General features: G+C 39.5%; 3 protein-coding genes across 3 annotated transcripts; 1 reads left to right on the forward strand and 2 right to left on the reverse strand.

Annotated features, from left to right (window-relative positions):
• Positions 1–3655: 3655 nt before the first annotated feature.
• On the reverse strand, positions 3656–11336 carry naa30 (N-alpha-acetyltransferase 30, NatC catalytic subunit). The gene is made up of 4 exons (XM_066670268.1): positions 10355–11336; positions 8590–8713; positions 7788–7843; positions 3656–6971 (listed from the first exon to the last, which is right to left on the reverse strand). The coding sequence occupies exons 1-4, from the start codon at positions 11087–11089 to the stop codon at positions 6834–6836; spliced, it is 1053 nt and encodes a 350-aa protein (XP_066526365.1). The 5' UTR covers positions 11090–11336; the 3' UTR covers positions 3656–6833.
• A 4047-nt stretch (positions 11337–15383) lies between these two features.
• ap5m1 (adaptor related protein complex 5 subunit mu 1) lies at positions 15384–22282 on the reverse strand. The gene is made up of 8 exons (XM_066670288.1): positions 22005–22282; positions 19631–20300; positions 18784–19011; positions 18493–18632; positions 17821–17906; positions 17599–17711; positions 17097–17193; positions 15384–16513 (listed from the first exon to the last, which is right to left on the reverse strand). Exons 1-8 carry the CDS (start codon positions 22070–22072, stop codon positions 16431–16433), a joined length of 1485 nt encoding a protein of 494 aa, XP_066526385.1. The 5' UTR covers positions 22073–22282; the 3' UTR covers positions 15384–16430.
• Positions 22283–22451: 169 nt separating this feature from the next.
• exoc5 (exocyst complex component 5) lies at positions 22452–34732 on the forward strand. The gene is made up of 18 exons (XM_066670279.1): positions 22452–22661; positions 23331–23425; positions 25899–26046; positions 26144–26338; positions 28631–28695; positions 28933–28961; positions 29161–29270; positions 29628–29672; positions 29928–30068; positions 30360–30439; positions 30570–30779; positions 30997–31144; positions 31246–31354; positions 31443–31563; positions 31673–31759; positions 32236–32344; positions 32471–32686; positions 32900–34732. Exons 1-18 carry the CDS (start codon positions 22635–22637, stop codon positions 33086–33088), a joined length of 2124 nt encoding a protein of 707 aa, XP_066526376.1. The 5' UTR covers positions 22452–22634; the 3' UTR covers positions 33089–34732.
• Positions 34733–72089: the final 37357 nt, after the last annotated feature.

The raw sequence follows: 72089 nt of genomic DNA on the forward strand, positions 1-72089 counted from the left end.
ATTTATGTGAAAGTGCAAGGTTGAGGTTGAACAGAGCAAAAGCAAAATAAACACAATGAGCACAGTGAACTGTGTACTGATTAAATACGGCAAGAGAAAATGGCTAAAAACCAGAGCTTCTGCACCTCAGTCTTGGGCTCCTTCTCACTTAAAGGAAGAGTCAGTGAAACCTGTCGTTCTGAAGAGCAGTTTAGTCAGGATAGAGTTGGTCTGTGGTGTTTGATCCTTGTGGTATTTTGACAAAAGCAAGTCATTCATTCATTATCTGTAACCACTTATCCAATTCAGGGTCACAGTGGGTCCAGAGCCTACCTGGAATCATTGGGCGCAAGGTGGGAATACACCCTGGAGGGGGCGCCAGTCTTTCACAGGGCAACACAGACACACACACGCTCACACCTACGGACACTTTTGAGTCACCAATCCACCTGCAACGTGTGTTTTTGGACTGTGGGAGGAAACCGGAGCACCCGGAAGAAACCCACACGGACACAGGGAGAACACACCATCGGAATCGAACCCACAACCTCCAGGCCCCTGGAGCTGTGTGACACTACCTGCTGCGCCACCGTGCCGCAAGTCACAGATGTTTCATTATGACCCCAGAGAACTGTTCGCTCTTTTCCACCTATAATTCTGGTTCTTGAACCTGTGTTCTCCAGTGAACCAGCCCGTTTCCAACAGTTTAGATAGGAACCATAGGTTTTCATTACTAACATCGCTGTGGTTGAATTCAGCACCAGAGCCATAGATAAACGAATAGATTCATGACAGTGTCATTGTTTATTCTCTGTTTACAGCTGGTTTCAATCAGAGTGAGGCATGAAATGTGTAAAAATGTTGCAAAATTTGTAGTCATCCTGCTGAGCTTGTAGACAGTGGAGAACAGCAACCAATGTACTTTGTGTTGCTCTAAACATAGGCTGAGACTGCACTAAATACAGCTTCAGAAACACACAGACTCTGCTGCTGTTTTATTTCCTATTTTTTCTTTACGTAACATGCTGTAAATGACTCGTCCAGCTCCACTGTGCAATAACACTTTATTTGAGGTTCTGGGCTCTTTCTGAGTTTCATAAGGTTGTCAAACCCATGGACAATGTCGTGATTCGAGATTAGGAACCAACACTCCTTATTTATGCTGGGTTACTGTCTAAACTTCATGACGCGATCACAGGTTCCTCACTGATTTCAAAGCTGCTCAAGTGGCACTGCAGATTTTTTTAAATGTATTAATTTATTTTTGATTACATGTCTGACCTCACCAGAGAGAGGAACTGACAAGGAGGAATCCAACAGAACCCAAGCCAATTCAAAGGACATCCTCTGGAATGAAGAAAAGGAACAGGGTCTGGACCCTCAGGAATTCCTGAAGCCAAGTCCTCCTCCAGTGATGGATGCCTGTTAAGGGGAACAAAAGACAAAAAGGCCAGAAGCACACATTTGCAGACATCAAAGAGAGGCATGGAAGAGTTATACAGGATGATACATGGACTTAGAACATTTCTCTGGAAACATAACAAACGTCAATAGAGTCAGACAGCTCATGGACTGTACAGGAAGGTAGATGGGGACATAAAAAAACAGAAGGGTGTGTAAAGAAGAACCCCCAGCAGAAGAAGAGTTTAAAGGGAAGTGGTTAAAGCTGCATAGCTGATTTTCTTCAGTAGAACAGGAAGAGCTGGAGATGAACTGATACAGGTTTAATAATGATGTACATTTAACTAATGTGACACAATTTCTGTGTGACAGTTACTGACATTCCAAGAAATTCAGATAGAAAAATAAATAAATTAAAATGTTTTCTGATTTATATTTAACTTCTGTATGTAAACCCTAGCATTTAAGAAGACGTTCATACATTTTTTAATATGTGGCGGCAAATAACAATCATGTTCAATAGACATGGCAACCTTGAGTTTTGATCAGAGATCCAATACTTGTTCTTTAAGAACTAATAACTATATTTTCCCCACTTACATTCAAATGTAGAATCAAACTGCTCACCCTACTAACCACGAGTATAAAAGCTGACAATGGCATGACAAAATGAAGGCTTGACATTCCATGCTAGACTTGTTACTGGATTAGATTGATTCATAAAGGATCAAATTCAGAATTATCACTGATATCCGTGCTGTACTGATACCCATCCTTACAGGTATGCCATGTATAATCTTTGCTAGGGGTGACGATTACGAAGCAGATATATCAATATATAATCATTTATATATAGATAAATACTATATCATTTGTAAAATACTGTGGTCTACATGGATTAAATGACTTAGATAAAATTAACATTCAGTTAAATATTAAAAGCTTTTAAATTCAGGTAGGCAGAGTAGTGTCTAATAATGAGAATTAGTTTATTTCTATAATAAATCGCTTATGTATATATTTTACTCCAAATTTACACAGAAGCTTTGAATATAACTTAAGCCAACTTTTTTTTTCTTCATTTTTAAATTAATAAGCTGCAGCAAAATATATCCGCCGATCACTTTAGGATATATAGGGGTTGGACAATGAAACTGAAACACCTGTCATTTTAGTGTGTGGGGTTTCATGGCTAAATTGGAGCAGCCTGGTGGCCTAGCTTCATTAATTGCACATTGCACCAGTAAGACCATGTGCATCCAATGGTTCAAACATTGTATCCTGAAGACGGTGCCGTGTATCAGGATGACAATGCACCAATACACACAGCAAGACTGGTGAAAGATTGGTTTGATGAACATGAAAGTGAAGTTGAACATCTCCCATGGCCTGCACAGTCACCAGATCTAAATATTATTGAGCCACTTTGGGGCGTTTCACGTAGTGACCTGGCCACTATCCTGCAAGAAGAATGGCTTAAAATCCCTCTGACCACTGTGCAGGACTTGTACATGTCATTCCCAAGACGAACTGATGCTGCATTCGCCGCAAAAGGTGGCCCTACAACATACTAATAAATTATTGTGGTCTAAAACCTGGTGTTTCAATTCATTGTCCAACCCCTGTATATCCTATACACTGGAGAGTGTAGAGAAAAAAAATCAGTGAATGGAAATATTGGTGAAGGGTCAGAGCTGCACATTACTTCAACAGATGCATCTTAAAGACTTCAACTTTCACTTAAAAATGACTACATTTCAACCAATATCAGACATGATGAGTAGGCGAAGTGCAGATGCCTTATAGAGGCCCTCCTGTTTTGTGGCCATACAGAAAACAATGTGCTTGCTATTAGTGAATGGTTCCCAGCTGACATAATTATCATGATAAAATGCACATTGAGGCTGTTGGGAATACAGCTGGCTTCTATTTACCCATCAGAAATATGAATTGTAACACCCATTTAAATGAGTTTAATTACAAACGCAAATTAAGACGCACAAATAATTAAGTGTCCTGTTCTGCAGCGTACGTAATTATGCAGTGCTGGCTGGATTTAACAAGTGCTATATTTTATGAGAGAACACACCACGTAAGATAAGCACAAGTCTTATCCTATACTGTCTCTCCCAGGGCAGTGTTTTGATGGGTGTTATAAATAAATCCCATGCCGCAAATTTATTCTAATGGGTAGGACCCCTACATAGATTACTTTATGTCATTACTCAACAAACCAAAACACAAGTGCAATAAAAATCAAATAATTTATTTATACTTTCTTTAAACAAAGTTTGTTGTCCACTTGAAATCAAAGAAATCTCGCAAGACACTTTGTAAGAGGTGAGAGTGGAAGAGGAGCGGGATGACATAAACCAACATGCAGACCTCTCTTCTGCCCAGCTAAATGCAACCCTGACCGAGGTGCAGGTCTCCTTTACACAAAGCCATAGCCGACATGTGGAAAGCGTCACACAAACATGAATTTGTAGGTTTATGGGGACAAGAAGTACAGTATCTGCAAGTGCAGATCCATTTATCCTTCCTTGAAGGTCATGCTACCAGAGTGCACAAATCAGATTATCCTCCACTTCTACTTAGGGATGACTAGTCAAAATAGTCACATCCAGCTAGAATCTGCCAGCCGTTGGATCTTTCTAATGGTCAGTTAGCAGATAGCTTACAGAGCTAAACCATTCTTAAAGATGGCATTTCAATTTATGTTGTTGTGTTTAGTGAAATCTTGCATGAGCACATGAACTAATTCCTGATAAACAAATGGGACTTAACATGTATCTGGATCGGTACCCATCAATGATTAGGCCAAGAGTGTTTGGTACTTGGCTACGAAAAACTGCCAGTTAGTATAGACAGGACCATTACTTTATATGCAGGCTTTTTTTTTTTTACTTCTCACTCTCAATTACAAAATTGGTTTAAAGAACTATCCACTGCCACAGGTCTATGTTAAGGAACCAGAAATTAACATCCCACCAGAGATACCATATTAACACCTTGTAAAGGTGTAGGTATATTCAGCAAACAGTGCTGGGTTATGAGAGAGGGACGTTTAGACAATAACTCACATTTCCATCTCTCAACAGCTATTCACATCCTGGAGGAGCCCAACCCCTTACAAAAACAAATTGATTCTGAAGTACATTGTGGTTGTTTTTTTTAATAACCATGGGACCCTTAAATGGAGCTCTTGATGCGGAGAAGAGACCTGAAGGAGAACTGGACAAGACCCAAACACCTGAGCCCATTAGTTTTGAGGATGTACAGCATATGGCATGTATCCAATATGATTTAAGATTATTCCATTTAACTTCTTAAGAAATTTCAAGTGCACACACACACACACCCACAATTATACTTAAACACAGTTTATGTTCCGACATGCTCATCTGTCTAATACTGGAGTCCAGCACCTCTGTACAAAGGAGGAGAAAAAAAATAAAAAAAATAACAAAACACCTTCCCACCAAAGACTGCATGAACTAAATGTTTTGATTATTTAAGAAAAATCAATGAAGCAACAGCAAAGCACATTGGGGGTCTATCTGCCAAATGCAAGAGAAAGTTAAAATGGTATTTCAGTAGGCCAAGAGAGAGCAAGAGATAAACGCGCAGACAAGCACACACACGCACGCGCAAAAACATTTTACCTTGAAGAATGGGATCTAAATTTAAGGTTGGTTTTCATAGATGTAATTAAGCTTATACCTGGAATACAAGGGACTTTCAACAAAGACTCTACATTAGAATAATAAATATATTTCTTTTCTTCTAATTAGAGTCTCCAGTAAAAGGGGAAAAAAGTATCCCTGTCTGGGAAACAGACCCATTAATTTGTTGTACTCAGAACTTATACCCAATCATAAATAATATGAAAGGCCATAAATAATTTGCCCAGAACAGCCTTTCTTGAAATAATTTAGGTTTTTGAATGTGTGGGATAATAGACATTATTGAGAATTTTGCATTTCAATGCTGCCCCCTGCTGCTGAACTAGTAAAAAAGTAAACCTGGACTGTAGAGGTACCTTCTCTAAACCAGAGGTTCTTAAACAAGCCCTCAGGGCCCAAGAGGCAGTACCCATTTTAACTCTATTATTAGGAAATATTTGGGACTGAGCAAAAACACGGATACCCTGGTGGCTCCCAGCTCTCTCTACAGTAATCAAAAAGATAAAATGGTCCTTAATGCAAAAATGTGTAATAGGGTCTTCTTGACTGAAAGGCTTGCTTTTACTATTATTTAATTGATGATAAGCATTTATAAGTGAAACCCTTGGCAGTCAAAACACATCAATAACATTGAAAAAAAAAACTGAATCTTCTTTGCATTCTCGCATGCCACTCATGGCTGATCAGTTATGGTTAAAAAATGCATCAAAAATATTTTCAGGCAGATCATGTTCATTTAATTTAAATAATGGCTTAGCACCATTCCACTTTAGAGTACTGAATAAATATTTCCATTTTTAATCATTCCAAATTGAATTAAATTATTTAACAAATAAGCACAAAATTAACATATGCATAAAAGAACGTAGCATATCCCAAACGATTTAAATATCAGACTGCCGCAGCTTAGACGAGGACAGCGTATTGTTGTCATAACCATCGTGAATTTCCACTCTAGAAAAAAGTAAAATGCTGGCTTCTGGATCTGTATGGACCGAGTATGTTTGAAAAAGACGTGGTGCCTTCTTTTGCAACAAGTGCACATGATTCTGGAGCAGCTGCATGGGTAAAATGAGGGGAGGTCAGCTAACAAAAATGAAATAAAACAAACACAAAGAATAGACCCCCAAACACAAACACAAGCCAATGCTCTAGGCTCTAACACAATCAGAACCTTCAACATCCCCATGAACCCTCATATGAAGAAAACAATAGAAAAGAAAACAAAAAAGAAATAAGATCCATTAGTGTAGTTCCTGTTGTTTCTCCTTATTCTTTTTGTGTTTCTTTTAAGTTGTTTTAATTATTGTTCATTTTCCAACCCTCAGTTATAATTCATAAAAAATAAAAGAATAGAGGGGCGATGCCTTTATTTTTTTTTTTTTAATAGCCTGATCCAGTTCGGCATGAGTCCTACAGATGATGCTAATGTCCTGCCCAGTCATTCTTTAATGGCCAATGCAATCACACAGCGACCAGCAATTAGGCCTTTAGATGGCACAGTGCAAAGCCACCAGCTTTTCCTCGTCAGTGATTTCTTTCAGATATTAGCACCCTCCACCTTTTTGCAAAAAAACTTGGACTTGCAGAAAGGTATTCAAAACTATTTTGCTAATTTTTCATGCGAGGCTGCCTCCTGTTTGCGGCTCACTGGAGGCTGACTCGCCACACTCACTGAAAGAACACAGCTCTTCTGGGCTGGGGCAGAGGGACAGGAGGACAGAGGACTGAGGACCAAAGGAAACGTTGTGGAGGTCACAGGTGGACTCAGCGTAGCCAGAGTTTAAGTCGAAGAGCATCCACTCCATTTAAATAGTATCTGAAGAGCCGCTTGTCCCTGACAAAGCCCAAGTTCTCATAAAGTTTCAGGGCAGATTTGTTGGTGATTTCCGTCTCTAGCACGACCTGTGCAATGGAGCAGATTCAGATTGTGGATGATTAATCAAATGGCGTTTAATCACAATCAGAACAAATAAATGGCAGGAGTACAAACGGAGCACTGGTTCTATTCTGCACTTTTTCCTAGATCAAAACCTTACACTCACTGATTTAAAATGCAAAGAGCTTACAATATGTATATTACATGTGAAAAAAATGATAAGTACACATACTGATCAGCCATAATATTATGACATCTTGCTGCTAAACTCCATTCTCTCAGCTCCACTGATCATACAGGAAGATAGCAGTAATGCTGTAGTTTTTAAACAGTGTCCACACCCTCTCCATTCTGTTAGACACATATACCTTGCCTGTCCACCTCAGATGTAAATTCAGAGACAGTAGCTCATCTGCTGCAGCACAGCAGGTGTTGGTCGTCCTTTATCAGTGGATGCTGCGCACAGGACACTGTTGGCTTGATATTTTTGTTAGTGGACTCAGTCACAGTAGTGACAGTGAGGGGTTTAAAAACTCTGGCAGCTTTGCTGTGTCTGATCCACTTGTACCAGCACAACACAAGTGCTGAATATGATCTACCACCCAAATCATACCTGTTCTGTGGTGGTTCTGTGGAGGTCCTGACAACTGAGGAACAGGGAGAAAGGCGCAAAAAGTATGCAGAGCAACAGACAAACTAGCATCTGTAATTGTAAAATAACAAAGTGCCCCTGTATGGTCAGTGGAACTAAGGAGGTTAATAGAAGTTTCAGAAACAAGGAGGTAGTCATAATGTTATGCTTGATCAGTAGACATATTAACCAGGATGATGTCATCTCCTACCTCATCACAGTCCCCATCCACCATGGCATAGATTGCCTTTTTAACAAGGTTTGTACCTGAAACAACAAAAGATTATTAATATAGCCTAAACAAACAACAGGCATGGGAATCTCTAAGGCACCTTACAATTAAATTAAATTTAACTGATTTCAATAAAGGCGTGAGACTTGTAACCTATGCAATAATTTATTTCCTGTGTATATAATCAACAAGTTAATTGTTGACCGAATCTGAATATAGCTTATAGTACATTATCATTTGCTTTATGAAAGTTGGCCTTTGTGCGTGTGAATCCTACAACTTCCATGATTTTAATCATTGGTTTATTTATTCTAGGGGAAATGCCATACCAAACTAAATCAATTCAGAATCAGAAAATTACAATTCTCTGAGAATTACCCATCCCAAGATAAAATAATTATCAATTCCAAATTATTTCCTAGAGTTTGGAAGTGATTACACAAATTTAAACAACATAACAGCACCAGACACTGAGGTAAGGTACAAAATAAACAATTAATTTAAATATAATAAATAAATAAACACATTTCAGCTAGTTCGATTAGGGGACTACACTACAATTTATGTAGGAACTTCTCTTTGCAATCATTCAATTAATTTGATTCTTTGATTTGAGGCACTGGTTCACTGAGCATTAAAAATGTATTCAAGTCTAATGAAAATATATGAACAGCTCATGCATGCGCTGAGCTAGCTACAAAAGTTACAATAGTAAAGACATCTGTAGACGTTGCTCCATGCAAAAGGGGCATTATCTTCACAATGCCAGAGTCACACATACCAATGCCTTTCCTGCGAAATTTGGAATCCACAGCAAGCATAGCAATGTAGCCCCGCCTGAACATCTTCTTGTGCATGTCCAGCTTACACACAATGGCACCAACGCAGTTTCTCTCCACCATAGCCTGTAAAACATTACAGCATGAGGAAAAAGGTAACAAACCAACATTTCTGGGGGTGTGAGACAATTAGTCAAACATTCAGCTGGACTAAAAAGGCAGACACTGAGAATGTACTTATTTTAACTCTGTACCAATAATTTTATAAAAACACTCTGATGGGAAGCAATATGAAATCCAAACTGTGTGCTTGTGAATACACGCAGGATGTTTCTAACCTGATGTAATTGTTCAAACATATGACTACTAGAGCAGTAACAGAAAACTGAAAATTTTGCATTTCTAAAAATTTGAATAAACAAAAAGGAGAGACTAAAACTGAATTCAACACCTCCACAAACTGACTGCAAAAAGTTGTTGACAGTGCACTCAATGTATTTTGTTATTCAGCAGATTTTGGGAGGTTTGGAAAAGATTAAAATATGCATCACACAAAATACCTCAGGTAAAAAAAAGCATGTCACGGTCATTTTTTTAAATAAAAATGTTGACAGGCTGGAAAAAATGTTACACATTAATGACAGCACTTTCATTTGTCTAACATTCAACTTAACAGCACATGATGTTATTCACCTAAAACAGGAGTGTTAATGTTTCTACGAACAGGAAACCACATTCTGCAAATTAAGGTTCTTATTTTTTCCTGTTACATTTATTTTATTTGTTTTCTTAATGTGTAAATTTAAGCTGATAAGCCAGGTCCTTCCAGAGATTACACGGTTATATATTTCTGATTGTCAATTAAATTATATAAGATAAAATGTTCAAATTATTTGGCTTTAACCCCTTCAGTACCAAAAAACTCTGATATTAAACAAAATGTAGCAGACTGTCTGCTTTCATCACGCCCCGTTAGAACATGGCCACTGAAGCGAAGAGGCATTTACACTTTTCAAAGACAATTCTGACCAACATAAGTTTACAATATGATTAGAGAAGTTGCCAAGTCCCCAATTTTTTTTTTTATCTCTAAGACACAAATGTGGTGAAACCTATCTGCTAACAACAATGTGACACATAGCTTCATGAATCCCTACTTTCTGTCATACATTGACGTGCTCGAGCTAAGGAGACAATAAATAGGATATCAGTTTCACTTCAGAACCAGCAAATGTGTGCTCAGACAGATATCTGACACACATCCATTTTTAGATTTGACCAATATTTGATGTAAGTCCTTTTTATTGATTTTACTATGAATGAAACCCTATACAAACTATGTTTAGATGCATCTATAACACTAATTAAAATAATAATAATTACAACAGTCCAGGAGGAATTGGATGCAGTTTCCACATTTTATGAAACCACACATGGGCATGTCACACTAGACCATGATCACTCATGTTCACATCTTACCTTTAGAGGACTACAATGAAAGTAACTCTTGGGCTTTGAGGTTTTATCCTTGACCTTTTTATAAAGTTTATGTATGCATGTATGTCAGAGGTCTGTATGCATTAGTTCTCTACACAAGCGGTCTGTATGACGCCCGTAGGTATGAAGTCATATGTATTTTTTCGTGAAATGTAAATGTAAATCTATGTCATACATTTTTTACATGATTTCTTCGTTTGTACATTGCACTGTGTCTCTTTGGCCTTCCCCTAAACACAATTCCTGAGCTCCCCAGTGTTAGATACATACCAGAAAGCAGAGCTGTGGCCAGTTGTGGATGAAGTACCTATACGTGTATATGGAATAGGGTTCGGACAAATCTTTAGTTATGAGTCTGATAATGTCTGGCATCTGAAGCTCGGACTCGTATCTCACGTAACTGATGGCGCTGTCGCTCGAATGCTGCTCGTTCAAAGACAATTTCTCCATTTGCTCCAGCGGGGCCTGCTCCTCTGGACACCCCGGGCCTGCGGGACCATCCTCGGTCGCTGTCTCCGGGCACTTTACGCCGGTCTCCTTAGAGGAACAGTTACCGACAGTCCTGCGGTTCGCAGCCGCGGAGCACGGAGTGGTCGCAGTGTTCTCCGGTGTGTCTACGCCGCTGTGTGCGGTGAGGGCTCCGTTATTTTGTGTCGCGCAGCTTGGGTGGTCGCTGCTGTTGGTAAGTTGATGGTCTCGGAGCGCCGGGTGGGGAACGTGGTTGTGGACGGGGACTCGGCGACGGCTGCAGGGCTCTTCCTCCTCTTCTTCCTCCTCCTCCTCCTCCGTGTGCTCCCCGACTCCGTTCAGCTGGGTCAGGGACGAGTTCGTGTGAATGTTGTTCTGTTTGGGTTTAACTGCCGACGGCTGCGGAATCAGAGCTTCCCCCAGGCCGCGCTCCAGTCGCTCATTGTTCCCCCGGAGTGGGCAGCCGTCCACGGGCAGCGGGAGAGCGTCGGCCGGGGAGGAGGACAGCGCGCTAGGCCCAGGCGGCACTTCAGCCATTCCACTGCATACAGTACGAAGGAGAAACCAGAGAACGAAGCCCGAACCAAGCGCCCGAGAGAACCGCCAAGAGAGAGAGACTCCGGCCCGAGTTGTGCCGACTGTAAACTAATAAACGGAGACAATATGAGCGAGTCGAGGAGTTATCTCGTGTCCCCTCCAGCCATTACTCAACCGTCTGCACACTAGTGGCCTACCAGCTGCCGCAACGCGGGCTTCACTCTTTACGACACACGAGGACTTCTGGGACATTGAGTTTTTTCTTTAGCACCGAATCGGGGAGAAAATTCATGATATTGTAGTTTAAATAATTAGTGCAGAACTCTTTTAAACATTCACAGCATTTATTTGATAAAATTACATATGTTTACAAATTAAAATACTAGATACTTATGAATTTTTATATATTGCTTGAATCGTATTGGCCTTTTCCAATTCTCTTGAGATTCATTTTTAATGTAGTACCTTAAACACTGCTGAAAAATTTAGTCCATTGGCTAAGATAATTTTACAAGCTATTTTACGAGCAAACTATCTTAGTTAAACTTCAACTACTACAGCACTGGCTTCCTACTTGTTTGTGAGTGTTTTTTGTAGAGTCATTCCCAAATGTGTCATATGTTTACTGGACAGCTTAAACTTTAGAATGTGTCTACAGCATATGCATATTAATTTATTCATTACCTTTACCCAGAACTTTCCAAAAACAGCCACTAGATGGACCAACATGTTGAACTATTACCGTGGCTTTGAATCACAACAAAGGGTCTTCACAAAACACAGGATTTCTGTGCTTTTCAAAATATTATTTTTAGAATATTGATATTTTATATAAATCAATAAAAGTAAAATGCTATGTTTTATTATTGTGAAGTATAAATTATATACATTTGAGCAAGTGTAGTTCTTCAGTTATGCCAAAGCACATAACACTGGATTACAGATACACAACAGTGTGGCAGGAGTGCAAAATATACAATAAATACCCCAGACAATAAAAAAAAAATCACATGGAATGTACTGACTAAACAAAGACAACAAGAAAATGTATTGTATTTTGAGCAAGAATATCTAATTCATTTCCAAATAATGGTCTACCTTTCAAATTTCAAACAGTCAGTACTTCAGTGTGGTTTATTGTCAAATGATGCACTGAAACACTTACCAACTAAAATTTCCTCATGATGTGACATGCAGTGGTGGTTCCTGCCAAATCTCTCAGGGGGGCAATTGTTATGATAACTGCTGAAGTGACTTGATCATTGGACAAACTAAGAGCTAGCCATCTAGACAATTGGCAGATTGCACTGTACAAATTAATCAGGAATCTAACCTGACAGTGGCATCTACCCTGATAGCAAGGAGACAGCGGCCCACTGTTGGCCCACTGAGGGCAAAGTTCGAGGTCCACTAGCGTTTTGCACAGCATTTTCTGTGCGGGCCACTGCTGATTAAAAAGAATTTTAGACAAAATTCCACATTTTAGCACTTTTTCATTCACAGTCCAATTTACATTTTTTTTTCTTCATTAGGTTCTTTTGTTATTCTTTATAAATAAGATTACTAAATAATTTTAATCCAGCACAGTGTCAATATTTTTATGATAATCATTTTATATCAGGCTTATACTCATTATTATATCTCTCATAGTTGTTGGTAATATTTGTATTAGTTTGTTTTCCAGAATAAAAGTCTCTGTAAATTTAAAATCTGTTTGAGGAGGTTAAAAATGAGTTATATCCTGTACAGGACAGTAATCTGAGTGGTCCAACGGTGGACCAGCAGTGATCTACAGTCAGTGGTGTGCCAGCCTTTTTATGCCAGTGGACCAATATATGCTCACCTCATACAGAAATACCACCAGTAACCACTAGATTCATAAAGCTTTTTCTTTATGTGCATACTGTATATTATTATTAAAAAGGTCTTCCTTAATAAAGTGACTTTGGCTCTAAAGTGAATCAACATAAACAAATAATTGCCATTGAGTCGCCATCACAGATATTTTGAAAAGACCAACTTTATCACTATGCATATTCTATAGATTTTTCATTCATTCATTCATTCATTATCTGTAAGCGCTTATCCAGTTCAGGGTCGCAGAGGGTCCAGAGCCTACCTGGAATCATTGGGCGCAATGCGGGAATACTCCCTGGAGGGGGCGCCAGTCCTTCACAGGGCAACACACACACTCACACACTCACACCTACGGACACTTTTGAGTCGCCTATCCACCTACCAATGTGTGTTTTTGGACTGTGGGAGGAAACCGGAGCACCCGGAGGAAACCCATGCAGACACAGGGAGAACACACCAACTCCTCACAGACAGTCACCTGGAGCGGGAATCGAACCGACAACCTCCAGGCCCCTGGAGCTGTGTATAGATTTTTCAGTCTTCAGATATTTTATTTTAGGTGAGTTTCAGAATAAAGAGTATTGTAAAGTTTACAAAAGTCGTACTGACCAGATCGCTAGCTGCTCTCTCTACATGGCTCTGGCTGCTGTTGTATCCGTACAGGGTTTTGCCCAAAATGAATCAGTGCTCTATGGACAATATACTTCAGTACACAGTGAGCAATCTAGGGAATAAAATAATGGGCCATTTGGAACACACCTCACCTTGTATATGACGAAGGTACGTTGGGGCGAGCCCTCCCAGAACCCACTAAGAATGTACTGAAGGTTCTGCAGCTCGAAAAAAAGAGCCTTATCAGAAGAGTAGTTTGGGGCAATTTTCCACCATTTTAAAAATTGCATAAAAAGGCTTAATACAGAGCCATGAGTTTTTACTGTAGAAGAATGAAAGAAAAAATATTTCCTCCCTTTCCCTTTTGGTGGTGCGTCGCCCCATCGCCCTAAGGAACATACCGCCCCTGGTGTCCTGATGTGTATAACACAAACATATTCATTTTATTGACTTTTTAAAACAACTACTAAACCTCAGAATTATAAAAAGGGAGTGGAGAAAATTACTAAATAAATAAATAAATAAATACATTAAAAAGGTCTTAATTTGGGTGTTTTTTTTTTATAGGTAAAAGGTTAAAAAAAAGTTCAGGGGGCACGGTGTCACACATCTCCAGGGTCCTGGGGTTGTTGGTTCAAGCCCTGCTCTGGATGACTGTCTGTGAGAAGTACGGGTACTCCATTTTTCCTCCAACAGTAAAAAAAACAAAACATGTTGGTACACATCATGGACTGACGACTCAAATGTGTCCATAAGTGTGAGGGCCTGAGTGAATTTGTGAGCCTTGAACCCAGTGATTGCGGATAGGCTCTGGACCCACCACGATCCTGAAGTGGATAAGCGGTTACAGATAATGAAAGAATGAATGAAAATTTTAAAAGTCTTGTAAAACTATGTCTCAGGCACCAGTGTATTTATAATTTTTTCAATTATATACTTTGTTTAGGTGCGGAACAGGCAGTAAACTCTTCAAACATTTGGTTCCTGTCATAACTACTATGAATAATTCTTACTTGTAAGATGTATTATACACTGTTTTGGATTGATTCATCAAATTTCAGCTTAATATGTGGTACCTATAAAAATCAAATATCAGACTGCAGCTTTTAAAAACAAATCTAATTTTGCTAATTTAGTTAATTGCCAAAATAATTCTAACTGTATGAATAAAGTGTTTTTAAAAAAGAATATAGCCACAGCAATATGGCCTCCAGGAGCCAATCAGACAGAGTCCAGCCAAAGTGGTCTTTTTAACACAAAAGTATTGAGTGACAGAGATGACAAAAATACAGCGCACAATAAAACTCAGAAAACAAGGCTTACCTCAGCTCTTGCCTGGCTCTGCTGCTCTCTCACACTGCTGTCTCATACAAGAGACGTCACTGGGCCATTTCTGGGCAAAATTGTACACAGTACAATATTGCTTCACTTTTCCTGAATGCTGAATCTGATGATTTTTCCACATTACTTATCATTTTATTCAATATATACAGCTCTAAGGACAAAAGAAAAAAAAAAAAACTTTTCTTGCTTGACCACTATTTACAGTAGGACACAAAGTGTTCTCATCAATGTGCAAGGATGGACTGAAACGTGTAATTGTTCAGATCTGAAGAGTGAAGCTTGATTTTGACAGATGTCTCAAAGATTAAAGCTTTAAGGTCTTTTTATTTAATGGTGACAGTTTAGATAGTGGATCAGGTTTGGCAGATTATGAGTCACATTTTCTCAGTATTTTCAAAAACCTTTAATTCACAGGAGATGGAGAAATAAACTGAAACTTTCAATTTATGTTTAAATAACACAATTTTATTTCAAGTATATTCAGAACACATGTATTGGCTAATTTTAAATGAAAAGGTCCACAGATTGTAAAGGAAAGCTAGAGTTTATGATAGTGACAATTCAGGACCTGGCACAATAAACTAGGCTTTACACTTGATTTTTAACATTTTATGTCTTTCTCCAAATTATTAACATCTCAGGATGTGGAAAAAAAGTTTACGCTAATTTTAATGTTTATGTTCAAATTTAATTTGTTATGAAATATTGACACAATGTATATGATAGCTGGTGTTTTCACATGAATGCAAGTTTTTCAGTGTGTGGGTATATTTTTATTAAATATATTACATAGTAGTTTATATTGCAGCCATCAATGACCAGTCATGAATGGAATATATAGGTCACATTTTGGATAACTATTATTTTAGGATTTGACTGGATACTTTTGTTGCCGACTATTAAGAAGCTGAGACAAGCTAAAGTGGGACTTGTAAGGGCCACTGCAGAATAATTAACTCTCTCTCTCTCTGGATACCAGTTCAGTCTTCCTCTTTCTCAGTCCCCCCTCTCTGTCAGTCAGTCAATTACCAGCTCCTGCAAACACAGCCTAAACCCCTTCATGAAAAAAACTCAAGTATCCCCGGTTTTATGGACTAATCGAAAGACTAATAGGGAAAACTACTAATGCAGCTGTCCAAAGCAAAATGAAGGAACAATTAATTTAATTTAAATGAACACATCACTAGCAAAAGTAGACAAAAACACTCCAGAGTTGTATAAACCGATAGAATGTTTTACTTCATTCAGCACCAAAGGATATTGACACTTCAATAGACTCTATTCTGTCCAAGGAGGGCAAGGTTTTCTTTACACAACAAACCAACACAAAAACACTTGATTTTGCTAAAGTGTGCACCATCAAAATAAAGTATCCAGAGTATCCAGTCAGTTCTTTTATATATAAAAATCTCATGTCCACCTGAGTCAGTCTGGTTACCTAAACTTGAATCCCTGTCTGATCCTGCACAGAGCAGAGCTACTATTAAGGTCAGTTATTAAGGCCATTACACTGCAGTGAGTTGTGATGCTACAGCATCATGAGTCCAGAGGACACAGGGGCATCGCCAGTAGAGTTCCAGATGTAGTATTCAGAGGACACCAGTTCTCGTGCTATGGGGGAAAACAGAATTAGACTGGACTGACTAATTGGTTATGTACCCTTAATGTCCAAATACTGTATATAAAAAGTGTTGTAGACATCTCTTAAAATGAATGAACTCCATTACTTCAAGGTGCACCATTGTCTGATAAAGGCATATCAACTATTTATGCAAATTCCAAAGAACCTTATTTCAAATACGTGCCAACGCTAAGCATAAGCCAGTGGCATATCAATTTCTCCAGCTTTAGGCTGCGGAGCAGTAAAACTGCATTCTGTGTAGTGATTAAGATCCAAGTATTCCAGATGAATTGGAGTGTTGTTGGTGATCCAGAACGAATCATCCAATATCACTTTTTGCCCTAACTAATATTTTAGTGACTGAATGCATTCAAATCCTCACAACAATGTTATAATATCTAGTTTAAAGACTCTCTAGAAGAGTCCACTGCTGCAAAGGTGAACAAAATCTTGTGTGGATGGATAACCTTGAAATCAGTAGAAATATTAGATAAGTAGGTGTTTACAACCTTTTGGCAATTCAGTGATTTCTCTTTAGTTGTGAAATACAGAATGAATCATTGAAACACTCACTTGTGACAATGCGTGGTTTTGCTGAGGAATAAACTTGTACAGAGTGCTGGTCCACACAGCATCCAGATAAAGTCAGATCTGGTACACGAAAGTAAAGCTGCAAAACATTGTCACATCTGAGCTGACCAAGAAGTCAAGAAAACTTGAACAATTACAAAAAACAAAACAGAATGCTTCCTAACCACATTCCTTGTTTATTATTTAATCAGAAATATAGAAGATCAGCATGTTAAGATGAACACCAGCTTTTCCCCTATGGCATAAAGATCATAAATGTTAGAAAAGCAAGTTTGGGACTGAAGCAACACTGATTTGATCCCCATGACCAACAGGAATGTGGGAACATGGAGTGGAGGAACAGCAATGTCCCCTTCCTCAACATCCATAGCTTAAGTGCCCCTGAACAAGGCACCTAACACCCAATTGCTCCCCAGGGTGCTAAGATGGCTGTGCAGTGACAATAGAGGCACACATTTTTGTATGTACATAGATTTCCATTTACTTTTATATATGCAGTGAGATCTGTGCAAAGAGGGTCTGTTGGTCCAACAAGTTGCCCAGAGAAATTCACAGAACCTTCCAAAGTGACCTCTCGTGACTTTGGAAACTTCTGACCTAAAAATGAAAAAACAAACAAACAAACCCAAACAAAGGATTAATGATTAACAAGAATGCAGTTCAATTAAATATTGATTGATAACACTGATATTGAGCATAGACTTACCAAGAACCCAACACAGCAGATTCTTCTCCTTAGACACCTCCAACTGTCCAGAACTTACTTTCACATCCACATTTCCCATAATGTTTCTGTTCAGAAGAACAAGAGATGTTTAACTAACAATGTTACCAAAAAAAGCAATTAAACACAGCAATACATTTTCAATTTATCACTGTAGTTCTACTCATTACTGTGCTTTTGTAATAAATTAATTTAAAATCATGTATAGTACAACTGCATAGTAATTTAAAATATCAGCATATATAGCTTTGCTTTTTATACTGTGGTAAGCATATATGACATATGCGTGGTTTTATATACCAAAAACAGTCAGACAAATTTTACAGTAGTGTGCAGATATAAGAGACCACAATCTTCCCTGGGGTCTTGATAAAAACGTATGTCCACACAATCAGAATGGGTTGGTTTTTGTCCCATGGTTGCTGTCTTAGATAGCCCACAAAGAAAATACAAGGGTTTTATGTTTCACAGTTTGTGTGTTGGTTGGTACTGAAAGGTTTAATATGTTCCCTTTCATTTCTGGAATGTGTTATTAATTTTGCAACATCAGGCAAGCTTTTAAAAGAAATCCTTTAGAAATTAGCTGCACTGAAACATTCACCAATATCTTAACCCCCACACCCCTTAGAGAGCAATATGTATGAAATGCATCACCTGTTAAAAAATGGCAGCTGAGCCTCACAGTACTCAAAACTGTTTTTGACACTTTCATGGAGCTTGAGGACTACGTTCAGCTTGAGCAGATTCTCTTCTGCCTTAAGCTGGTAGGAACCAAGAATAGGCGGAACTGGTACCTGCATTACACAAATAATTACAATTTCATGTCATGTAGGCACCATATAGATGACAGATTTACAGATGAACAGTGTACAAATATTATATGAACAGCTCTCTACTACATAGTAATCAGTAATCAGTAATCAGTATCAGTAATCATGGACTTACCTGAGAGGTGTAGCTACAGAGTCTGAAAGGTTCCAGAGGTGGAGAGAAGGGGAACTTGTATGGCCCTGAAAAGGCTGAACTATCATTCTCATCCACACTGCTGGCTGTGAGGATACTGGAATCTAAAGACGTGACACAGGGGTGGACGAGGATGTCCTGCAGGGGGGAACCGTTGGGTGGCAGTGTGAGGGTGACTGTGACATTGGGAAGAACCCCCTCCACCTCACACTAACATTGAAATGAAGGAAAGTCAGATGGTAGATTTCAGTTAGTAAACACAGAAAAATAATTCGTTTTAAAGCACACACACAGCAGTACATCCCCAAATGTAATCAAATTTTACTAGAATTAGAAGTTCACATATGAATTACATTTTTTATGTATTGTTAGTTATACATTGCAAAAACTATTTTAGAGCACCATTTTAAATATTTTTCAGTAGATATTTAAAGGAACACTAGGTAGTATTTTGACCTTATAATTATAGGTTCAAAATCGTTATGATGCTCCACTGACCTGTAATAGGGAGAACAGACCCTCTATTTTTATTACTCTGCGCTCAGTACTGCGGACACCGCACTATGTATCTTTTGGAGGAGGGTAGGAAACCTCTCGCCAACACCCTCTGTCTCTTACCCTTCCCTTTTATTTCAGTACAGTGATGTATAAATTAATTATAGTCCCCAGTGTTAGGGAGAGCCCAGGAGCACAAATACCAAAGCGTATCTAGTGTTCCTTTAACACAATGAATAATAATAAATTAATAATAATAATGAAAAAACAGGTTTAGCAATGTGCACATTGTGTTTGACCACTGTATATCACCATGAAGAAAGATTCCACTCACTTTACACATCACTGTCCCATAAACATCCCACATATCTTGCTTGCTCCTGCTGCCGTACTGCATGGACCTCACCATCTCTGTGAGGGACACGCTCACCATGGCTCTGCCTCTATGGACGCCCACCTTCCAGGCCGGCTGTTTCTGAGCACCTCCTGGGCCTGGAGCCACAGGGACAGGCAGTGCTCCAGCCTGAGGGAGGACATCCAATGGGGTCCCCAGAGGACAAACTTGCAGAAGCACTGAGGGGAGAGCAGCCAAGCGAGACGACAACACATCAGGCTCTGGCAGTTTAGACACAAGCGTGCCACAAAGAAAGCCCTGCAGGCCTGACAGGAAAGCTAAACCCTGAGAGACTGAAGCCAAGCTGGGGAGAGGAGGTCTGGGATCAGGAGGGGCTTCAACCAGGGGAAGACAGGCTAGGATTAGCCCACCCTGGCTGATGGTCAGCACAGGCCATAGGCTTTTCCCACCTGGACCACCAACACGGAGCTCCACAGCAGGACTGCGATGCTGACGGCCGCAGTCATCCCGTACATCCACAAAGGGCTTCTCAGGGTCTATCAGGCCCAGTTCAGTCAGCAGGAGCTGGGCTATAAGACTGTCCTCAGGAACAGCCACATACTGAGCTCCTGCCAAGGATTTAGCACGGAACTCCACTGTGGGATATCGCCTGAATCAAAGACACACAGCAAGAAATTGAAATTCAATGAAAATACCACTTAAATTTAAATGGTTGACCGAAAATTACACTTCGGACAGGTTATGTTTTGTTTCTTCTGAGCACCCTGTGAGCATCAAACCGAAGCAGGGAGAGCTAATAATGTGAAAATATAATCATGTTATTTTAAAAATTTCAGAATAATGTGGGTGTCATATACTGTCCATGTTGATGTTATGTTTACAATGTTAAGTAAAAAAAAATGATCATTCACAACAAACCATGGGGGTGTTTCAGAATAAAAAACTACACAAAAATTACAATTTTCCCTGAAATATAATTATTCAAATTATTATGAAATTGCATTACTTTTATATTTATGTATGTAAAATTAGCACCTCATGTCAGAAACTTCTTTAATACAGCTTATGAAAACTGATAGATATGGTGAAGTACACAATTTTAACACTGAATGAAGGGATGATTTTGAAACATAAGCCCTGCTGCTCAAATTTTAAACTCAAAGTAAATAGTTAAATTGCCCCTCTCATTGATTAAACTCCCAAAAGCATATTTATGATCATCAGAATTATAGATTTAGAAATTGTTTCCAAGAAAAAACAAATCACCTAATGCATTAAATTTGGTGACACAAATACACATTCATCTTCATTAAATACTAGCTCTGTTGAGTTGTGACTCTAAGAATATGCAATTATTCCTTTCTGCTATTCACCTGCACCACAAAATCTCTGCCCTGCACAAGTTACTTTCTCAGGCCACTCTCAGCAATTACTCAGGTGAATTCAACATGTATTAAAGGGTGTATTAATACATACATTCAAATAAACTGTCAAATGTAAGCTTTTTAAGAATTAAAGGGCCAAATGGCACTGTGGAATCGGCCCACAGAATTAGACACCAGCACTTCAAAACAACACTGAGTATTCACTGATCAATCGTCACATTATGACCAACTCCTTGTTTCTAAACTCACTGTCTACTTTCTCAGCTCTACTGACCATACAGGGGCACTTAGTATTTCTACAATTACAGGCTGTAGTCCATATGTTCCTCTGCATACTACGTTTATCCCCTTTCACCCTGTATGATTTAGATAGTGGATCATCCTCAATGCTGCAGTGACACTGATGTGGTGGTGTGTTAATGTTGGCATAAGTGCTCCTGGAGCTTTTAAACAATGAGTCCACTCACTGTCCACGAAACCCCTACCTTGTTGGTCCACTTTGTGGGTGCAAAGTCAGGGACAGTAGCTCATCTGCTGCTGAACAAGTTGTTGATACCAGACAGTGGATGTTGCTGACTGGACATTTTTGGATGGTGGACAATTTTTAGTCCAGCAATAATACTTAAGTTCTTAAAAACTCCAACAGTCCTGTTGTGTCTGATCCACTCGTAACACACGTCAACATACCAACACCACGTCTGTGTCACTGCAGAGCTGTGAATGATCCACCAACCAAATCATACCTGCCCTGTGGTGGTCCTGACCGTTGAAGAAGAGGGTGAAAAAAAGCAAACACAAAGCAAGTGGACTACAGTCTGTAACCATAGAACTACAAGTGCTGTATGGTCAGTGCTGAAAATGGACAATAAATGTAAAATCAAGTAGGTGTTATTAATTTTATGGTTGGCTGCTGTTTTTCTAGAGCTAAAAAGCAAAACTACAGACAGCAATAAAGTTGGTTTGCTTACCTAGAAAACCGCACTTTTCCATTGTCAGCCTTTTCACAGGAAACAACCCACAGCGCCCGTAAACTCATCGAGACCCCGCTACTTTCACTGTCTTTCAATGGTAGGATAAATCTGGCTAGATTAACATCGTCGTTTATTAAAGAACTGTACAGCGACCGTATCTCTTAAATATCTGTCTTCTGAAGAGTTAAATAGCCTATCTACATACCTAAAGCGCACAAGAAAAGACTACTAGAGAGAGCAGAACTGTGAATTAATAATCGCTGAACCTTTAATTCTGTTGAAGTTTCCTGTTTTGAAACAGCATGTGATTCAGAGGGGCGGTGACTGATTTTATTCCTGGTCCTGAGCGCTGATGTGGGATCAGGTTCACGCCTTTACACACCACTCCTACTGTATTCACCAACAGAACAAGGTCTGATCTCAGACCTGTCGCTGGGGATAAGACATTCTCCCGCAGGCTGCCCTCTGTCGTTTCCGGCCCCGGTTATGGCAGCTGAAACAGAGGGCCTTGGTTTAGGGTAAACAAGTGCCAACGGACCCTGACAGAGGCGACCGTTTTAAACGGTGTCCGCGGTTTCTGTCGGACTTTATTGGGTCCTGTGTTATTTCTCTCTGTCTCCGGGAACAATGGCCACCACCGCTCAGTTATTTGAGGTGAGTCCGGATCCCACTGAAGCTAATAGTTAAGCTAACGTTAGAGGAGCTGCAGGATAACACACTGAACGAGAAATGTTCAGGCTACACTAGTGTACGTGGAAAAAACATAATATTCAGACTTCAAGTACTTCTAATAAGATGTCTTAACGTTACTGAATGTTGCATTTTTCTTGTTGCTTCAGTGCGGTGTCGGTTAGCATGTTAGCTCTGACGGAGTGAAAGGAGCAGTCCCAGAAAACCAGGAACTCTTTGAATTAGAATTGCACGTTTTAGCTATTTTCTTGTTAAGCAGTTAAAATGTTAAAACTTACATTTCTGTACTGTGTAGCTGGTTTACATTTGTTTTTTGAATATATCATCTGCTGCGTAGGTTCCAGCTTTTACATATTTGTTTCGTCTTTGTTACATGTTTATTATTTGTTACCTGTCCATGTAAACATGTATTTAAAGTTCCCTTTTTCTAGAAGCATAATTTTTTTTCTTTCATTTCATATATGGGTAATATGGTATCTCTGCAGATTTATAGCTCTGCATCGATGGCGCACTGTAGTCCATTATATAACTTGTTACCTGTAGTTATACATTGCTCAGTTTTTTTCCCATTTATAGGTGAATAGTTGACTAAGGCATGATTCTGCGTTTATGTAGTATTTCCTGTGTTCATAGGAACCATTTGATGCAGATGAGTACATTGAGCGGCTGGCTTGGAGAACTCCAGGAGGGGGCTCTAAAGGTGGAGCAGAAGGGTTTGACCCAAAAAAGTAAGCTTAGAATATTGATTATAGCATACACACATACATACATACATACATACATTTTCTTTTCCGCTTCTCCATTTCAGGGTCGCGGTTTGATTATAGCAGAGTTGTCAAAACATTGTTTATTGAGTTGATAATCTTATAAATTTGTGGAATGAACATTTGTAAATAAAAATACATATGCCCATGCAGACAGAGCTCTATGTAGTAGAATCATTTTAGGTCATTTTTGTTACATTTATTATTTAATTTACAGAGATAAGGGATAATTTTTGCAGCCCTAGTTTACAGTTTCTTTTGAAAATGTTATTTACATCTTGCTCCTGTGTTTACATAAGGGACATGTCTAATATTGATGATTGGCATTGCCTTGGGACAATGATTTTTACTGATTTTTAAGCTGGACCAGTATGCCTATTGAAGTACAGCTATTGATGTAACATGCATTACTGTCATGCTTTCATTTTTTTCTGAAGGTGATCTGATAATATTTTTAATGACCCTTCCTGCAGATGGATTGATTATTAGAGTTGAACTCTTTATAGAATATAGGCACAGCATTTTTCCTTTACTGTGATATAGAGCAGTATGTTAAAGCTTTTGGACCAGCAATGCAAAAACATCAGCCCAAATTTAACACTAACGTCTCAAATAACTAACCGTGGAGAGGCTGATATGAGCTGCTGAACCACTGACTCACAAATGATGGAAGAGAACGAATTTCAGCGAAAGAGAGAGCGAGAGGGGGAAAAGGCCCTAAGCTGCACCCAGCGTTGGAGGAATTATTGTGATATGAGATTATACACTCATCACTTTGGAATGGTTTTTCTACCACCCAGAGAATCCAAATATGCTGACGTGGAACTTTTTTTTTTTTTTTTTTTTACAACTGCTGTCCTGCAAGTACTTAGAAATGCAGCTGACAAAGCTCTTGGAGTGCATGAGGGTTTGAACACACACTCGCACATCACAAAAAAGGACATTTTTGAGAGGACTTGCAGTTTATGGTAACAGGCAATTAGCTGTTTTGCCAGCCAAGTAATTTAACTTTTCAGACATACTCTGTGGTCTCAGTGTGCTTCCATACATTTTTCTGATGTTTTGATTGGAATCTGTGTTTTTTGAAGATTTGAAGTGCAGTTATTAATTTGCAGAATTTAAATTGAAGACTCATGAAAGTTCACATTTAACCCAGGTATTCAGACGCCTATAGCACACACGTAGACAGTTGTATATGTGTTCTTTGGGCACTAATGCAATCTGGTCTCTGAATCTTGTGGTCAAAATTAAGTGTAGCCAGAAGTGTGATTGTGTTTGTTATGCATATATTGTGAATACACACGATTCAAACATCCTTCCACAAACAGTCAAGGGTTGTAGTAAAATATGTTTAAAACATTTAAATTATAATAAAAATGGGTATGTTTGGCAAGGTCCAAACACATGGGATTTGATGCCCCTTATTTGTCCAAACAGGCTCTGGATGCATTATGCAGCCTGAGCACTTGATAACATCATTTATGTTATGGAGAGCTGAAAAAAAAGGATTTGGAGTCATAGCCAAAAGTGTTGGCACCCCTGAAATTTTTCTCCCAGAAAATTATTGAATATTATTATATGTTTAAAACAGAGGGAAAAAAAACCCAAATTGATATAATTTCATGCAAAACTCCAAAATGGGCCATTTAAAACTATTGGCACCCTTTACTTAGTATTTGGTTGCACACCCTTTGGAAAAAAATAACTGAAATCAATAGCTACCTATAACCATTAACAAGCTTCTTACACCTCTCAACTGGAATTTTGGACCATTCTTCTTTTGCATACTGCTCTCGGTCTCTCATATTTGAAGGGTGCCTTCTCCCAACAGCAATTTTAAGATCTCTCCATAGGTGTTCAATGGGATTTACATCCAGACTCATTGCTGGCCACAGAACTCACAAACCCAGCTTTATGACAATGGGCCCTATATTGCAACCCAAATTCTTTGGTAATCTTTAGATTTCAGGATGCCTTGCACACAGTGAAGGCACCCAGTGCCAGAGGCAGAAAAACAACCCTAAAACATCTTTGAACCCCACACCATATTTGACTGTAGGTACTGTGTTTTCTTTTCGTTTTCATAAATAGTAGAATGATGTGCTTTACCCTAAAAGCTCTATTTTGGTCTCATCTGTCCACAACACATTTTTTTGGCAAATGTATGTGAGTCTAGCTTTTTTATGTCTCTGTGTCAGCAGTGGGGCCCTCCTAGGTCCCCTGCCATAGTGTTTCATTTAATTCAAATGTCGACGGATAGCTATACTTCATTTTCTGGAGAAATTTCATGGTTGTCAACACATTCGGCCATGACTGTAGCTCTGCATTTGACCTGATCCATTGCTTGTCCAGCTGATTTGTTTGCTTCGCATAGTAAACAAAACATTTGATGTTTTGTATAGGCTATATATACTGACTGTGACCTGTCTTATCTCAGGTTGCTGGAGGAGTTTCAGAATCACATAGAAGAACTGAAACAGCTGGATGAGAGGATCCAGAGGAAAGTGGAGAAACTTGAACAGCAGTGTCACCGTGAAGCCAAGGAATTTGCACACAAGGTCCAGGAGCTACAGAGGAGCAACCAGGTTCAAAGAAATCATGCACTTGATTTTAGCTTAATAAAATGATTCTGATTTCGATGTGAGTTTCTAATTTAACCTTAACCTCTCCCTGATTTCTTAGGTAGCCTTCCAGCACTTCCAGGAGCTAGATGACCACATCAGTTATGTGGCCACTAAGGTATGTCATCTCGGAGACCAGCTAGAGGGAGTAAACACTCCAAGACAAAGAGCTGTGGAGGCCCAGAGACTCATGACCTACTTCAACGAGTTTCTGGATGGAGAACTACGCAGTGATGTCTTTAACAACCCTGATAAGGTCAGAAATTCCACAGCACAAATCTACAATCTGCAGAGTAAATGTGATGCTCATAATTCATTCACAATACTAAACAGTTACCGTTAACTTTAATTTTAACCGTTAACTTTAAGAGTCACCCTAAGTGTTGTATTGTCACCTTCTCTGTGCAAATCTCAGTTTCAGAAAAAGTTGGGGCAGAGTTGAAATACAAATAGAAAAAGATATTGATGATTTATTAATCCACCATGACATCTATTTAACCAAAAACCTTTCAAAGACCAGATTTTTTTATTATTTCACTTGATATATGTCTGTGTGTACCTTGACTGTTGTTTTAATTTTACAGTCGTTTGAAATAAAATATAATTTATGTAATAGGAATGTTTATTGTGATTAGGTGATGTAATCATGTTTGGGTATATGGTGAACATGCAGGAAAGGCCTAGTTATCTGAGAGCAAGGAGAGGTTGAGGTTTCTACAAATGGATTAGTGATTAATTTAAATTTAGTGATTGCAATGATTCTGGTAGACATCATTGCATTATCTACAGAATTATTTGATAAATGTTTGTCAGACATGGTGATGCAATGCCACGCGTTCTGGTCTAGCCTAGTTAAGTCATGTCTATAAAGTCACAAAAATTTTTTGCATGTTTTGGAACAATGTGTGCTACCTTAATGTTGACATCTTTTCAGAGCTTATTTCAACGTGACTTGCTGCATAACAACATGGTTGTGTAGAGTATTTGATTATGTGCAAACTGAAGCGCAAAAACCTGTATAGTATTAGGATGAACCCACGATTGTGCTGCTGAAAACGGATTTAACAGGAGAATAGTAAAAATGTTTTTAAAACTAGAATATCTGGTGTCTTCAGTGGCCTTCAGGGTTGTTAAAGGTGATAGAAAAAAGTGGTATACACTTTACTTGGAAGTTCACATGCAATGTTTTTAATATTAAATATAATCTAGCAGAACTTCCTTATTTCTTCTTTATTTTATTTATTAGCATTTCACATACTGCCCCAAATTTTTGTATCTGAGATTTATAGTTTAGTTTTCGTGGCCCACTAAAAATAAACATTCCCAGTTTGGTGGCATGAATTATGTTTGCCGTTACATTTATATTACAGAACATTTTATAGGTTAATCTGCCCTTTTTCTGATGTATCTGTACATTTTAACATGTTAAATGCCACAGGCGAACAGATTTGATCTGCCTGAAATGACGATGCATGCCAACATAATTAGAAATTCTCTTCATAAGTTTATCTCTCAAGTCACTCTCAGGAGTTGTGGTGTGACCAACCATGGGTGGCAAGTATTACATCTCAGATGCTTTTAGTATTAGACCACCAACACGCTTCCTGAAGGACGTGTGGGAATATACCCGGCAGACTTTTCAATATTTCTCAAATGCAGCCCGCCTTCAGAAAAGAAAAGAGGGGACAGGGATATGAGCTGCCGGTGAATAGCTGGGGGGGAGTGTTTTTAAAAAAAAGAAAAAGGGAGAGGAAATGGAGGAAAGGAAGGCTGGGCTAATCCCTGTGAAAGGGAGGGCCGGGCCCAGGCAGTGTGGAGACAAGCGCTGGTAAAAACCCCCCACTGCAGAGAGATGGCTACATCACTTACATGGGATTTAGCTAATCTTAGCTGGGGGACAGATACTTAGAAAACCTCAGCGAAGAGAGCAGAAAAAGGCTGGATCCACCTCACGGGAGCACAGTAATGATGTTAGCTGAGGCAGGCAGGAATAGCAGACGGGGGAACAGAGGATGTGTGGACGGCAGGGCCTTTTTCCCGATCCTTTTTTTTTCATTGTGTGTTAGGGGGTGAAGAGCGAGGTGGGGCGTTCTTGTTAGGGTTCCTGTTTTTGGCGAGACCTCCCGCCTGCCCATCGGGACAGATTATGGGAGGCGATTTAGCGAGGCTGCTATGGGATTACCGGTAGCTCATTCATAATAGTTATATGAGAATGAGAGTGAGGAGTTAGCTGGGTGGCAGCAGGTGTAGTGGAGTGTTAGTGGAGCTGCTGTTGCTGATGGGGCGCAGGTGTACTGAAGCTGAGCTCGCTCTTATCAGCTCCATGCCGGACAAGAGGAAGGAGGGGTGAAGGTAGGGGGTGACACAGAGAGATTTACCGTAAGCTGATCCTCAGGTTTAAGGCCAGTGCCTGTGGCCTTTTCTCATGTCCATTTTTTCCCCTTGCCAGCAAGGTGTCCATCTCTTCCTTTCACACTTGCACTCACACTGTCCCTTATCATCACTGTATATCACTCTATATCATCTGTTTCCTCTACGTCCTGTGCAGATAAAAGAAGCTGCTGACATCATTCAGAAGTTGCACTTGATTGCTCAGGAGCTGCCGTTTGACAGGTAAGCAGTGTGCAAGTAAGTTTGTGTAGGTAAGTGGCTATGCTTTATGGAAAAGAACATGTCAAACAAACAAGGTCCATGAGGTCAGATATACGAGAATGATTATGTCATAGTAATGCAATGAAATATGCAAGCAGCACAATAGCCATAAACTTATTGGTTGTTCTCATAGTCATGGCAACATGTATCTCTTTGTTTAGCTGTCTTTCTTGTTTTCCTTTCTCCAATCTGAACCAGATTTGCTGATGTCAAGGCCAAGATAGCAAGTAAGTAGTGGTTTCTTTTATACATTAAATTAAAAAGCATTATTTGTGAACAGGAGAGATGGCTAAATCCAGTAGCGATTTATAGCAATAGACTGGATTAGTATCACAAGAATTAGACTTATAGTATTAGGATGAGCTCATTAGACTGTGTGTATGTGTTGAAATCCATTCATTATGGGATATGTGTGGTGTCTCTTAGGTAAATACCATGACCTGGAACGGCAGCTGATCCAGGAATTCACAGCAGCTCAACGCAGGGGAGAGATTGGCCGCATGAGGGAAGTAGCAGCAGTCTTGTTACATTTCAAGGTGAGGTACTGGCCGTCTTGGGTCTTGATGCCCCTTGTAGCAACAGCTTGTGTATTGTAGAGACTAAACCCAGCCAGTGTATCGGGTAAGGTTTTGTATCAAGATAAATACTATCATCACTATATATGACCACTAAGGGAGAAATGCTAAATAAGGAAGTTTTCTGTGTTATATAATTTTTTTGTGAGATACTGAAAAGTTAATCTTAGTGTTACTTAATGGCTATTTTCTATATCAAAGAAATGATTAGCAGATATCAGGAATTTTAACTCCATGTTTGAGAGTATAAATAAAAATATTATGCTTATTTATGGTCTGGAATTATTGTTTCACATCTTCTCTCTGATTTATTTTCAGGGATATGCCCATTGTATAGATGTGTACATTAAACAGTGCCAAGAGGTGAGACTGTGCTACATTTAGAAATGACTAAACACTTTAGTATGACCCAATCTGCTGTGAGCCTTTGTCTATGGATATTGCTTGACTGTATGCTTAATTTTATACACGTGTTATCAAAGGGTGTGGCAGAAACACAGAAAACCAGCTGTTATAACAAGTGTTCACATTTTTGGCCATATTTTGTACTAGCTGATGAAATTGGCCACACCACAACAACAGTAATCTATTTTTGTTCATTTCTGCTGTCATTTTCAGGGTGCATACCTGCAAAACGATGTGTTTGAGGACACAGCCCTTCTGTGTCAGCGAGTTAATAAACAGGTGGGAGAGGTTTTCTCCAGCCCAGAAATGGTGATGGCCAAACTTATCCAAAACATCTTTGAGAACAAACTGCAGGTAATTTTATGAATTTTATGATTTATACTTTTGCGTTGACTCGACACAGAGGTTACGCAAGAGCCCTATGCCATTGTAATCATGTATACTTCTGCTTTGGTGTCTGTGTTGCTCTGCAATTGTACCGCCACACCACTAGGGCTGAATCTCAAACATTCAATGTAGGGTTTACATTGACTCAATGCCTACAGTGTAGATTTGATGCAGAAGTATAAATTGGGCTTTACACACATGCTTTTATAAATGGCACAGACAGTGCCATGCTGATGTTGCTTGGTTATTTACTTTCAGGCTCATGTCAGGGAAACGCTTGATACACGTCCCACTGAACTGGAGCAGTACCTCAAAAACCTCTTTGACCTCTACACCAGGTACTACATCCTTAGATGCATTTAACTTTTATTCACTTCCACTCTGTCCAACAGAGATCCATGTGAGTTTGATTTACTTGTTTCAGTAATGTCCACAATTTAAAATCATGTTTGAACTTTCTGTTTTCAGAACAACTGCCTTGGCGGCTAAGCTAACAGAATTCAACTTGGGCTCAGACAAACACACTTTCCTGTCCAAACTGATTAAGAGCATCTACTCCACCTATCTGGACAGCTACATAGACATGGAGCAGCAATATCTAAAGACACGCAGTGCCTCAATTCTCCAGAGATACTATGACTCAAAGAACCATCAGAAACGACCACTAGGCACAGGGAGGTTAGCGACTCTTTGTAATGCTGATGGTTTTGGAAAACAATGTATGATCTTGATGTTAAAATAGGGTGTCGTTTCCTTTTCAACAGTAATGATAGGTATACATTAAACTGAAAATTGCTGTAGTCTCCAAAGACTGGCTGCTATTCAAACCTGTGTGTTCATAAACTGTTGGAGTGCTCACTGTGTCTCTGTCTCTTTCGCTCTCACACAAACACAGCATGCAGGAGCTGAAAGAGAGAATCAGACAGCGCACAAATCTGCCTTTGGGCCCCAGTATTGACACACATGGAGAAACTTTCCTCTCACAGGAAGTTGTGGTCAACCTGCTGCAGGAGACACGGCATGCCTTCCAGAGATGCCACAAGGCAAAGAACATTTTATATTCCGCTTAGTTCATGTAGATGTAAATAATGGAAATGTAGTTGCTGGATGGGTGACGTTATATCTGTGTCCTTTTTTCTTGCAGTTGTCTGACCCAGCTGACCTTCCTAAGAATGCATATTCAATCTTCTTACTTCTGGTAGAGCACCTCTGTGTGGATCATATAGATTATGCCTTAGAAATTGGCCTTTCAGGTAAGACGGTAACTGTGTAATGCATGAATAATGTATTTCATTAGCTTGTAAAGTGTTATCAGACAATTTTTCTCTCTCTCTCCCATAGCTATTCCTTCTTCAGATGCCAAAACAGCCAACCTCTATTTCTTAGATGTGGTCCAGCAAGCTAACACCATTTTTCACTTGTTTGATAAGCAGTTCAATGATCACCTCATGCCACTTATTAGGTAAGTTTGAATGTTGATGGGTCACTTTTATCCTCTTTGTATGGAAAGTGTTTTGTTTGCATTCACTTTACTGACTCCTGTGACCTTCTGTGTCCTGTGACTCCTGTAGCTCATCTCCTAAACTGACTGAATGTTTGCAGAAGAAGAAGGAAGTGATTGAGCAGATGGAAGTGAAGCTAGACACTGGGATTGACCGGTTAGTCTTTGATTATAAACATTAAAGGCCGGCAAGACATAAACTATTAGCGGAATGTTTGGATACACCAGAATCAGGGATCTTTTTGTGTTTGTTTTAAAAGTATATGAATGTAAATAGTGATGTGGTGACTTCGTAATTACACAGCAAATTCACCAGTGTTAACTTAAAATATTACATTTAACACGGGTGAATTTACTGTGTAAGTAGCATAAAAGTACTCAACATATGTAGCATTTGCAGTACACCATCGGTTATGCTGCAGTTTTAGAATGTCAGTCAAATTCTTTCAAAATGAATTAAAATCTCTAAGCTTAGGTTAGGATGCATGTTTCAGTTTGACTTATAATATTGCCTTCAGTCCCTCACTGGATATTTTCCTATGTTTAGCAACAGAGAGCTGATCTTTTACTGCATCCAGTTTATTTCTTTTTACCAGTTTTAACCTTGATTTTCTTTTTTGCCTTGGGCTTTAGGACTTTGAATTGCATGATTGGCCAAATGAAGCACATTCTGGCAACGGAGCAGAAGAAAACTGACTTCAGGCCAGAAGATGAAAACAATGTTATGATACAGTACACTACAGTAAGTGACTGAAATAAGTGATGAAGTCTTAAGGCTTTTATATTGAGAGACACATTGAGGACTTTTGTCTGTAATGAAAGAGTGCTACTGGTTTTGTAAGTGTTAATGCTGTGATTTTCTCCTCAGGCATGCTCCAAGGTGTGTGCGTATGTGAGTAAGCAGGTGGAGCGCGTGCGGAGGTCTATGGACGGAAAGAATGTGGACACAGTCCTGACGGAGCTGGGCGTGCGTTTTCACAGACTCATCCACGAGCACCTGCAGCAGTTCAGCTACAACTACATGGGGGGCATGCTGGCCATCTGCGACGTGGCAGAATACCGCCGCTGCGCCAAAGACTTTCGGGTAAGTAGCGGTCAAGGGTCAAAGGTTGGAATAGTGTTAATTAGGGCTGCAACTATCTGTATATTTTGAATGATATATTTGAATGAATGTTCTTTTGAATTAATATATTGAATGAATTTACCTTTGTGTAATTTCAACATGGTAAATCTTTTTACCAAATTTCCAAACCCAGTAAAAGCATGGATGTCACAGATGTGTACATACTCTTCTCAGGTTCCCTTGGTCCTCCAGCTCTTTGACACACTTCACGCTCTGTGTAACCTCCTGGTCGTTGCCCCTGATAACCTGAAGCAAGTTTGCTCTGGAGAGCAGCTAACCAACTTGGACAGGAATCTGCTTCACGCGTTTGTTCAGCTCAGAGCAGATTATCGCTCAGCCAGACTAGGCCGCCATTTTAGCTAATGATGGGTTAGACTGCGTGTGCTGTGCAGCCATCCAATCTGAACTGCTCTCGTGGTAGGCAACAACACTACTGCCTTAATGAGTGGCTCCTGGAAAACAATCTCTCCACAGATGTGAGACTAAGATCCACCTGTAATGGACAGTGAATATTTATGGATATGCCTCATTCAATCTGATTGTTTTATTTTTGATTTTGCTTTTTGGCCTTCTAAGCTCATATTTTAAGTAGTAAACTGAATATGTGAACATGCAGCATTTCATATGAAATGTATTCTTTCTTCACAGTGTCCATGCATTACAAATTTTAAGGCAGATTTTAATACAGGGGTACTGATCTGGAAAAAAGAGAATACTGTAAAGAGCTGTTGGTATGTCTCTGGATTTTGATGTGGAGCGGGTGAAGCAGAATTAACTTAGAAAAGAATGTGAACGAAAGATTTGGAATTCTGCAGTGTTTCAAGGGAGAAGGTGAGACTTACTACTGTCCTTTTGTTTTTATTGTACCAAATATATGTGGCTCTGCTGGCCTGGAGACACTTCAGCAAGCTGCTCTAATGTATAATCAGCTAACTAACTAATGAACAACAGCTAATGCCATTTTTCTCCTTCCCTGTGTAGAAATTCTGCATGAATTCTGTGCTTAGCGTATAAGATACAGGGTTCATGTATGCAGTAAATTCAAGTGTAGTCAAGACCAAGAAATGAAAACTCCAAAACACTACATTCAACAAGGTCTTTGCTTAAAAAAATAGTAATTAAATAAATGGATTAAATTGTTAAACCTATTTTGGTAGGTCTGATGTTTGTAAAATCAGAGCCAATAATGACTAATGTTTTTGCTTATGATTGCATGCCAAAATCAACTTCTTACAATCAGGAAACAAGATTAGCACTTAGGTGTGATTGATATAATATTTCATCACTGTTTTCTAGAGGATTTTGTGCATATTGTCAATACTTAATCATCATTGATCGACTGCATGCTTTATCAGAAAAGAGTATTATTCTGGTTTAATTGGATTTAGTGCCTAATAGAAACTGCACTAAACTGAACACAGAGGCAATATTCACTTAAACCTGTAAATAAAAAAAATGTTTTAAAATGTACACATTAAAAGACACCTAAATAATAGGGGTAATAATAGTAATACTGAACATTCTGCAATATCTCTAAGTTTGTTTTCAAATCTAAGTGACTTTGTAACCTCAAACATGTTTTAGGCCTTTTCACAAGTCAGATTTTTCAAGCCTTAAATTTCCACTCAATTTTCCAACTTATTGGAGGCTTTTACACAAACCATGCCACTGAAGTGCAATCAGCCGTCAAATACAAGTTCTGTACTTGTAACTATGAAATGTTACTTTTCCACTTAAGCTGATTTGAGTTCCACCTACTCTGGAGTCCTGACCATTGAAGAAGAGTGTTAAAGATGGCTAAAAAATTATGCTGCGCAAGATATGGAGCTGATAAATCGATGAGGAGTAATAAGGGGTGATTGTAATGTTTTGGCTGATTGATGTAATTTCATAATGGAAAGGATAGAAATATTTTCACTAGTAGTCTCTAACTTCTAGACCCTGTGATATATTACCAGGTGTGAATTAATGTTATAGGCCATCATACTACCAGGAAGCATTTGAGAAAAGGATGAATAAAACTTTTTTTTCACAACTTTTTAAGCTTAATTTTTGTGTTGCCATGCCCAAGTATCTTAAGCACACGTTTTCCTAAGGATTAGTGTATTTTAGATGGCACAGCCTTTAAAGAAGCAATCTGTAATACATTTATTGTACTCGGTCACAAATGTCCAGGATATGTGATCATAGATTAAGGCAGTGGTTCCCAAAGTGGGCGGCAAGGCAAATGAGCTATGCACACTTGAGCACTGCTAACAAAGGATGGACAAGATTGTGAGAGCTAAACATGCAGCAGATGATGAGTTTTCTCAAGCCACAACTTTCAAAGGGAAAACAACCATACCAGACCATGAGGGGATGTGTCATTTTGCAGAGCAAATGTGCAGGTTTTGGGTTTTTTCTCTCAGAAAGCTATTTTATAATAGTTTTTTTGTGCAGGTAAGCATTTAGGAGCAAATATGTTTAACAATGACTGTTAAGCACAATCACTCAGGCATAACTTACCAATAATATTTAAAAAATCCAGTGTTTAATGTTCTGAACAATGTCTTTTGGGAGAGTTTGTATAAACACAAATACTTTATTTTGTTGAATATTTTAAAGCATATTATTTTAAAGCATAACTCATATTTCAGGAACATTAATATAGAACAGATAATATTCTCATCTACAAAAGGGGGCATGACAGGAAACATTTGGGAACCGCTGGATTAAGGAAACGGGCTAAGATGAAGCACTGGTGTCCCTGAGAGCAGCACAGCATTCATTTTCAGAAGTGCCCATTCCAGAGTGGAGCTCTAATGGAATATCAGCCTGAGATCCCTCCTCTGTCCAATCACATTACAGACCAAACTCACTGTGTTGCCAGTACAAACTGTTTCCTGTAGCCATTAAGTGATAAGGAAAAATAGTGGACAGAGAACCAGATTTTACTGGCCCTAAAAATCCTCACTGTCCTTCCAAAAATCTCCATGATCAGAGACGGAGTACAACAAGAGGAGACTGAAGGTGTAAGGACTATTTTTTAAAAAATGAAGCAGTAAGAGTTGTCTTTGAGAAGCCTTGCATATTCAGCTAAGGTGATTTCATGCTGGCAAATAACACTAGGGTAGGAAGTGACATGGTTGTGTGTTTTATTCATTCAGTCAATGTCTGTAACCACTTATCCAGTCCAGGATCACGATGGGTTTGGAGCCTACTGGAAATCACTGCTCAAGGCAGGTACACATCCTGGAGGGGTCCCAGGCCCTTGCAGGGTGACACATTCTGTGGTCATTAAACCTGTAAAAACTCATCTCTGCACATCAAAATTACAAAATTATTTAAAAAAAAATAAATCTTAGATAGTTTAGATGTATCTATAAACATATACCCTCATTCAGTATGCACTGTAACTCTTTGCCTCTTTGATATTTGTCTGCCACAACCCACAAGTTGATAGGATTGGTTCCTTAAATTTGTGATGTAAAAACCCTGGCTGTCTGAATTTGCCAGTTTGAGACACACACAGCTTCAAAGCAAATGTTCAACCATGGCATTTACTGCTCATTTTGCCCACGATACCTTCATTCATTCATTATCTGTAACCGCTTATCCAGTTCATGGTCCCGGTGGGTCCAGAGCCTACCTGGAATCATTGGGCGCAAGGTGGGAATACACACTGGAGGAGGCGCCAGTTCTTCACAGGGCAACACAGACGCACACACATTCACTCACACCTATGGACACTTTTGAGTCACCAATCCACCTACCAACTTGTGTTTTTGGACTGGGAGGAAACCCACGCGGACACAGGGAGAACACTCCAACTCCTTACAGACAGTCACCCAATCACAGGGAATCGAACCCACAACCTCCAGGTCCCTGGAGCTGTGTAACTGCGACACTACCTGCTGCACCCACGCTACTTCTTGCATAAAACAGCACACAGATATGTTAAAGGAACACTGTGTTAAAATTACTCTTAAAATTACTACTTCAAAATCACTGTGTTTACTGACCTGTAAAGGGGGAACAGAGCCTCTGTTGTTGCTACTCTGGGCTCAGCACTGCAGAAACTGTACTCTGGAACTTGGGAGGTGGGCACTTGATTTCAGGACAGTCCTGTAAATGTGAATTACACTCTTCACCTGTAGGGGGGAGTCCAGAAACAAAGTACTAACTAGTGTTTCTATATCAAAGTCAGAATTTTGGGATTTTTTTTCCTCTGGTTGTGTAAGTTCACCCTGCTGGTGACCCCTCCACAGCTTCACGAAGTATTCAAATGATAAAGAATGTTTTTTCCTCATACACAGTATTGCTACGAGATAAACAGCAGGTGAGAACAGGCCTATGCCACAATAAGATTCTCAAGAACTAGAGCTGCGCGAGTTGTCCTGAACAGCATGTCGGCCTTAACAGGAGCTAACCGGCCGGCGGTGTACGGGAGGTGAGAGGTCGAGACCGGGAGAGGGCCGCCGCTACCCGCGCTAAGCTCCGTCTCCGCCAAACCGTGCTGTTGTGTCGGAGGTAGGTACACAAAGACAAATGGGCAAAGTTAAACAGCACAATTAATTAGGCTAATATTAATATGATCAATGCCGTGAAAATTCAATTCTCCCAGCTCTAATCACAACCGGATAGCTTGTAAAAATTATTTTGTTAGGCCCTGGTGCAAACACCGAGGCCTTCTCCAAACATTTGAACACTATTTGTTTTCCGTGGCGATTAGTGCGTGCCGTTAGCGAGCGGGCGGAGGGCCGATAAGGAGAGAGAGAGAGAGAGAGAGAGAGAGAGAGAGAGAGAGACTCCCGCGGGCCTCGCTAACACACACGGAGAGTGTGGGCTGCTGTTTGGGCCGCTGTGTTTGAGCAGGTGGCGCGGATTAGGAACACTGTCAACAATCCTCTCTCAGCTCTGCTCATTAGCCTTCATGATTTTACAGTTTCCACACACGCACAGACATATATACTAGAGTTTTGGGAAGATAGCATTGTTTTAGAACGGTCTAGTATTCACTTTCGAGTCCCCTTGGCGGTCGGAGGAACTACTGGAAATACCACTGAAACAAAGTCGCAGCGTAGTTCCGTGGACCGCACTCATGGATGAAGTTAACCGTTAAAGTTAATACTCTGTACCGAAAAGATGACCGCGGTTCGCGTTTAAAGTTAACTTTTTTCAAAATAGTGGCTTAGTTTGTCATTTATCCTAATTGTGACAAATAATTGTTTGACGCGGACTCACGTATTTCCCGTACTGGTGTTTACTTTGAAATGTGATATCTTTATTATTATTAAGTTACTTTAAAATCCCTCTTTTAAAATCTCAGTGTAGTAAACTGTATATGTTTTTCATTCTTGGACTTCACCAGAGTGTCAGTGATCAAAACAGTTTTTGATATTTTAGTGTCAGTCAGCACTTTGTAGGTCTTGAAAATAGCCTCACACCGCTTTGTCCTACACTGTAAGAAACTGTACTGTTGAAAATGTACCCTCGGAGTTACAACAGTGGTGTTTTAAAGTTCAAATTTGTACCTGGAAGGTGCTCTTCATTCTCTTTTCCAGAATATGAAGTTTTCTTAACATTTTTCCCTTTATGGACAAATATATATGAAATAGATTATATATAACAACATACATTTAAAGTCTTACTTAAAATTTCATACTTGCTTTTAACACATTTCTAAGTTATGTCCAAAGACAATCCACAGTGTTTGCATTTCCCTTCTACATGAATTTTCTAGTGGATCCTCTCTAGATCTCATTGGGTTTTAAATTATGTCTGAAGTTGATTTAATGAACTATGTGGAGTATCAGATCATTTTAAGATATCTATTATTTATTGTGCTTTTTCTTCTCTAAGTGAACAAAAATTGAATGTGTTAAAAGAAAATCATATGAGTTAAAATCAGTGCTAGTAAATATCATAGTCATATCATCTGTGTTTAGTTCTGAAAACTTAAGTTATGTAGTGCGTCTGATATTTTACGATATCTGATGTTCCACTAACATATAAATAAATGTAACCCCTAAATGTGTCCCTACCATCTTTGAGGGTGTAGTTCTCCTTCTGATTTAACCTCAGACAGGCTCCAAAACTCCTTCATTCATTCATTCATTCATTATTGAGACAAGTTGGAGCCATCTGAGATGTTTAAGTGTCACTTAACCTCTTAAGTGTCTCTTATTGTTTGTCCTTGGCCACCAGTAACACTCGTCCTGACGCTAGTGTCCTCTGTCTGAGACATAAGTGATCTTTCGGGAGTTTCTCAATGCCACCCTATAAAGACCCCACATATTCAAAACCATTTAGGTCACAAGCTTTAAAACTCATTTTCAAGTGTCTTAAGGACAATATGTCCTACAGCAGACTCCCTGCTGAGAGGCGTTTCCCTCAAATCCTTCAAGACGCTATGGCTTCCCACTCTTCCAGTTTATTTATTTATTTCTTTTTAATCAGTGCCCCAGCCTGAGATTGATTGATTGGACAAGCTTTAGCTCTGAGACCACTGAGACTCTTGTACACTTGTCAGGAGTCTTGCAGAAAGTTCATCAGCATTTAATGGAGCGTTGTTTATCCAGAGGGAGATCGCCCACACACACATTAATGGTAATTAATACAGTAATGACGTTGTTACAGCTGTTATTGCGATCCCATGGTGGTGCGTTTGGTCCACCCTGCCTTCAATCCCCTCCAGTGGTTCTAGCAGCCCACAAATCCGAGCTTGAGCGCATCACTCCCTCAAATGGCCCTCCCTCTGCCTCCTGGAGCAGTGACAATACAGCATTACAGCAGTCAATCCATGTCAACAGCAGCTTTGCTTAATGCCAGCTAAAAGCTTTTAAGCTAAATCTTCACCTAATGATGCAAAACGATTAGCACTTGGTCTTTTGGTCTGCCGATGGGCTTCTATCAATTAGTGTTGTTTTGATTTATTTATTTATTTTTACACTGGGAGGCGTGTGTTGATATGTGTTGTGGATGTGTTGTGAAAGCTCCACCTTTTACACTATGTTGTGCTTTATTGGGCCTTAATGGGTCAGTTAAAATAAAGGACATAAGAGATTTTGAAGGCCCTGTGTTTGAACACTTTCTCTGTAAGCCTCATTCTGGCCCATCATTAGACTCCATGTAGTGACTGTTTATAACTTTGTGCTGTTAGCACTTGCTGATTAGGTGTTTGTCGTGCGTGTGTGTGTGTTTGTGTGTGTGCCAACCCTGTGCTTATCACCTGATGCTGTACAGATGTTGCACTCTGCCCTTTATTCATTTCTGTGCCCACTGCTAGGTCCATGCCAAGCTCTGATCACCGTGGAACTGCTGCCTGTGGTATTTTGATGCTTGTTAATGACGAGGTATACATTGCGTAATGGGAGATGCAGATTTTATTAGAGTGTGTTTTTGTTTATTTTATTTTAGTGGGGGCTGCAGTGTGATGTTAATCATATTGTTATTGGTGGGTATATGCATCAGACAGATGTTTGTATATGACTTATATTTCAAGACAAATTTGTGCATCCTTAATTTTAACCAGGGTTATAGTTGTTTATACTGGGTATGTAGTATTTGTCATAGTATAATATGTTTAACCCTGGACATTCCCTTAGTAAAGATTGCAATATGATTGTGGGACTAACATTTTTTCTTGCTTGCATTTGGTTCAAAGATGTTTCAAGAACTTTGTTCCTGTTTACCTCTTGAATATTTGCCTTTCAGTATATTTTACTGCTTGAAATTTTATTTATTTTTAAGATGTGAGGGTGTAAAAATGCTTTCAAATGGTCAGTGGGCCTTGAGATCGCAGCGAGTTGTGTTTGAGACATTAAGTTTAACCTGAAGTTACATTATCCTCCGAGTCCCACTTACCCAGATCTTTATTACAAAAAATAAATAAATAGAAATTCACTGACTGACTGCAAGGTATTGTAAACAGGTTAGTTGTGGTAACTCATGTGGAATTCCCTCTTTAGTCCATCTCTCTGTGTTTTTACAGTGTCATGCTGGATTGAATGTTACATTTCTGTGTTATACAGGTCACTCCAAATGGAGTTTTTAGCCTTCCAGGGCATTCTGATTTTATGCAGTTAAGTCAGAAGTTAAGGGTGAGTCCCTATCAATCATTCAAAAACATGATATGTCAATTTGACTGGGTAAACTGAGAGTATATTTGTGGACTTGTGCTGGGTGAGTGAAAAATGCGCAGCACTCATTTCAAACAGGTAGAGGGCAGTAGTGCTCTAAAGCAGCCAGCCTTTCCCTCGACGAGCCCTCTCTTCCTCTCAGCTCTTCACAATGGGAGTGCGCCCGGGGGGGAAGTGTTGCTTTTTTAGGTCTATAAGCCCGTATCCCTTAATCCCTCACCATGATTGACAATCATGATTTAGGGTATATGGTGTCCCATTCTAATCCACGAGCACTGCTTTCATTTGCATACTTGCCGTGCGTGGCCTCATTTTCAGGGGAGGCATGCTGCCTGCCGCCTTTGTAAGAGATGCAGAGAGAGTGAGAGTGAGAGAGAGAGAGAGAGAACAAAAAGGGAAATAGGAGATAGAGAGAAAGAGCTGAGAGAAGAGGGGAAAATTTAGAAAGGAGGCAGAGCAAAGGGAGGGGGGTGGTACTGAGAATGTGAGGGAGAGGAGAGAGCAAGCAAGAATGATAAGAATTAGATAAATAGAGAGAGAGAGAGAGAGATTAAAAATCTGGAATGTTTGTATGTGTCTGCCAGAACTGAGGATGTGTGTTTGTGTGTGTCTATCAAGTCAGTCTCTGCCATCCATCCACTTCAGTGTCTCTCATTATTCCCCTCAAGCGCTGGAGATGTGTCCCATGGCACTCACGCACATACACACACACACACACACACACACACACACACACACGTTCACAGAAAGAGAGAAAGATTAGCTGCAGACTAAATTAGCATTAACGTAATGAGGCATTTGCAATCACAACATTGTATGATAATGTATGTGGAACTTCACCAATATCCTGAAACTAACACTACAGATTACAGTTCAGCTCTGTCAATGAATGAACAAACTGGGAGGAAAATGCAAACAATAACTTAGACGTGAGATATTCAGTCCAGCACACATTGGCCCTGTGTGTTAGGCCCAGTTTTACACAAGTGAATCATCTCTTGTCACTCAGCAAAGTTTTTCTTAGGTAATGTTCCAGAAAATCTCAGTTCATTGCTTACACCCACATGTTTAAACTCAGATTTAAGTTTCTAATATCCAATAACTCATAGGTATGAAATAAAGTGGTGTAAAACATAACATGTATATTTTAAGTCAATAAACAGTCTTTAATAGAACACGCTTTCAGATATGCCCTTGTTTTCCTTTATACCTATATCACATCTTTAAATTCTCACAGCAAGCTTGCAGACCTGTTTTTGTGCACTAAATAATGTTATTATTATTATTATTATTATTATTATTACTACTACTACTATAAAACTGTATTGTTAAAGGCTTTACCTATATTAGCACTTGCTCTCATGGTGTCTGGAATATAGAAGATATAGAATATAGATTTTTATGCATATAATCAACTGGCAGCGAGAGTTAGCCAAGCTACATTTCAGTCTCTCCACTGCAGGGTTTGATACCAAGCCTCCCACAGTAAACATTGAGAGACAGACAGCACGGTTAAACATTCAGAGTACCCCACTGCTTCTTGTTTAAATGTATAGATTCACCATACCCCTACTGATCATAGAAATAAAGTATGTGTCAGTTCTGTCATGCTAATATGCCATTTGTTTTTTGTGGTCCTAAATGGCCACATTCACTTTTCACTAAACATATTTATTGTGGTGAATAGATTTTTATGGATTCAGGAGGGCAAGCTTGTACAGAACTGAACAGATTAAACTCTGTTCCGCATCAGTTTACCAGACATTTTAGTGACTGTTATGACTAGCTTGTTTATCTGTGACGGTGTACCCTTCCTGTGGGGTTAGTTGGGGAAGCGGCGATGAGAAAGTTGCTAGTATTTTTATTTAATATTTAATACTAATTGTTTTGGTTAATAATTTAGTTTCCAAATTAAAATTCTCTCAGTAACGTATCTCATCAATAAAATGTAACTTTAATAACATTTAAATATTAGAATTACTGTAGGCATCTACACAGTGTGTGATGAATATGTATCGTGCTTGAAAAGTACCACATTTCATAAGATTTTTAATGCCATGAAGTGAGACTTGTTTGGCATCTATAAATATTAGAAATGAGGATTTTCTTGGTTGGTGTGGTAGAGCTGCATGCTGGTTGTGCACTGATATGCCAGACCTCACAGTAAATAACACAGTAAATGAAGCCAGTCGTAGCCACGTAGCTGTCTCTCATAATGAAGCGCCTCTGATGTTTCACTGTAATAATAAAAGAAAAGAACAGCTCGTGCCTCCCTTTATTTTACTGGTGGTGGAATGCACACTATTACTACGAAGGTTCCTGTGTGTTTCTGAGCTGCGCATTTATTCAAGTGTAAATTTGTTAAGAAACAGGCCCATGTGTGCTTTTAGTGCATAAAGAAGACCAGGACATAATGCCTAAAGAGAGACAATACCAGCACGGTAGAAATGGCTGCCGGCTGAAAACACTGCTAATGTTGTAATACTTATAGTGCTCCTGCAATTTACAGAGCTGTGTTCTAATAAACAGTAAAAATAACAAATGATCAAGAGCCCTTAGTAATTGGATTATTAAGTTTTTATATATAATTTTAAATACATATTTTGAATCAATATCCTGTAAAATATATTTTAAAGTATTCAATATGATTTTTAAAAATACTAACTTTAAACATATTCTATAGGATATTTATTATTCAAATACAAGAATAAAACTACTGAGGTATAAAGGGAGCGTCTGCGACTCTACCCACTTCACTGTTTGTGCAAAAAGCCCTGTGCAAAATCAGAAACCATTCTTTCAGTTATTACATTTCCTTTCAAAATAGCCATTGAATAAACATTTCAGAGGAGATTAAAATGAAGAGAATTCACTTGGATACAAAGATATCTGAGGAAAAAAAAAGAAAGTTTAATTGTGTGAAATATGGTACGGGTCTGAAAGGATGTGGAGATGTTAAGTTGACTTTACTGGGGAATAAAAGGAAATGGATACTAAAAAAAAAATATTAAACCAACTTGTAAGACTGAACTTTGGGGATGTTAACAGCATGTCTGCTGAATGGAAAGAAAGCTGTGATTAAGTCAAGGGCTGATGGCACAGAGATTTCTGTTAAATATAGGTTTTCTACTGATTTTCCTGAGCAGTGAGATGAATAGCCTGACATTTGAACATATTTTAAGTGTGTATGCAAACATAAACGAGTGGCGTGTGACTGAGGAAGTTTGTGTCTGTGATGGTTATGATTGTGACTGTTGGAGGCCGTTTGTGTGTGATTGTATCTGTGTGTGTGCGCGCTTTCATTTTCTCTCCCGTGCACCATAAACAATCACCAGTGTTTACCAGTGTAATTGATTTCCTATCACCATCTCTTCACTTACTTAGCTAATTTGTTATTAAGTATGAGAGAGGCTGTGAATGCATGTGCATTCTAGCGCCTATCTGTGTGCGTGTGTGTGTGAGCGAGAGAGAGAGAGGGGAAGGGAAAAAAAAACCCTTCACTTATTCCCCCATTTTGAGAAATTATACTCTTGTACTTGATCCAGCTAACAGGATTTTCTTAAATTACTTTATAAAAGACCATCTTTTAACTTTCCCTCTCTCACACACAATCCATTCATTAGTAGGTCTGCCTGAAGGGCCTCCCCACATCAATTGCTTGGGTTAAAGTTCCAAACTTAGGCAGCTCTGTGATGCTCACGCTCACGGTGGTTTGTGGAGGCGGGGGCCAGAATTATTAATTTCTCAAGTATTAGGGGAAAAAAGGCACCAGATTGAATTAAGAGTATTGGCCCTCCGTTATCCTGCATGGCTAGCCTCGGGGCCCAACTGGAGTGGAGGACATTATGCAAATTCTTTCTCTCTCTCTCTCTCTCTCTCTCTCTCTCTCTCTCTCTCTCTCTCTCTCTCTCTCCTACGCTCCCCATATTACCCAGTTGTCTCTCTGATTCTCTCCTTCAACTGAACACTTTCGCTTTCCTTACCTTCATTATTCTCTCATTCGTTTTCTCTCACTCCTTTTGTTTCTTCCATTCTCTGCCTTTTTTCAGTTTATCTTTTACCACGTCCCTTTCTTTAGCTTTCTTTTATCCTTTTTTCTTTCTTACATTCCCTACCTTTTTCTCTGTCTCTTCCTCTCTCTCTCTCTCCCACTCTTCTTCTTCCCCTTTATCTTTCTCCTTTTTTCTCCCCCCCTCTTTCCTTAGAGAACCAGTTCCCCATCTCTCTCTCTCTCATTCTCTTATTTTATATCACTCACTCACTATTCTTTTTCCAGCCCTATCCCTGTGCTGTGTAACTGAACTGGTTGGGTGTCATTGTCCTTGTCCCTCTGATGCCATGTTCTCTCTCTGTATTATTTCTCCTTCATGTCTACACTATGAACAGTAAATGAAGATCATTCTCTTCTGTTCTAATCTCACTTATTCAGAGCAGAGAGGAGACGGAGATTGAGAGTGGTCCCATGAAAGGGGAGGCTGTCAAAATATTAACCATTCCTGTCATCTTGTCTGTCTCTCTCTCTCTCTCTCTCTCTCTCTCTCTCTCTCTCTCTCTCTCTCTCTCTGTCTTTCTCTCCACCCTCCCTCACCCTTTCTCTCCCTCTCTCGCCTGCAATCTATGAGTGCCAAGGGGAAGAAAGGATAATCTGTATTTATGTCTTGTCTTTTCCTGTATTCCCCCCCCCCCTCTCTCTCTCTCTCTCTCTCTCTCTCTCTCTGTCTCTATCTCACTCTCTCAGTTCATTTCAAGGTAGACTTATCAGCTGTATCAAGGCAAAAGCATAGAAAGTATAATAATAACAATAATAAAAATAACAATATTATAGTTGCATAAAAAAGAATAATTGCTAAACCAGATTTTAAATACGTGTATTTATTTATTGATTATTCATGTAGAATATGGAACTCACTGTCAACAGCCTGTGAACAATTTCCAGTTTCGTGGGGCTCCAGGGACCTGGAGGTTGTGGGTTCAATTCCCGCTCCGGGTGACTGTTAGGTGTGTTCTCCCCGTGGGTATGTCCACGTGGGTTTCCTCCGGGTGCTCCGGTTTCCTCCCACAGTCCAAAAACACACGCTGGTAGGTGGATTGGTGACTCAAAGTGTCCGTAAGTGTGAGTGTCTGTGTTGCCCTGTGAAGGACTGGCGCCCCCTCCAGGTTGTATTTCTGCCTTGTGTCCAATGATTCCAGGTAGGCTCTGGGCCCACCGCGACCCTGAACTGGATCAGTGGTTAATGAATGAAAGAAGCCTAGTGTCTTTCTTTTAGAATATGTGCAGTTGTATTTCAATTTGATAGCTTTTTAAATTGCTTTATTTATTTTTATTTAAAATTTATATTTTTTTGCAACAATTTTCAACTAATTTCTGTCATGCAGTGACACTCACTCTCTGCATGTCTGTTTTTTTTTTTTTTCAATTTAATATTTTAATAACATTACATTCATTGTTAATTGCAGTTAACAAGTTTTACCAAAGCAATATAAATATAACAGATAAAAAGTTAATTTTTCATTATCTATAACTACTTATCCAGTTCAGGGTCGCGGTGGGTCCAGAGCCTACCTGGAATCATTGGGCGCAAGGCTGGAATACACCCTGGAGGGGGCGCCAGTCCTTCACAGGGCAACACACATTCACTCACACACTCACACCTACGTACACTTTTGAGTCGCCAATCCACCTACCAACATGTGTTTTTAGACTGTGGGAGTAAACCGGAGCACCCGGAGGAAACCCACGCGGACACGGGGAGAACACACCAACTCCTCACAGACAGTCACCCAGCACAAGTTCAGCACAGTGGAATTATGTAGAATCTATTGATTAAACAAAAGTAATCACGACAGAAGTTAAAATGCCAATACTTTTATTTTTGGGAGGGAGACAGATGTGTTATATGCATGATTCAATGGCTTGAGGAAACCATTTTATCTTACTGTATTATAATATTTAGGTGTTTTTTATGATTTTTGAATCTTCAGGGTCACAGGGACAGCTTTAGCATCAGATACAGAAGTTTTAATACAGAAAATTAACGTCACAGTGCTTCTCATGGCTCAAAAAAGGAGAACAGTGAGAGATAGAGAGAGGATGAAGGGTAAAATTGGGAGTTATTATTTTTAACACATATTTCAGCATAAATAAAATGTAATCTACCTTCTGAACTCATCAGTTGCAATGCTGTTTACATCACTAAAAGTGGTCCATAACTATGGTGATGTCTATAAACTCTTTAAAGGGTGAATTATGGGAGGAAGATATGTCAAATTTGGTAAAATGATTAAATAAACATAAGACAGATGAATGTTAAATTCCCACGTGCATTAACCTGATCATTTTGACAGCACAAATATATACATGTTTATGCAAATTTGCTCTGTATAAATAAATTACATGCATGATATAAAGTGAGGAATATATAAAAAAAACATAAAAGTACCATGTAATATAAAATATAGCCTGCTCCAGTGCCTCTGCCTCTCTTTCTCTCTTCCACTTCACCAGTGTAAAAACTTAGTCTGATGCCACACAAGTGCTTCAACTTGTGACCTCCCTTATTGTTTCATGTCTAAATACAGGCCTCCCTGTTCTGAAGTCTTTCTGACAGTGGAGCCCAGCCAATTACCAGTTAATTAGTAATTAGTCACAGCCAATGGTCCTTCATCACCTTTGTGGTGGAGCTTTGACATTGAAACCTTCATGGTCAATTTGGGCCACTAATTAAGTTGAAGTCTATGCAGGCCTTTCGCAGTCGGATGGCGGAGAGGCAGGAGAATAGAGATAGAGAGCAAGCCTGTGGTCTCAAGCCCTGACTGCGGTGGTCTTGAGGCCCAGGAGAGCAGTTAGACGCTGTGGCCCCTAATGGTGGGTGGGAAGAGAAGGGGAAGTGACAGATCTGATGTCAGTAAATATTAGCTCTGCCTTTGTACGTGTGTGTTTTTACCCATTCCTTGACAAGTTGATTGCATATTCAGACACAGATGTTGCTGCGATTGTGTGTGTGTGTGTGTGTGTGTGTGTGTGTGTGTGTGTGATGAGAGAGAGAGAGAGAGAGAGAGGGAGGGAGAGTAAGGGAGGGCGGAACTGCTACTGTCAGGGGAGGAGGTAATTAGTCCCCAGGCGATGGTGGCAAAAGAGAGAGCCTCACTCTCTTTCCATCAACCGCCACCTCCCCCCTCACCCCCCACCTCCAATCTCTGGTTCTGCGCAGATCTGATAAAGATAAACATACAGCAAGCGTGTGGGTTGATGAGGACAGCTCAGGGCAAACAGAGTCGACATGATGAGCCTGTGATACTCCTGCATGAATGTCAGCGGGAGCCAGCCGAGAGATCTCAATACAGCATCTCCCCCTCCTCTTCTCTCCCTCTCCCTCTCTCTTTATTGGCATCTTTTTCTCCCCTCAAATTCATTTGTAATGATCTGTTAAAAGTCTTTAAATTGATATTCTGCACCATTACTTCTTAAGTGACCCTGTACTTGTCTGAATATCACTGATCAGACCAATTATGGACTGTGAATGCCACAATCTCCTTAAAGTGTTAAGATTGTTTTACCCTTTTAAACCGTAGGCTTATTATTTCGTTATTAATCCTGAGGCCTATTACTTTTACTTTGATGACTTATTGGGGAACTAGTTTGAAGAACAGCTGCACAATTAATTGGTTTAATATAGAAACATGCAACATTCAACACTGTCTTAAGTTTTAAGTGGGGACATTTAAATGAATACAGCTTATAAACTATTTGGAAATATTGTGTGTGGTGCTGGTGGCCTTGGTACAAACCAAAGCAAACAAAATACAGCAAAAACAAGTGTTCCCTATATACCCCAATGTCTGCATGGGCTTCCACTCATGGGTTTCCTCCCACAGTCTGAAAACTGATGTTGGTCGGTGGATTGATTGTGCAAATGCATCCAAAGGTGTGTGATGCCTTGTGATGGCCTGTTGCGCAGTCCAGGGTGTGTTCCTGTCTCGCTCTCTGTGACCCTGGGTAGGCTCCAGAGACACCGCAACCATGAACATGGTGAAGCAGAAAATGCATGAACAAATAAAAAAATAGCAGATAGATATCTCACTGTCCAAAAACAATTGTGTCTCAATTTTTTTGTGGATTTGTAGTTTAGTTCATGATTTGAACACAGCAGCTGCCCTTCACACTGTGGTCCAATAGAAATTCTCCAAAATTACATGGAATAAAATTTTTTACACTAATGACTTTACATACTTCTGTTGAAATGTAAGGTTTTTTCCTTCTCCTGTAAAGTTACTATTTAGGAGACATTCTTTGACGTTTACATATGTGGAATCCCATTCAATTTATTCCTAGAGCATTTGTGCCTCAATGTTTTATTATATATTACATATTTTCTGTAATCAGGCTTTTAGGATTTTAGACATAAACCTATTTCGGTACAGTTCCAGAAACACTGGAATCATCACATGAACCAGTATCTACTGCAGCATGGCTCAGGTTAATCTCAGAGATTTGCTGACATTTCCCCTGACACACTTGACATATGTACCATTTTGTCTAAACTAGATTACATGACAACTATACTCAGTCTGTCCTAACAGTACAACCTACAGAAGTATGGCTATGAAAAATATAAATGGAAATGAACTCTAAAGGCTGCTGGGCACCGTAGGATCGAGTAGAGTCACACACAGCGCAGAGAACTGAGTAATTTTAAGCTCAAGTTTATGGTACCACTTTAAAATAAGACTACACTTATAAACGTTTATAAATTGTTTACAAGTTTGTTTATTACTTGGTTATTAATTAGCTTGTAAACACCTTAAATGTCATTAATAATAATTAAAACACAAAAATAAAAGAGCAGCAGTGACTTGTCAGAGAACGTACAAAAAACGTCAAGGTAAAGAATAAGGTAAGACCTCGACTTTATCATTAATGTATAAAAAGGCATTCTATCTGGGGTTAAATGAGTTAACCTGGTGGTTAAATGGTTAAAATAAGTAACAAATATGTGCTAAAATTGGCAGGTTTAATGTCAACCTATGGAGAAAACAGGTCAGTATCGGGAAAGATCTGAGATTGAACAGTGTCGATGGACATGGGTTCACTACTTGCAAATAACAGGAAACTATTACACTTTCTATGTATGTGTTATAAATGATTATTAATGACATTTAACATCAATCAATAAACAGATTTATTATTGTTTTAAGTGTAGTTTTATTCTAAAGTGGTATTAAGTTTGTTTTTCACTTGGCTCATATAGAGTTATCAGAATAAAAATGTTAGAATCATTTTGTAAATTACCAAATAACACAATAATGCAAAAGGTTACAAAAAAGTCGAGTAATGTTTATAGTGTTAAAGGCTCCAGCCTGACTGCTTTCTGTTTTGTATATTTAAAAATCTGATAATATTTTGGTCTCAGTCTTTAATGTTTAATTATGTACAGTAAGTGTAAATTCAGTGTGGCATTAGAGATCCTGAGCAGTGCTTGGAGTGGTTGATTTACAGTTGGTGCCAAATGCTGATTAATTTTCTTAATTATGCACATTTAGAACATGTGTGCTATGATTTCTCATTAGGGTAAATGCCAGTGTTCTGTAAAGCTTGCCCCACCTAGCAACAGTAGCTACAGAAGGACACTTTTTTGTGGGAAGAACATGGTAAGTTGAAATTAAGACCACCATACTGAGGGACCCTTCAGGTTTATAGGGTTAACAGAGGTTTTAATATTAGAGAGAGTCTTCAGAGATGCTTTCTATGTCGACTTCTGAAGATCCTTTGGCTATGACTCTTTTGGAAAACTCAAATCAGTTTGTTAAAGGTTTAATTCCTTCGAAATGATGTGTTTGGCAAAGTATTGGGATGTTTAATTTTGTTTCATTTACCGATATTTAATCTCACGCCTGGGACGTACGCTGGGATACATGGGCATATTTTGAGTGGCGCCATCGAAAAGACGTTTATAGAAGTTGAGAAGAAGGGGGTAGGGGAGGCAGGTGAAGGGAAAGGTGAGAGACTGCCTTTGGACTGTTTCTGCCTGATTTGCTGTGTTTGAGAGAGAGTGCGAGAGCGAGAGAGATGCGCTTTGTTAATGGAGGAGCTCTGTGTGTGCGCGTCAACCAGCTTTGAAAGCCAAGCCCGCTGGGTGAGTGCTGTGAAGAGCTCGAATGAGACATGCACAATCAGTTCCACTCCTCAAATCTCCCTCAGAAGCATATCTACTGTCACAGCCCTGCCTTCATGTGCCTCTCCATCAGTTAGTGGGCTGTGATCTGGCACAATGTTCTGGCAAAATCACCTCGTACTCAGCGAGGAAGAAATGGAGACTCTCCTCTTATTTACCCTCCCCCTCCCCCCACCCCACTTCTTCACTTTTTCTCCCTATCTACAACTTCCACTCCGAACCTGCGTCTGCCTCCTCTTTTCCTCCTTTATTCTTCCTCCTCTCTTCTTTCAGCTCGCTCTGCGGGGCTCCGCACCAAGCCAAAGTCCCCGTCTTCCTAAGCCAATTGTCTTCTGTCAACAACTTTCACGTTGAGAGTATTGTAATTGGCAGTGCAAAAAAAGCTCTGTTTGAAAGGAAGAGCGCTGAGCCAAAGTGGCCTTCTCCTCTTCACCCATTTTCCTGCCAGTGGAGCACGTGGAACTTCAAAGTCTAGAGTTAATACGGTTATGTGGCTGTGCTATTAAAGAATCATTATATAATGAATTGCATTTATAAATGTTTTACATTCTGTATCACACTTTCAGGGATGGATCAATTCATCAGTCTGTCTATCTGTATATCTATCTGTCTGTCTGTCTGTCTATTTAACTAATTTTTCAATGTCAAGAAATGACAACAATATAAACGGGATTGTATATAATAACAACAAAAAATCAGACTTGAACATTCCACAGTAGTATTTTACCAAATGCAAATCTCCTCTCATTACAAACACAATTGTAGTTCTGAATTTAGATTTAAATCTGACAGATTTTCTTGTTTTCCTGACCTGCAAATGAGATATAATTAACACTTTCACATAGCCATGCAGTGTCCACCTGTTTTCATAGGTTTACTTGAATTACAGCATGGATGAAATATATTTCAATGAAAACATGTCTGTTTTACAAAACCATAAGCATACATTCATTCATAGTCTGTAACCGCTTATCCAGTTCAGGGTAGCGGTGGGTCTGGAGCCTACCCAGAATCACTGGGTGCAAGGCGGGAGGGGGCGCCAGTCCTCTACAGGGCCACACACACTCACATGTTCACTCACTCACACACACCTATTGACAATTTTGAGTAGCGAATCCACCTCCTAATGGTTTTTGGACCATGGGAGGACACCGGAACACCTGGAATAAGCACATTCGGACATGGGGAAAACACACCAAATTCCCCACAGTCACCTGCAGTGAGGCTTGAACTCACAACCCCAGGTTCCTCAAGCTGTGTGACAGCGACGCTACCTGCTGTGCCACCCAGCATACAGAATTTTCATATTTTAATTGTGTTAATGTTCTGAAATCAGGAAAGCTTCAGGTTTGGTGTCTATTTAATACGGGAAGGAATGTATTTGTCAGTGTTGTCTATTTGTCTATTTTAATTTGCCTGCTACATGTTTAGGGTGAAGTTAGATACACATTAAACATAGGCCACATTTGGAGGGTGCCTCTCTGGGGGTCGCCATGTTTGAATCTTCTCACAATCCCTATGGAACAAAGGCATCATTGACAGGAGGAATGTGCCAGGCCACCAGGACATGCTACCACCTCCCTTTCTCCCCACAGTTCTCCCCTAATGCACTGAACCTAACCAAGTGATTAGTTGGGGATTAAAATATTTGCTGTGCAAATACCTGCCTTGGCTGTCTGAATCAACGCCACAACGTAGTTCAAAGACACTCGCTGAACTCGAGCGAGACCTCTAAACTCATTCCTCAAACCCACCCAGACTGCTACTTGCCATAACTATCCCTTTACCCTACTGACCTGTCTATAACCACCATCGCACAATCAAAAACAATCTGCTGTTGGCACTAATGTGTCATTGTATCGCGGTGTGTGATTGAGTAGGTCTGAGGTATTAATATCAGTGCTAATGTGTCAGTAGGTTTAGTTTGTGGAATCTATGGTTTAATGCTGTTTGTGTGTGTCGGAGTTCCATGTGGTCCTGTTTTAATGGAGTCAAGGGTCTTTATTTGGCTAGTTTTGCAAGTCTGGGATTTTCTTTTTTTTTTTTTAAATATCCATAACACATATAATTATTCCTAACTTGTACGAGGACTGAGGTCCAAATATCCAAATACATTAGACTGGACCTTTAATGGCTGAAAAAGTTCAGGTCCTACCTTCTTTTTCATAATTGGATTAGACTTGGATTAGAGAAGATGTAATCCTCTCCGATCTTGGAAAGCAAATATAGACACTTTGACATTTTGTGTGTGTTGCAGCCATTTCTAACAATAATGGCACAAGGATTTGTGGAACATTAGAAGTGCTCTACTATTGTTTCTTATACCCAGGCCATCAAATCTGATGTGAAAGCAACAAAGCAGCGGTTGTCATTTAATTAGAAAGTAAAGTGGAACTTTGGGATTCTATGGCCTTCTTAAGAAAGCAAACGGGAAAAAAAACACCTGCCAAGTGCATTATGGCTTCACAGGTGGAAACAATGCTGAGTGTACACACACGCTCCTTGCTATCAAAGGCTCACACTCTCAGAAACCTCAGCCTTCGGAAAACAATGTGGCCCTGCAAAGCATTTTCTGCAGCTTGTGCGATTCCATTATTAAGGCTCCCTAACCCCTGCCACTCTGGCCTTGCATATTATTTTTAACCTCCAACAGTCATTTGGCACCAACCTGCCTTAATTTCACCCCCTCTCCCCCTTACTCTTACACCTTTTCACTGTGGTGTACTTTTACTCATAAGGCAGGTTGTGGAAGCGAAGGTTTAATTACTTTGTGCTAAATTAATTTGAGAGGGAGAATGAAGTGGCTGGTGGTGGGTCTGCGGAACAAAAGGCAGTGAGCTGTTGGGAGCGGGAGCAGAGTGTGTGTGTGTGTATGCTACCGTGTGTGGCAGGGCATGGGGGAGAGCAACGCGGTCCGACTCCGACAGCTTTCAATTAAAAGAGACCCCCCCCTCTCGGCCTGGACGGCCCAAGCTACAAGCCTCAGCAAAGCCCAGCACAGTCTTAATGATGCCAGCTGTATACACATCAATCACTGACAGACAACACTGCTGAGGTACATATTATTTTTATTAACTTAGTGCTTAACATACACATTTCCGTACAGCACTCTTCAGAAAACAGCCACTTTCTGGAAATGACCAGTCTGAGGACTGAGGATAAGCAGTAGGTCAGTATTTAGAATTAAAAGAACCGCATGACTGCCACTGTCATAACAAAACCATTTAAGTTATCTCTGAAATGGAGTCTTTAAAGAAGTGGGGCATAAGGAAAGCATGCAGAAGTTTGGAGACACCTGGACAAGTCTTCATGTACATATATGAAAATCGTTTTGGGGGAGGGGGTTTAAGATACTGAAAAACATATTAAATTAAAATATATTGATTAAAAATACACAATAATGTGCCAGGCCATATTTTCCTCTACTTTTTATTATTTTCAGCAAATACCCAGAAATGGTGCATTATAATTTTGTGTGTATAATTTAGTGTGTTTCCTGTAGAATAAGGGTACTTACTATTATATACAGTATACAGTATATTTGTACCATTGTTATTGGTTCATCCATTATATGGCAAGGACAGCTGGGAATTTTCTTCATAAATATGATTTTTCTCACTAACATTTGATTAACTACTAATATACTGAATTACATAATTAAACATTAACAAGAATTTCCTTAAACAGGGACATACGTGCAGTCTTGTGGAGCAGTCTGTAAACATGATCTGTATCTGAGTATATGAGATATAGTGCCACTTCTGATGCAGTTGAGTCACCTATGGAGAGTGAGTGAGTTACAAGCCATTTTCCTGATGTGCTTCACATCTAAATAGTTCTAAATGCCTTGTGTAGAATAGAATTAGAAGAACACACATTTATGTCTGACCTCTCCCCACATTCCCACCACTGCAAGGATTTGTTTAATTCTCTGAACAGCACCTGATTTAATTAATTGAAAGATCTATCAGAAGGAATACAATGACCAACCCTGTGTGAGGTGAACAGCAGTAGATACTTTCTGACTTTCTCAGAGAATTTAGGAAATTACGATATACATGATCATATGTGATATGACACACTTGTGTAAACTAATGATTAATGTCTGTATTAATGTGAGTGTCAAAGAAAGTATGTGTGAATAAATATGTGTGTGTGCATATTTAAGCATGATACTGGCATTTCATAGTAATCAAATGATAATCATAATTTCTCCAAATGTAATAAATTACATTTAATATTAAATTATAGTAAATAACTGTATGAATGAGCACTAGGAATATCCTGCTGGGTGACAGGGTGTCGCAGCAGGTAGTGTTGCAGTCACACAACTCCAGGGACCTGGAGGTTGTGGGTTCAAGTCCCACTCCGGGTGACTGTCTGTGAGGAGTGTGGTGTGTTCTCCCTGCGTCTGCATGGGTTTCCTCCGGTTTCCTCCCACAGTCCAAAAACACACGTTGGTAAGTGGATTGGTGACTCAAAAGTGTCCGTAGGTGTGAGTGTGTGAGCGAATGTGTGAGTGTGTGTGTTGCCCTGTGAAGGACTGGCGCTCCCTCCAGGGTGTATCCCACCTTGCGCCCAATGATTCCAGGTAGGCTCTGGACCCACCGCGACCCTGAACTGGATAAGTGCTTACAGATAATGAATGAATGAATATACTGCTCTCAGCCATTTGTACCTTAATTTACCAATTTTATTACACCACTGTGTATTAGGCTCAGCTTCCCTCAAAATGTCTAGGGTAAGGTCAATAATATTTAATGCTGATATAAAAAAAAAAAAAAAGAAAGAAAGGAAAATTTGTGTTAATATCCTGGATGTCTGATGGTGTTCTGCTATTAAAACAAAACTTATATACTTATATATTTTTTATTTCATATTTTCATTAATTATTCCAAAATATGTTAATATTTGATGTCCCAACTAGATATTATAAGGTTATTATGGTATGGTATTATATTAAGGTATTACATTGTAATAGCTCTTATGCCACTTAAATGCCCAAGCCTATTATATCCTAAAGCAATTATTCAGTAATTACATGGTACACTGTGAAAAGTTATTCTTAACCTATAGGATCAACATATGAAGCCTGAAGGCTGAACTCTGTATTAAGGGGCTTAATGAAGAAAACATATAATTTGCAGAATTCCACCAAGTTGGATAAACCTCTGGCACACATCTGTCAAAAAATCATTAAAAACCTTTGGCAAGGTTCATCTCACCACACTTTTAAATATGCTATGCATTTTAGAGTTTCCTTAATTTTTTTACCTTAAAATGAGCAGCTTCTGGGTGGTCACAGTCATGTCTCTCACTGCTGTCTGCCCACCCACAGAGTGTAGGTGTGGGGAAATGGGTGTAAAATTTGGACAGGAAGAGAAATGTGAATGTGTTTCTATAGCCCACAGCAGTCTAAGCCCATTATGCCACCTTAGCCCACAGGATGTGTGCAGTGTCAGTGTAGTGAAGCTGGCATACTCACAAATCACATTCAATGAGTGCCATGTTGCTTCAGAAAATGTAAGCTCTCTCTGTGGTAAACAGTCTCTGAGACACGAGCAGATTTTATTAAAACGGAATTCCACCTATTTTTTTTAGAATTCCTAAATAATTCGGGTTGAGATGTAAACAGAGTCATTCAGAGAAATGATGTATTGCAGGAAGACTTGCGTATCACTGATTTCTTCACAGTGGCGCTGATAAGAACCAGGTTTCTAGATATTTAAACACAAATAGCTATTTTATTTAGCCTCCACCACAACCAGTCAGCCTGCATGTGTCTTCTCTATAAATGGCATGCTGGTAGTGGTAAAACAGTGATAAATAATTCATAAGAAACTACGAGTGAATTTGGGTACTGATGTTGGATAAATTCTCGGTCACAAATCACACTCCCGTCTCATGCTAAATGTATTGGAGCTCCATACGTCCTCCACATCCCAATGCTGGGGGGCCTTTATACAACTCTTGTCACTTAGCTATGGGCATCATAGTGACATTTAACCCTATAAGCAGCCTTTCCAGAATGCCCCGTTCTATAGATATTGCTTAACTACGGAGACTATACAAACAACTTATGCAAATACGGGTCAGAAATTAGTCCGAAAATATTGAATCAAAAAAACAATACCCCAAAAAAACAAAAAAAAAACAAAGAATGGTCAACTTTTCAAAGGTCTGTAATTTAGGAGGGATGTTATATAGCCCATAATCTAGAGCAGAAGCTGGACTGTTTTAAATGGACCCCACGCGCTCGCTTAATCACGTTATCAAGTTGTGAGATCAATAAAGCTTAGTGCTTAAGCTGTGTTTTACTTTAGCAGGGCAAAATGGAGGCAGTGTACTTGCTAAATGTTCTTACTGGCACATGTGAATTTCTTAGTACTCAAATTAAGCAGGATTAAATGGGTGAGGAGGTGAGTGTGTGCACACGCGAGTGTGTGTGTGTGTATTGTTGCAGATCCTGTTGAGTTTGGGTCAGGTGACTGGCTGAATGGTGTTCAGTGTGTTTTGTACCAGACACTCTGAGCTCACACACAAACTAATATTCTCTTCTAATTTAGAGTTATTTTGCCACCTAACTCCTTAACAACCAACTCTGCGCTATTAAAAGTGAAATCTATTTTCAGGACCAATTTGGACAAAGGATATTCTGGTCTTAACATAATTGCTCTACAATTGAAACATGTATCTCTTTAAATAATAAATTTACCAGAGAAGGAAATAAAATATTCTTAATTTTCAATAGAAGTGAATGTAAAAAGATTTTATTCTGAGTAATTTTGGAGCATTTATATTGGTCACTTCATAATGAAATTTTTACATGATGCAGTGTTCAATTGATGTAGTAAACTAAAAATCCACAAAATGGAGATAAATGTTTGTAATTGGACAGAGGCACTGTGATAATGCAGCCAATGGATTTATGAAGATTCTGTTCAAAGCTAGTGGGTTATTTATCATAAAATATTTACATGTTTTCTGCTGGCTTTACACTGTTACACTTTAAATTATTATGCAACAACTATTGTTGTTGGAAACATACAAGAAAATAAATGTTGCTTTGAGTTGCACAATATAAAGTGCACAGTGACTCATTCGAAGCCCTGCTACAATCTGCTCAAAAAACATCTACACTTTGTGAAATGATTCATAAAACGACTAATTAAAATACTGACAATGCATCACGTGATCATTCTGAACAACATTATAAATGATCAGTTTTATTAGCCAGAGGTAGATCCAAGGAGCAAACCTATCAAACCTCATGTTTTCCTATAAATCCCCGTTATTTTTAACCTTTCTAAAAACAAATAATTGACCGCTTGTTTGTGTTCAGTACATTCCCCTCCTCTAAAGCAGGTGGAAGTATGTTTAACATTAAGTTTAACATTAACTGTAACATACAGCAGCTGCCAATAAAACAAGAGGAGGAAATGATGATGATGATGATGATGATGATGGAGTCATGGGAGCGTGAAAATTCAGAAATTATTAAATGCAATTTCAAAGTTATGGTACACCTCCCCAGAGGGCTATAAGTTTGCACATGTCCTCATTTGGGAAGGGGTTTACCTGTACATAATAAAGAGCAAAGTTGGGCAAAGCCATGCACAATAAATACACAGTGCATCTCTATCCCCCGTCAACTCTCTCATTGACACTCATACCCATCCTGACTCACCCTTATCTCTCCCATCCATTGTCTACACCACTCTCTCCAGTTGTCTCACTTATCAGTAGCATCTCCGAAAATTACAGTTGAAATGTGTAAGAGATATCCTCAGTGAAGTAATATGTTTATTTGCCCTTCTGTGTTCTCATTATAACACAGGTCTTTTAACAGCATTTCACTTTCAACCACTTATCTATTTCTGAACACTTGTTAACCCAGTCCTTGTTGCACTGATATTTTGAAGCAAGTAGATGTCTAGCACTGACTTTAGGAATCTCTGTGTGCACTTGTCTAAAGGTGAGAGATATGTGGACAGGGGAAGGGTGCTGAGATGGCCTGGGGGCCAGGGCACCAGAAATGTCCCTTATTTTCTGATCCCAAAGTTGACAGGTATGTCGGAGCACTGGCATGTTTGGCTGACATTTCACCCACACACTAAAGGAACCTTTATTTTTAAGTTAGATTGTCCACATGCTTGTTTGAGCAGAGCCAGCTGAATGTCAGTAAGCAGTAGGTGAACAGTATAGATGGTTAACCTCTTTCTGAGAGTCTACTTTAAGTCTCCAGTCCCATCTTAAATGTTGCAGCAGTTACACACAGGTGTGTAACTATTAGTCACTCATTCATTCATCCATTATCTGTAACCGCTTATCCAATTCAGGGTCGCGGTGGGTCCAGAGCCTACCTGGAATCATTGGGCGCAAGGCGGGAATACACCCTGGAGAGGGTGCCAGTCCTTCACAGGGCAACACAGACACACACACACACACATTCACTCACACACACGGAGACTTTTGAGTCACCAATCCACCTGCATTGTGTGTTTTTGGACTGTGGGAGGAAACCGGAGCACTCGGAGGAAACCCACGCGGACACGGGGAGAACACACCAACTCCTCACAGACAGTCACCCGGAGCGGGAATCGACCCTACAACCTCCAGGCCCCTGGAGCCATGTGACTGCGACACTGCCTGCTGCGCCACCGTGCCGCCCACTATTAGTCACTGTCCAATTTAAAAACCTACCTACCTCCCAAAATTACAACACTGCAGGTGAAAGAAAAAATTTCACATGTAAGTGAATGTAAAAAGATTTTGGAGCATTTCTACTGGTCCATTTATTATGATTTTTTACAAAATATGAAGGGCAACTGCTAAGTTCAAATTATGTAGTAAACTAAAAATGGAGATAGATGTTTTTAATTGGATAATAACAGTTATTTGATTTGTAAACACATTTTCAGTATATCGATATACATTATAAACTGCACTGCTGTTCACACTGATGACCCACGACTGCTGCGCCATGTCCACTACCAACCACATCATGAAGTCTGTCGACACGACACAATCCAGGATGACAATGACCTGGTCTACAGAGATGAGGTGAACCATCTGGTTGAATGGTGCGAAACAAACAACCTATTATGCAACTAATGCAACATAATTTCATTCTAATGAGCACTGTACAGTGTAAATTTGAATGACAATAAAGTCTGTGTAAGTCATTATTTAAAACATATCACTGACTGATGTTCTTTACAGGGTGGTGCTGTCGGTTCATTGCACTCTATTTAAAAGTTTTAAATTATTAATATTGACAAATCCAAGAGGTTTGTGTTGGATGATAATGTCATGTTTGTTTGTTTTTTTGCAGTTTTCCTGTGGGTTTTATGTTGTTTATATTGTTCAAACTCTGAATTATATTGTATTAGGAAATATATTGTGATACCAAATTTGGCCGTAGCTTTCAGCCTTACCACTATCATGTAATCATTTTTTTTGTTCCACGACCTCATGCCTAATAACTTAATATCTCCTGAAGAATCTGTAATGACTGTTTTAAGTGGAAATGAAACACGTGGAGTGTAGACTCTCAGTTCACTTCTCAGAGACAGTGACCTCTCCAACACTGTAGGTCCAATCTTTATGTTTTCACTGCAGAAACAGTTTCATGATTTCACCCTTCTATTTAATCTTTGGCTTTACAGACACTTTCCATGTAGTTTATTTTAAACACACATTTGCCAATAAATGACTGAAATCCCTTCATACAATAAAAAAGAGTTCAATTACACTTACTTTTAATTAATAGTCATGTTCCGGAACACTGGAAATCAATTTAATTTCTGTTTATTTCTTTTCCTAGAAGCATGTTGTTTTTCCTAGTTTATTTGCACCATCGTTAAGCCCTGGCTAAAAAATAAAAATAAAACGCAAGAATGGGAGATGGAGGGAAGAGGAACGTGAAAGATAGAGGGCAGGAGGAAAGTGTGTGTGTGTTTTGTGTGACTGTGGGTGGCATGAGGGGCAGGCTAACTAATCTGCTGTGCCTCACTACACCCCAAACAAGGATTATACACCATGGCCAGGCCTCATGACCAGCCGCTGCGGTAGCACACACACACACACACACACTTATGTTTGCATCAGCATCTAATCCATTTGAATTAAGAAGATAAACTAGGCATTTGAAATGAAATGAAAGCATTTTACAGTTTAATTAAAATACCACCACAGCAACAAATTCATCAAGATATGAGCGCTTAACCAGTCTCCTCCTCCAACGTAACATAAATGTTGAGTTAATACAGTCCTTGTATTCTGTTCTCTATTAGTTAGTTAACTGTACTGTTGTGTGCTGATCCAACACCTTTACATCCTAGCAGAACTGAGTAGAAGTGACTTTTAATCAGAGAGAATAGGCTCCACTCCAGCTCAGTGTAGAGTAAAGCACCACTTTAGTGAGTGAAAGCCTGACTAGCGAGCTAGCATTTTGCTACTGTGCAAAGATTTGATTTTTATTTATTTTATATATTTTTTTCAATTTTCATTTATTTTAATTCTTTGGACAAATCAATAGAACAAATAATACAATAACTTGCCTTCTCCTGTAACAATGTCATTCTGAAGAAGTTTTCTATGTGCTGCCCAAATGTTTTGTTTTAGGTGTCTCAAGAAATAGTGTCGCTGTACTGGTGTAGTGGGCTCAATCCCTGCCTCGGTCACTGACGTTGAGGATCTTGGTGTGTTCTTTCTGGGTCTGCATGGGTTTCCTCCAGGTGCTCCAGTTTCTTCGTACTGTCTAGGAACACAGGCTGGTTGATGAAGTGGCGCGGGTGTGTTCCTGACTTATGCCCAATGATTTCGGGGAAGCTCCTGACCCACTGTAAACATGAACTGGATAAAGTACTTTCAGAAAATAAATGAATGACTGTTCTATGGCTTAAAATGTACACAGAGAAATTTATTGAATCTAAAATCTATGAAGTAAAGAGACAAATGCCATATTCATATTCATTTTCAGGGAGACACAGTGGCATAGCAAGTAGTGTCGCTATCACAGAGCTCCAGGCGTCTGGGGTTGTGGGTTTGAGCCCTGTTCCAGGTGACTTCGAGGAGTTTGGTGTGGGTTTCCTCCATGTGCTCTGGTTCCCTCCCAGATCCAAAAAACATGTTGGTAGGTGGATTGGCTATTGGTGTGAGCAGGGGTGGACGGGGACAAAAAAATCGCTTGATAACGCTCACCTTTTTCGTTTGTTCGGTCTCTTGAATGTTTATACCAACTGTGCAACTCTTTAAAATCACATACCTTACCAACATTAAATACTTCCAAAAAGTGTAATTTATTTACATAAAAATATGTACTCCACCACTCCATCAGAGTAATGAACCTAACATAGGCAATAGAATAAATTATATCATTTTAAGACGTGGGTTTTTGTTTTCATTTCTGTACATTGTCCCTAACCACCTACATAAAAACGGCCTAACATATATTTCCAGTGCCAAGAAGTTGCTTAGCCTTGGCCTAGCCTACTACTCACCTCACAAACAATAATAGTATAATAATTAAATTAGAATGCTGCCTTACTGACTCACATTTAAGACTTTCGTTCAGGATGTAAGTCATAAAAGTACTAACTTATTTTCTCATCTAGTCAGTGTGCACAATGTCTTATAAATAGCTGCTAATAGCAAGGACGTTAATAGCTTATTTCACCTGTGTTTACAAAAAAAAAAACTAGCTAACATGGCCATAGAATATTAGCTAAAATTATTTTATTGATGTTTTATTATTTTATCAGATTTACCAAGGGGTTGGGTTTCTTTACCCTATTCACTACATAACCTAAGTGTTCTGAAATCAGTCCAGTTTACTGCAGGTTCTACATGTTCCTGTTCACAGTGAGTGCCACTGCCAGAACCGCAGTCGACACCACTCTCATCAACCACGGGAGCGGAGTAAGGACATGCTGTGGCAAATGTCTTTAATTTTTGTACATTTGACAGCATTTTTGTACATTTGGCAGTGTTTGCTTGAAGAGCAAGTTTCTTTTTTCACGCAGTTTCTCTGCAATTGCAAAGACTTCTTTGCAATTTCTCTCCATCTCAGAAGATCCTAAATGATAACGTTATGTTCATCCTACATTGCACTGCACACTGGCGCACAGAGCCAAATAAGGGAGGAGGTGTTTCATTATATGATTGGGCCAGCCCTGTGTCAGTAAAGAAAATAACCAATGGGCTGCAGACCAGCGTGTTTCAAGGGCGGGTGGTTAGGAAACAAACTCTTGTGCTGACTTTCTTTTTTGCCAAGTGCATTATGGTATGCCAGATGGCCAGTGCATCCCTGGGAGTGAGTGAATGTGTGAGTGTGTGTCACTCTGTGAAGGACTGGAACCCCTTCAGGGTGTGTTCCCTCCTTGTGCCCAGTGATTCTGGATAGGCTGCGGACCCACTGCGACCCTGAACTGGATAAACAAAAAAATTGCAATATCCTACAGGTAGAAAAAACTGAGCTGTAAACAACTATTAACTCATGGCCTGGGCTCAATGAGTTATTAAAGATAGTTAGTTACTGATCAGATCATAAACGGCCACAGCAAAAGTGTTGAGGTGTAGGATTCAACAGACATTTTGTGGCTGCTGGAAGGAAGAGGGTGGTGGGCCCTATGTGAAGCTCTAATGTATTGGCATAGGATATTTTACATCTTATCTTGTGTATGATTATAATAACAGATTATATACATGTATTACATGCAGGTAACTGGCTTTTTCAGCAGGCTTACTTTACTTTCATCAATAATGAGGATTCCTCTGTTAGCATAATGCTATTTCAACTAGTGCATCAGTGGCTTTTCAAATTGGTTAATAAAGATTGTAGCAGGCTTTTAATGAACCTTTTTTCTTTATATTTGTCTTGAAATGACACTCCATCCGGAAAGTCACTACAGCTCTCCGCATACACAGCGTGCGAAGGGTTGCCAACTTTCTGAAATCAAAATAAAGAATGCAGATGCCGGGGGAACCGTATGCACTTGTAAATCCTTTTCGACTGTAGTAATTCAGATAAAACATATTTGTTGTCAGACATTTATTAAGCCAACTGCCACCAGGACTGTGAGTTGAGCAAAGGCAAAGCAGAATCCACATATTTTGCAACAACTGTATTACCAGTTTAAAATAACTATTAATTTAAATTGCTAATTCATTATATAATAATAATAATAATAATTAAGTTTTGAAGTGAAAGAATCTTATTGGTCTAAGTTTCTTAAAGACTCGTCTTCATCATATGACCATTCAAAATGTCATAGATTTAATTATTTGTTTAGGACTCTTTATCTTACACAATTAATAGGTTATTAATGTTATTGTTAAACTGTATAACATTATCTAATATGATTTTTATGTATAAATAATTACGTATTATGTATACATTTATATGAGAATGAACTGTAGTTTCTCCAGGTCACGGTGCTAACATTAGTTCTAACTGAAAGCAGAGCTGTAGTTTCCAGGATTTTAGCTCTGACCTGCTGCTCTCAGCGCCGCTGCAAAACATCCCCCTGTAGGAGTAGGACTGTGACTCCATTGGCTGCACACTGAATGATGAACAGGTAACTCTGGCTGCTGATTGGATGAATAAAGTTGATGACCAATGGAAAGCGTTTTCACTGTTTAGTAGCCGTGGAGAATCTGCCCAAAACCATCGCCAAAAAAGTGTGACATCACAACAAAACACGTCCCATATCGGTTCAAAACAGAACGCATTTTTAAGTGTCCAAATAAGGAACGATTCCATATTTTACCGGACGGCTGGCAACACTACGTGTGCGTATTCGGTCAAGAAAGCAATACAGACTGATAGCCAACAGCGTGAAATAGACATTCAGTAACAGCAGCAGCTCCCCCAGGTCCTAGTATACCCAAGCTTCATTACGGAGACAGAGAGAACCGTTTTTAGGCGAACTATAGAACAGCCCCCTAAAACAGGTCTAACAATGCCCATGCCTGTTACCTCAAACTATCTACACTTTTTCATCACTGTGTATCTTAAACACTGACAGCTAGTTGCTTAAATGGCACTTAAAGTGATAGCAGATCATAAATAAAAAAATAATTATTTTAAATCTATATTAACAGATTGTAAAATAAACTTGTTTAATATTTATCATTCAGCTTAATGTGGCGCAATTGGCTTCCTGCAGGAAATATTAGCTTTCTGAAAAAAAAAAACATCAGCCTGCTGCCAAAAATTCTTCAAGATTTCATTAGAAAAGAGCTCCTTATGCCTTTACATTGGACCCTATTGCAGAATGCTCTGTGAGGTGAGGGGGTATGAAACTACATTTTAAAGTCTTATTAAGTTAGCTTAGTGTTTAGATGGATATTTAGTAAGCTAGTGTTTTAACTAGCTAAAATGAAAACATCAGAATTGATTGATGTTCATTATATATACATGTTACATAAGACAGTGGTTACAGCACATTCAACAGTTGCTCTGTGCCCAGTTGTACCTTAACTCGTATTCTCTCTTCCCTGTTAGTAAGTTTGCTAATGTGTGCTGATCCAACACCTTTTAATCCTAGCAGAACTGAGCAGAAGTGACTTTTAATCAGTGAGGAAAGGCTGCCTGTGCTTCAGATCAGAGTGGAGGTGCGGGCCTGCGAGAGAAACAGCTCCAGAGGAGCCGTAAGAGTGAAATCCTCCCAGTGTGAGTTATTTGTCAGGGTGTCTTGCTCGCTCGCTCTCCGCCATCTCCCAGCCCTGTAAATATTCATGAGGATTTGAAGGGTATAAATAGCAGAGGTGTCCACACTGCCACAACGCTCTCTATCTGCATAGGAGTGTGTGTGTGTGTGTGTGTGTGAGAGAGAGAGAAAGAGAGAGAGCGAGAGAGAAAAGAGGGAAAAAATACAACTTAATGGGCTTATTATGAGGCACATAACATCAGCAATGTCCAATTAAAAATCTCCAAAAGAGGAGAGGAGACTTTATACAGTCTTCTGGAAAAGTTGTATGCAAAGGCAACTTCTGAGTTCCAAGTTATTGGAGATTACCTGAGTTAGTGTGGTGGATCCCCTCTCTCTTCAAAATAAATAAATATACAATATAAAATATATGGCTTTCATTTTACAGGACAATCAAGGTCATTCTTTGAGTCTGCAAAGATGTAGCTTAACCTCATGTGTCATTGCTGTGAACATGAAAGATCTGCTCTGTGTCAATAGTGGGCCTGGTTTGACTCATTATTATGTAAGAAATCAACATGGAACTGACATTTCTTCAGTTGGAAATAGTGCTACAGAGCAGTCCTCATAAAACAGACGGCACAGGGCACAAATGTTATTCTGAATAAACATCAGGATGGTGAAACATTATTTATGAAAGGCTCTTAATTGCAAATTCAGGAGAATTTTGATGTCTTGGTGCTAGTTAAGGTTTAGGAAAGTTTAGCAAACCTAGGGTTGTTTTTTGTTGTTGTTGTTTTTTTAGCACTTTGCATGAAATCAAAGAAAAGTGCACACACTTATAATCTCTACAATTTTTTTTAAATGGTATTTGGTGGCGGAACATCAGTTTTTGGTTCTAATTGCCCCATCACCAACTCATACACCAAATGTTAAGTCACATGCTATTTTGATACGTTAACATCTGACTGGAGAGCTAGATTACCTTAAGGACACCTTAGCATTCTGTGTCCAAGACGTCACTGGATGAATGAAAAGTTCCTCAAACTCAACCCTGATAATACTGATTATTTCCTCATTGGGCCAAAGACCATCTAGTTTTCAAAACTTCACTCATGACTTTGGTGATGTGACCGTTAAGTCCTCAGGATCTGTTTGTTATCTTGCTATTTTACTCTCTTATTTCAATTAAGACTCACATAATGGCTCTGGTCAACCTCTGTAACATTGCTCACCTTTGCCCCATGCTCATGATAAAAGATGCCGAAACTCTGGTCCATGAAATCGTTACTGGACTACTTTGACTGGCATCGCAGACATAACCATTCGTCCCTTTCAGCATATCCAAAATTCAGCTGCTGGGGTTTTATCTCACGCCATAAAAATGGCTACACTGGCTACCTGTCCACTGCACATTCAATTTGAACTTCCCTTCTTAATGTACAACTCCTTATACGGTTTAGCCCCTCCATATTTGGCTGAACACCTACACCTTTACTCTCCCACCCAGTCCTGTGATGATACTCTTCTTACTGTCTCAAAATTAGGATTGATCACCAATGGGGGCAGATCCTTTAGTGTCATGTTTCCAAACTATGGAAGACATTGCCACAGTCTCTTCGCTTCTGTCCCAAATTTTCCTTCTATAAATCTAGCCTTTTCACAATATTTTCATATGTTTCTAATTCCTTCACTTTAATTTGGAATTGTAAAGTGACCTTGGGTACGAGAACGGTGCTATATAAATAAAACAGCACAGGGAACCTGATGGTTGCTTGTTTGGTTTAGTTTGCTAGATTGGATAATTCACTCTAGGTGGAGCATTGAGGCACCAAAAGGATTTCATGTCAATACAGCTGTCTCACTTTTTAAATTAAGCAATTCATGTAACTGGCTCGTTAATGACTTACTAGCTCACGGTTAATAAAATGCTCCCCCCACAACTAGGACAGACATTGGGGAAAAAAATGCCACTGCTCTGTACAATTTCGGTTCAGTAAAACTGATCCAGATGATGATCCAGTGATGATCTAGATCAGATGTGTAAAGAACATCACCCATTACTGGACTGGAAACACTAAATATTTGGGACATTTGATGTTTATAGAGTAACACCCTCCATCTAATAGACAATAATATTTTGGTAATCTTATGTGCAAAGTCAGATTTTACTGTTTGTAATACAACAGATAATCTTATCCATAGAAACTCAGATTTGCTTTAAGAACCAGATATCAGGGTTTATTTTGGGGTTTTATGTCATGCTCTTGCCTTGTCCTGTGCTGTCATGTCTGTTTCCCCACCATGTGCTCATTTAGCACATGGCTCTGTTTATTTTGTTCTTGTCTCCGCCCTAGCCCCGCCTTAGTTCTGCCTAATTAGTGTTTCCAGGTATTCCTCATTTGTCCTGTGCCTTTATATCCCATTTGCAGAGCTCCCTAGTCTGGTCTTGTGTGTGTGGATGTGTATTTCCGTGTCTCTCAGTTTACCCATGTCTACCCCGGCTGTTTCCTGTCTGTCCTTGTTTAGTTCTGTTCAGATTAGTCCTGTCTGTATTCTGTCTGTCCTGCTCGTGTTTATTTTCTTATTGTGCCTTGGTTTTGTTTATATTAAAGTCCTCCGTTGCGTGTACGTCCATCTCCTTGTCTTCCCTGCCCAGCTGTAATATTTACAGTAGTTTTGTTTATGCCTGTGTTTTCTCGTTACCTAATGTATCTCTTGGGCCTGTCCACACGGATTAGTTTATTTTTACAAAATGAGATTTTCCTCTCTAAATTTTTGAAAATATCTCTGCCCCTGATAAATACCAAATCGGCTCTATTATCATTCCAGTCCAGTAGGGTCCATAGTACCTCTTAAAGTACTACTTAAACCTCTCAAATCACTTAATACTCCCTATGAGGTCATGGATTTACAGAATCTAGATCTTAACAGTACATAACGTACAGAGGTTGGACAATGAAACTGAAACATCTGGTTTTAGACCACAATAATTTATTAGTTTGGTGTAGGGCCTCCTTTTGCGGCCAATACAGCGTCAATTCGTCCTGCACAGTGGTCAGAGGGATTTTAAGCCATTCTTCTTGCAGGATAGTGGCCAGGTCACTACGTGATGCTGGTGGAGGAAAACGTATCCTGACTCAATCCTCCAAAACACCCTCAATAATATTTGATGACTGGTGACTGTGCAGGCCATGGGAGATGTTCAACTTCACTTTCATGTTCATCAAACCAATCTCTCACCAGTCTTGCTGTGTGAATTGGTGCATTGTCATCTGGATACACGGCACCACCTTCAGGATACAATGTTTGAACCATTGGATGCACATGCTCTTACTGGTGCAATGTGCAATTAATGAAGATTGGCCACCAGGCTGCTCCAATTTAGCCATGAAACCCCACACACTAAAATGACAGGTGTTTCAGTTTCATTGTCTAACCCCTGTATATTTCTAATACAGCATCATTTATATGGGAATTTTCAAAAACCTCTGGTATCACTGACCCACAAAAACATGTTTTTGTGTGGACGGGAGGCCAAAACGCAGACAAAAGCCTCACATTATAAAAATAAACTGATCCATGTGGACTCACAGGTGCATCCCATTAGGTTTCATTATATAAGCACTGTCTCAGGTTGTTTATGTGTTTGTGCTATCGGCTAACCAAGTTTGTTTCAGCTCATGTATATCTAGTCTCTTTTTTTGTTGATTTTATATGCATTATATCCATTAGCTCACCCAAACACATTTTATTTTTTCATACACATTATATTTTATTTGAGTCCCAGTGTGACACAGAGTTAGATGTAGGCTCCAGAGGTAGAATTTCTGCCCAAGAATCTAACCCCATTGTGTCATAGGGAGATGGTGATACTCACTGTTTCATTACAAATTTACAAAAAACATTTTGATGAAAATTATCATCTGGTTTTTTTTTAAGCAAAACCGACTACGAGTACAAATTGTATTTAAGTCAAATATACGGGATGAAATAATTTAACAAACAAGTTGTATAATTGTACAATTTTTGGTGTGAGGTGTTCAATGGATGCTTAGGGGACATGGTTGTCATGGGCCCAGTGTGTTGCCCCACTGCCACTGCCTTTGCTTTTATGTATTTATTACATTTTCCTAAAAGCCCATGTGCATAACGCTAGCATGGGATTTGTCATTTCATGGACTTGTAGCAAACACCTAAAGAAGGTCATATGATCAAGAGCTGAGGGAATACAGATGTGAGTTTTATGGATCTTGTTAAGGTAGGGCAGTATGGTTTATGGTTTGTGGGTTGGGGTGGGGTGGGGTGTGGGTTGGTTGTGCTCTGCATGCTCTGCCAGCCCCTGGAAGCATGCTGTAGATGTGGGCAGATTGTGTGGAATGGGCCTAGAGGCACTGTAGCGAGAGGGCAGGTGCGAGAGAGATGAGAGCGGAGATGTGGAACAGCGATCTCATGACAAGTCGAAAGCCTGATAGCGAGTGAGAGATTGAGCTCAGTCGGTACACGAGATGAGGATGAGGAGAGGGAGAAGGAGCAGGAGCAGCGAGAATCTGCGAAGGACGAGAGTCAGCAGGCGCTATCAGCGGGCAGCCCCAGAGGACTGGAAGGACCCAGGCCTTCTCTTGCTGGGTACTGGTCCAGATGCAGATGTGAGGAGGGGAGAGACAATCGGGCAAGACGGCAGGGTGGGCACAAGGGGAGGGAAATGGAGAGAGAGAGAGAGGGAAAGAGAGAAAGAGAAAAAGAAGGGGGGACAAGTACCATCCCCGCCGCTTTTTATCACAGCCATTGATCGTGGCATGTGTGCATTGATCCAAGTCGACCATCTGCTAGAGTTAGATAAGCGTGTGAGGGCCTGGGCATTGTACTGTCACTCAGAAAGAGAGCGAGGGAGAGGCAAAAAGTGAGACAGACAGAAAAAGAGAGAGAGAGACAGAACGGAGAGAGAGACAGAGGGAGATTAAGCAGAGACATGGAGAGGCAGGGCGAGAGACAGAGAGAGAACGTTAGAGACAGAGGCATAAATAGAGCTGGGGGAGAGAGGGAGGAGAGCAGTGATGATGGGGAGGGAGAGAAGGAGAGATGGAGGAAGAAGGGAGGAGGGGGGTGCTTGCTTTTGCTGCAGGGAATTATGAGGGCAGGATTAGCCTCTTCACTCCCAGGAAACTGAATTTTAAACGGCTGTCTCCTGGCTCCCTCTCACACAGACGTATCCCCCCTCCACCCCCACCCCCAACATGGCTGTGTTTTTCTCTATTTTTCCACATCTCTCTACTTCATCAGATTTGTTAATGTATGGATGTCCCCAGTGGTGGATTGAAGAGCAGCATGTACATCCCCCCACAAGTCCGTCTGAGTCATCTCTCTCAGTCTCAGTCTCTATCTTTCTCTAGGTGATTCTTTTATATTTCAGTCTGCTTTCTCAGTCTACATTCAGCCATCTCTGCTAAAAGGCCCTGGAAGGAAGTCTGCTCCTGTCATGAGAAAAAAAATACTCCAACTTGATTACGAAACATGGAAATAATAATAATTTTTAAAAATGTATTTGTTTTAAAGGGTACGTTTACGGTTGTGGGGAAGCACAATTCTCTCTGAGTTGCTTATGTTCAGGATCTCTGTGTCTTTTAAGGTGGAACGAGAAGAAAAATAATTGTTGTTTAACGTGGCTGAAGTTTAACTTGTCTGTACGTTATTGTTCACTGTTTGATTAACCACATGATCTCATTTGTAACTCGAGAGGTTTAGTTTTGTAGCACTTTTGGTAATGCAGTTAGCAGTCTCCCGATTTTGGAGACATTTCCACCTTAAGAGATCCGAAACAGCAAAAATATGTTAATGTTACCCACCTATGGAGCAGGAATAGAGCAATATCCTCATCTCTGTATGCGCTTTTGAATCTTTGGAGTAAAAAAAAAAAGTATTTTCTGTACCATGAGGCAGAGAGAGAGAGAGAGAGAGAGAAGGCCTAGCATACCGGACTGTTTACAGTTTATAGACACTGTGGCTTCGTAAAACATACATTATCAGAACACATAAATGTGAGCAGTGGTTCAACTGTGCTCTGCTGCCAGTCTCTAGTGATATCAGAGAAACGATACTGCACTTCAATGTAGTTAAATTCAAGGCGTCATATGCCTTCAAATGTGTTCAACAATCCTATATAATTACCCACATTTCACTCTCTGTGTAGTAGGTTCGCTTTTTGTTCTAAACTTACAGTTCCACCTTAAATTTTGCAGTAACTACCGACACTGGAATGTAATTTGCTTTACCATTTAAGGTGGAACAAGAAATTCGGGGATATCAGCACACTTGTATGTTTTATCCTTGATGTGAAAATAAAGGGATATAACATATTGACTATATTAAACTAAGATAATACAGTGGTTATGATTTTAAAGAAGACAATACTGACATT

The sequence above is a fragment of the Hoplias malabaricus genome, chromosome 1 (genome assembly GCF_029633855.1).
Source record: "Hoplias malabaricus isolate fHopMal1 chromosome 1, fHopMal1.hap1, whole genome shotgun sequence".
Lineage (NCBI taxonomy): Eukaryota > Metazoa > Chordata > Actinopteri > Characiformes > Erythrinidae > Hoplias > Hoplias malabaricus.

What these genes read in the sequence shown, in the direction of transcription:
- naa30 (XM_066670268.1), bottom strand. Translation starts at nt 11,089, where the DNA reads ATGGCTGAAGTGCCGCCTGGGCCTAGCGCGCTGTCCTCCTCCCCGGCC. An exon ending in GGCCACAGCTCTGCTTTCTG is followed by an intron (nt 8,714 to 10,354) that starts GTATGTATCTAA and finishes AATGTTTTACAG; the next exon opens with GCTATGGTGGAGAGAAACTG. An exon ending in ATTTCGCAGGAAAGGCATTG is followed by an intron (nt 7,844 to 8,589) that starts GTATGTGTGACT and finishes TTGTTGTTTCAG; the next exon opens with GTACAAACCTTGTTAAAAAG.
- ap5m1 (XM_066670288.1), bottom strand. Translation starts at nt 22,072, where the DNA reads ATGAGTTTACGGGCGCTGTGGGTTGTTTCCTGTGAAAAGGCTGACAAT. An exon ending in GGAAAAGTGCGGTTTTCTAG is followed by an intron (nt 20,301 to 22,004) that starts GTAAGCAAACCA and finishes TCTTTGATTCAG; the next exon opens with GCGATATCCCACAGTGGAGT. An exon ending in ATCTCACTGCATATATAAAA is followed by an intron (nt 17,194 to 17,598) that starts GTAAATGGAAAT and finishes AATGTTTTGCAG; the next exon opens with CTTTACTTTCGTGTACCAGA.
- exoc5 (XM_066670279.1), top strand. Translation starts at nt 22,635, where the DNA reads ATGGCCACCACCGCTCAGTTATTTGAG. An exon ending in TCTTTGAGAACAAACTGCAG is followed by an intron (nt 30,069 to 30,359) that starts GTAATTTTATGA and finishes ATTTACTTTCAG; the next exon opens with GCTCATGTCAGGGAAACGCT. An exon ending in CGACCACTAGGCACAGGGAG is followed by an intron (nt 30,780 to 30,996) that starts GTTAGCGACTCT and finishes ACACAAACACAG; the next exon opens with CATGCAGGAGCTGAAAGAGA.